General features: G+C 38.9%; 2 protein-coding genes across 4 annotated transcripts; one reads left to right on the forward strand and one right to left on the reverse strand.

Moving 5' to 3' along the window:
- Nucleotides 1-16,376: 16,376 nt before the first annotated feature.
- On the forward strand, nucleotides 16,377-38,035 carry LOC145124491 (uncharacterized). Its single transcript, XM_079059852.1, has 9 exons — nucleotides 16,377-16,492; nucleotides 16,596-16,740; nucleotides 17,057-17,235; nucleotides 17,585-17,652; nucleotides 17,761-17,833; nucleotides 17,908-17,969; nucleotides 18,080-19,016; nucleotides 19,084-19,374; nucleotides 37,744-38,035. The coding sequence occupies exons 2-9, from the start codon at nucleotides 16,720-16,722 to the stop codon at nucleotides 38,018-38,020; spliced, it is 1,908 nt and encodes a 635-aa protein (XP_078915978.1). The 5' UTR covers nucleotides 16,377-16,492; nucleotides 16,596-16,719; the 3' UTR covers nucleotides 38,021-38,035.
- Nucleotides 20,111-23,833, reverse strand: LOC145124492 (uncharacterized). 3 transcript variants are annotated; one of them, XR_013715641.1, is made up of 5 exons: nucleotides 23,315-23,833; nucleotides 22,678-23,217; nucleotides 22,522-22,579; nucleotides 22,296-22,418; nucleotides 20,111-20,954 (listed from the first exon to the last, which is right to left on the reverse strand). XR_013715641.1 is itself a non-coding variant. In XM_079059854.1 (5 exons), exons 3-5 carry the CDS (start codon nucleotides 22,567-22,569, stop codon nucleotides 20,795-20,797), a joined length of 321 nt encoding a protein of 106 aa, XP_078915980.1. In that variant the 5' UTR covers nucleotides 22,570-22,579; nucleotides 22,678-23,212; nucleotides 23,315-23,833; the 3' UTR covers nucleotides 20,111-20,794. The 3 variants fall into 3 exon arrangements, 2 of the variants coding, with proteins under 2 accessions (XP_078915980.1, XP_078915979.1); XM_079059854.1 differs by having other exon boundaries at nucleotides 22,306-22,418; nucleotides 22,678-23,212; XM_079059853.1 differs by having other exon boundaries at nucleotides 22,306-22,418.
- Nucleotides 38,036-72,089: the final 34,054 nt, after the last annotated feature.

A 72,089-nucleotide genomic window follows, 5' to 3' on the forward strand; every position in this document is an offset into this window, starting at 1 on the left:
ACTTGGGGACTATTCCCCTCCTACTACCACAATCACATATAACATATCATGCCAGCATATAAACATATCATCACATACTGTCAGACATATCTGGGGTGCCTGACCTACCCTTCGGTCCTAACAACCGAACTCTACTACTATCACATATAACATGTCATGCCAGCATACAACATATCAGGTAGTAGCAAACCTAGATGATATCACAAAGACGATCACCTAACATACAACTCCTACTGGTGGGCCGGCATTGTGGCCGTAGACCCACCGCTACTGGAAGGTAACTCACCTTGAACGAAGCTGCTGATAATCTGTGCGGGGAAAATCTCTGTCTGCTGCTGCTCCGGAAATCCTCCGGCTATAATCCCCACAAAACACTTAGTCAGAGTCTGATATCTATTCTCAGGGTAAAATGACCATTTTACCCCTGACCAAGTCCAAGACAAAGTCAAAGTCAACTTCCAGTTGACCCGACTCGCCGAGTTGGGCCGCCAACTCGTCGAGTCCCTATCCTTTCATCTGATCTTCTTCACGTCTCTACTCGTCGAGTTTGGCAACGACTCGACGAGTTCTCCTTCTAGAATAACCCTGGATAAACCTTCATCCGACTCGTCGAGTTGTATGAACAACTCGTCGAGTTCATCCTCAAGAGTTGGGAGATTGCCTTGGACTCGCCGAGTCTGTTCATGTACTCGCCGAGTCCTATGAACTCCAGGACTATGGCTTATCCCAATACATTGGGGTCACTCCTCCGGACCCTCTAAAACCTTTCCAGCACTCCACTGGGTCTCCTTGACCCATAACAGAAAAGGGGAGTCTAACCTAGGACTCGCCGAGTCCCAAGAACGACTCGCCGAGTCAATACAGTCCAAGTCTTATTTCTTCGATTTCTGGTGTACAACTCTTGTCCAAATGATAGATCTAGGTCCCTAAACTCGATCTAGCACGTAAAGTTACGAACTTTACGTGCATGCATGGGACTTTGAGTCTAAAAGGCTCTAAAAGAGACTCTTGGGTTGCATGGGGGCTTCCATGGGTGCAAAAGCAACCCCTTTCTGCCTTGTAATTCCTCCATGGACCTAGATCCGAAGCATCAACCCAACCATGCTTGCAATCATGGTTGGTTACCAAGAATGGCTTATAAAAGCCCTAAATCTCCCCAAAAAGGGATCTAGCAAAAGAACAAGCAAGGTATCGACTTTATACCTTCTGTGAACTGCAAATGGTGCACAAACTTGAACTCCCTTGGTCTCCTCTTGATTCCTCTAGGCTTTTCCTTCTCTTTTGAATTCAAAATCACCAAAAAGCACCACAAAAGCCTTAGCTCTGTATACAAACGGCTAGGATTTGCTATGGGGGTTTTCTGGAAGCAATAGGGACGAAGGGTGGCTGAATGAGATGTTTAAATAGGGTGCAAACCCTTAGATTAGGGTTTTGTCCAGTCAGAGCCTACTCGTCGAGTCTGAAGCCGACTCGACGAGTATGTCATTTAAATCCCGAATCAAATCCGTTTCTACTCGACGAGTTGGTCCTTCAACTCGCCGAGTCCCAGGCTAAAAATGCAAAATACTTAAATAAAATACATACCAGGAACCAGGTGCTACAGGATCTCTCGAATCCTGGCGTCCAACTCATCCGACCTCATCTGACCAATGACCTTAGGCACTGCTGGCTCACCTCGACTGCCATCTCCTGATCCTGATTCGGATCCAGTCACAAAGAGCCTTGTAACCACCATGCTGAAAATATACCAGGAAGATATCAGACACTCCATACAATAATCGGGGAACCTAGTCCCAACAAAGCCCTAGGGGTTGTGACTTCCTTGCTACGTGTATGGGTCATGTGCTTTCAGTAGTACGGGCCCATACTACCTTCCACACCTACCCATACTTGTCTCAAGTATCATCACAACACCCTAACAATATACGTATGCATGGCGAGCGCTCAATCCTCACTCCTAGAGGAAGGCTAAATATCTCATAACTGACCGACTGACCCCGCACAACCCACTCATGAAGCTTCCACCAACCCTGCAGCACTCGTGTATGCTAGCCATACATAACGATGAACCCTATAAACTTTTGAATACTAGATCCTACCCTAAGCCCTTCATCAAACAAGAACAGTAAATATAAGATCTTAATTATATACATCCGTAATGCATACACTAAGCAACTACAGTAATGATGTCAATTTCATATAAGGAAAAACCCTAGGCTATTAGGCATCATATAATCAGGAAATCCTATCATGCAATTACTGAAGATCCCTAGCCTAGTACTAGCATGTTGTTCTAACATATCACAAAATCAAATAATCCGTAAGGTATTTTGGGGTCTACTTACTGGCTCCGACTGATCGTACACTTGCATCCTCCTTTAGTATTTTGAAAACCATTTGAAAATTATTTTGAAAATATTGTCCTTAGTTTGAGACTGGATTCACACGAGTGTTCCTCCAATTCACTCGAACCAAATCTCTGATACCAACTTGTAACACCCATAAAAATCATGCCAATTTAAAACTTTTTAAATCATTCAAAAACCAATAATTATTACAAATTTGTTTTCAAAATAGTTCTATGTCAGAGTATCCCAGAATCAAATCATAAAAATATAAGGAGGTGCACGATCACGCTTTTGCCTTCCCGCGATCATCTGAAGTACCTGAAACAAAATCAATAACTGTAAGCCCGAAGCTTAGTGAGTTCCCCCAAAATACCAACGCCATACAAACATGACCATATCATAACAAACAACACTCATACTGAGCTATCAGCCTGACTGGACCGCCTCGCAGGGCCTACAACCTATCTGGGCCGCTCCCGAGCCTTCGGCACGTCTGGACCGCCTCATAGGGCCTACGGCCTATCCAGACCGCTTGTCGGGCCTTCGGCCTAACTGGACCGCCTTGTAGGGCCTTCAGTCTATCTGGGCCGCCCTGGGTTTGTTGGCCTTTAGCACACAGCAGGACCGCCTCAACCTAACCACACACACATATGTCGACATACTCATAACACATAACAATCAACAGACAAGCACATATCATACATATCACTAAGCATAACATCATCCTATCTACCAGGATACCGATCTAACACATCATAATAGCATAACTACATCTTATCTACCAAGATACCGATCTAACAAATCATAACTGCATACAAGCATACTATAACCAGGATAACAATCCAAAAAGGGTCGGCCTTGGTGCCTTAGACCCTGTTGATATAGTGAGAAGAACTCACCTCACAAGTAGCTCAGGATGATAATATCAAACTCCCCAAATACAGCTCCAAACACCAACACCTACATCCACCAATGATCTACTTACATAAATTCCCAAATTACTAAAATACCCCCAGACGTCAAACTGGTCAATCCCTTGGTCAAATTCAAAGTCAATGGTCAAGGTCAATAGTCCATGTTGACCCAACTCGTCGAGTGTAGCTTACTGACTCGTCGAGTTCCTCCAGAACTCAAGAAGTCGTGAAAACCCTTGTCAACTCGCCGAGTTTCCAGACAACTCGTCGAGTCAATGCAGTGTCCAGAACATCGCGAAACCCCTAACCAACTCGTCGAGTCACCTTGCTAACTCGTCGAGTTCATGCAGAATCCAAAAAGCGGGAAACCCTCATCCAACTCGTCGAGTTGACTATGAAACTCGTCGAGTCCCTTCAGTCCTTTTCTCATTCAAACGCTTTTAAGCAAAACCAAAGCTCCAAACTGTAGATCTAGCCTCATAGGGTATAGTTACCACGTAAAGTTGCAAACTTTAAGTTCATGCAAGGCCTTAAATGCCAAAACCAAGCTAAGGAAGATGTTTAAGCCAAAGAGAAGGGCCAAAACTTGATAAATTTGATAACTTTATGACTATGAGGGCTTAGAGGAGTCCAGATCTGAAGTTACAACTTCAGATCATGCTCAATACCAGAAATGACCCACAAATATGCTAGAATGGCCTAAAACCCTTGAATGAGGAGATGTAACACTAGAATGATCAAGGTAACAACTTGTTACCTTCAAATGGAAGCCAAGAAGGAGTAGGTATTGGATCTACAAGCTTCTCCTTGATACAAGCTCCCGAATCTTCAAGTTTCTTTCACTAAAACCACCTTCCAAGATTTCACACACACAAAATGAGAAGTAATACACGATTAGGGTTTTCTGAGGTCAAGGGGGTGATAAGGGAGACAGGGGGCTAATGAGCCTTTAAATAGGGTGCAAAACCATGGAATTTAGGGTTTCCATGGGGTCCTCTAACTCGTCGAGTAGATTCCATAAACCACGCGGGCTAGCCAGATTCGACACGACGAGTTGGGGCCTCCAACTCGTCGAGTTCCCACAATAATATGAATATAAAGCTTTAAAATTTATACCTGGGAGTCGGGATGTTACAATCTTGTATGCCTTAATAACCGAACAAAAGAACGATGTCGTGGGCACACGAAGGCCGACTTTAAAGTAGTAAAGATAGAAAGCAACCTTACCTAATGGAGGGCGATCGATGACCGCATTGGGAGCAGGAAGAGCGGCACCATCCTCGCCGACAAGATGGTACTTCACAGAAACCTGGTGGAGGCGCTCATGGCTGACGATCGAATGAACAACGGACATCATTGAACGAGACATTATTTTGCAAAACGTATGAGGATTCGAGAAGAAGAAACGACAAAGGGAATATGGAAGAATAAGAAGGAAGAATAAAAGGACGAAACAGACAAAGATGTGACAAACATTTATGAAATGGAAAGAGGGAAGCAAACTGCTACTAAACAGGGGTTCAAGTGCCTATAGGCCTACGAGAAGTCCTGGGTGTATGAGTAAACCAAGAGCCATTAACTGGGTTGAGTAAAAATGCAAAAAGCAAAACCCACTTAAGCCCAATTATTATATATCAGCAGCACTTTATAACAATTAGGTTGGGGGCTTAATGGGGTATAGGCATCAGCCCACATAACACCAGGCCGACCAACAAACCCGGCCTGCCAACGTAGACACAAGTACACAATTGATACCGAGCACTAGAGCAAAAATCACCCTATCACCGTACACATCCTATGAAGCATCTCCAAGAAACACAGAAAAATCAAGACTATTTTAATAAAAAGAAGGATTACCATCATAAAGGTTAACGCAAAACCCAGAAGGAGAAACTAAGAACCGGTCTGAGCCCTAACTATAAAAACAGGCCTTCGCCTAACTCGAGAGGTAAGACTTACACAACCATTGGAAATTCTAACACATTCAATGCTCCGAATATGACTCCTAACTTAGGCATCGGGGAGCAATACCATGGGTCCGCCATCGTTATGACCTTCTAACCTAAATTTGTCACATAACATGCAACATGTTACCTGGACTTCTCATTGGAAGAGGCTCTGACAAAGATGACCACAAGCATCCGGGTCGCCATGTAGCAACATTAAACAATGCAACTCATTTGATGTCGTTGCTTATTCCTCGACGAAGACGCAACTCGCTACCCTTTATCTCTTCCACGATGTAGAAGCGGCTCTTAAGAATGAATTTGTCAAATCGTCACCAAAGGTCGATCGGGTTTTAGGTGTTTGAACTTACTTTGTTGTGTTTAGACGGAAAGAATTTTTGCATGTAGATGTGTTTGCGTTTTGGTTTGTTGGTTATTTGTTTGCGTTTTTCTCCATTTTTTTGCGAAAATAACTTGGAATATTTGAAAGAAAAGAATGTTGTTTTAGAGGGTTGTATATAAGTTGCAAATGAAGTTAGTATTTAACGATATATTGGTTAGTTGATTTTTCTTAATTTTTTTAATGGTTAAAAGAGACAACAATCACTCTTTTTGGAAATTTCCACTTTGCATCCCGTTGTAGATGCCACGATTCGCCACGCCACACACTAGGGGGTGGTGTTTACGTGTGTGCCATGTGCCACAGTGCCAGATCAGCATGATATATGTCCTCTATGCCAAATAGGCTTATTTAGTATTTGTAAAACATATACAAATTAAGCCATCACAACCAATTAGACTATTCCTATTCACAACAAACCCAACCCAACTATCTATTAAAAAACCAATTTCTTTCATTTTCACCTCTACAACCCAACTAAATATAAATTTTCATTCCCATTAGCAACCCAACTAAAACTAATTTTTTTATTAATAAATACAACTTATAACTTTTTCGGGTTATCTACAAAAAAGTCTCAAACTTTTTTCAAAAATTTCAATAAAGTCCCAAAAGTTTTTTTAACAGAAAAGTCCCAATATTTTGATTTTTTGCCTAAATTAACGAAAAAGTCCTTTTTTATATTTGAACAGCAAATGATAGATTATATGATTTTTTCAAAATATTGGGACTTTACTGTTCAAAAAAAACTTTTAGGACTTTATTGAAACTTTTGAAAAAAGTTTGGGACTTTTCTGTAGATAACCCTAACTTTTTCTATTATATTATTTTCTTTAAATAAATATTTTATATTGGAAGCAAATGATATATGAAAAAAAACTAATGATCCACCGTAGATAAAAATACAAACTTCGAAAAAGAAATCAATAGTTTAAAAAATATATTAAAAGAAAGAATTCATTGCACGTGAAAGTATCTCTACTTATAAATAAAAGTAAATTATAATTTTTTTATATAATTTTAAAATTGGATAAATTATAACAAAAAATATTATTAAAAGAGAATTGATCTTCAAATGAATTCACTTGAAGTGATTGTGAAGATATATAATAAAATATTCTACAACTAAAAGTTGATGCACCCAACCCGTTGTTGGGATTAGGGTTGTTCACTATTTGGATAAAACCGAATTGTTCAATTGGACAATTTGGATCGGACTATTTGGTTCGGATATTCAGATTTTTGGATTGATTTTTAGCAAAACCGAATTATTATTTTGGATTTCGGATTGGTTTTGGTTTACATTATAAAAACCGAATAGTCCAAAAAAACCGAATTGCAATTTATTATTTTGTTCTTTCTAATATATATCTTTAATAATTTATAAATTTACTAAATTATTCTTTTAGTATATTAAAAATTTTCATCATTTATAATACTTTAATATCTACTTCTTATAAAAAAATTGTTTATAAAGTAGTAATATATAATATATTTTTCTTGATAGTTATTTATAAGTTTTAATTCACAACTAATTAAGCATATTTTTTTAGTTTATATTATAGAGTAAGTTAATACTAAAGTTATATATTTGTTGAAATGTCTTGATTCTTGAAAATCGAATAGTAAAAAACCGATCCAACCGAATTATATTTTGGTTGAATCAGATCGGATTTGAATTTAGTTTGGACTATTTGGATCTACGTTTTGAAAACCGAAATTATTTTGGATTCACTTGATCGGATCGGGTTAAACCGATCCATCCAAACGAAAACCCCTAGTTGGGATTTTGGAAATTTATCAATTTTTTTATAATATTTGGATCAACTGACTATAAAATTATTCATGGATGAGAGTAGTCTTATGGAGACAATATTTTATATACATTTAAATAAGGCATGATAAATGTAAAGATTCGATCTTTTGAAAAAGGATTTATTATTAAATCCATAACATATTTTATGTTACTTGATCATAAGATAATCATGAATCACGTTTTATCTCATTGTAATTTTTAATGATTGCTAATTATAAGATAGGAGACTAAAATTTTAATGATCGTTTTTGTTCCGAAAAAAATTGATAATAGAAAAACAAATAACGATGATACCAAATAATAATAAAATGACGTTTTTATGATAAAAGTAAAGCAAAAAAATATCATAATCAAATATTTCTTCAAATTGAAGTGAACTACGCAAATATACATCGATATTCATCAATATATGTCTTAGTATAAATATTATCTATGTTATATTATTGTTAAAAATTTGTAAAATTGTTTATAGCAACCCATTCCGACCCTTATCAACTTTAATAAAAATTTATATGATCTTATCAAGAGGGTACAAATATAAAATTAAAATTTTCTATTTATTAGCTTTTGTCTCTAACATGATTTTCATCACATATTTATAATCCCTTAATCTAATAAATAAAACCAATCTTGCCACGTGACCATTCTTCAAGCCCTCCAAATCGATTTTCCCGCTACTTTTACTAAACTGAATTGTCCAAAATGCCCTTCATTTCCTTTCTACAATAAATATGCAAAATAAATATTCAAAATCCGTTAAATCTGAAAAAATCAGCCATTTAATTAGTGATATCAATGAATTTTTAAATTTGAATTGTGCCTTCTTAGTTGAATACCCTTAAAAATCAGGAACTAGTTCAACATTTCTTTTTGTAATTTGATAACCACGATGGGAATATATTAACTCTTTTGTAGACTTTGTTTGATGTATTGTATTTAATCCTAATTTTTCCAAGTCTCTTTCTCTCCACTCGACGGTACTGGAAATATGTGGGTTTGATTTTGTGTTCAACCATGGCTGATTTGGTTATCTTCCGTCAATGTCAATACTATCTATAACCACCACCATTCACCATGTTCTCCATCTTTTGGCAGACTGTTCTCAATACTATTTATAACCACCACCACTCATGGAATCGATTAACTTGTTTTAATAGATTAGAATGTGCACGGCAACTGTTTGATAAAATGCCTACATGAATTTGGAGTGCAGTTCTACTTTGGGTTTGCTCAACATTGTTTCTACAAGTTTCATAGAGATAATCATACTTTTTCTAAAGGTACACTCTTGAAATATTTAACTAGATTCTTTTCTGAATTTGTATTGGATATATGTAGTTGTGCTTGAAATATTTAATGTATTTTTGCCCACGAGGATGAAAGGTGGATCAATCGTTCTAATAAAACTTCTCCTCACATCTGTAAATTCTTTTTTGTTTGAAAGTTATGCACATTTTAGTTATGATAATGTTTTTATGGAGTTAAACATGTTTCCTTTGTCGATAATATTGTTAAATTATGCCTTCTTTTTAATGGTTATGAAAAGCATAACTAAATGCAAGACTTCCATCTGTGACATGGCAGTAAACAAGGTAAAACATCATAATTCCATTATTTTCTATTACACCCCTGTAGTAGTAAACAATACTCTTTTCTTTTTAGCTTTTTAGTGATTTGAATAAAAAGAACATTGTTATAACTAACTGGATTTTTTGTTGTTTCGACTCATTAGCATTTGACAAAAAAAGGACATGAGCAAAATGTGGAGTTCTTTCTGTATCATAGAATTAATTTGTCATATGCTGTCATGCTGAATTACTTAAATGCCCTCATGAGAACCAACAAGGCAAATTTGTCATAGAAAAAAAAATGACAAAATCATCATAATTTCCAACAGTGGCAACGAGACAATGTAGGATGCTATAAAAAGTCTTTTCTTGCCGCTTTAAAAGTATAGAATTATAGCCATCACTTGAAAAAACGTTTCATAAGATTAATTCTATAAAGATTTTGATGTTAAAAATTGTCTAAACTCACTAAATGGTCATTTTACCTTTCTATCCTTTAGAAAATGGAACCTGTTTATTTGAGAAATGTTATAAATAATGATACAAATTCAATTATATAAAATCATTAAATGATTAATAATTTAAATTAAACAATAGTATTAGTCTAAACATTATTTATCGTGGTTCCAAGCTTCACATATAATGTAAAGGTTGGTTAAATCTAATTTTTATACTTTTGTTTGATTTATCTAATCAAATGGTAAATGAGTTATTAATTTGTAATTTTATAGAAATGTCACCCTGATAGGTTCTGAATTCGAGAACAGGAAAAACTCCAAAAAACCCTAAGGTTCAATTCTTATACATCGATCTTCAAAACTAGAGACACTAATACTTATAATGTTCTGCAAACCCAGATCCTAAATAATAGAAAAGATAATAGGAAAAATAATATCTTATCTCCCAAGTAACAAATAAATACCAAAAATACCAAACTGGAATAAAAATAATTTTATTTTCTCCTCCGATACACCTGGCCCCACCTACTTGAACTTCCAGGCGGATCATTACTCCCCGCCCAATTTTGAACCTTGTCCTCAAGGTTGAAATCAGGGAACTGTCCATTCAAAACAGCAAACTCCTCCCATGTTGCTTCATACTCCGGCAGACCTTGCCAACGAGTTAAAACTTCCTTATCCCTGGCCCCCTCGCGAACACCCTCCACCGCCTCCGGCTGCTACAAAACCTCCATTTCTTCTGTCAAAGTAGCCGGTAAGTTGGGAGTAGCCACCTGGTTACCGATAGCACGTTTAAGCTGAGACACATGAAAAACATTGTGGATTCGAGCTGTATCGGGTAGCAACAACCGGTATGCCACGAGTCCAATTTTTTCCAAGACTTTGAAAGGACCAAAGTATCGAGGTGCCAGCTTCTCATTTACCCGTCTAGCCACAGTTCGCTGTCGATAGGGTCGTAATTTTAAGTACACATGATCTCCCACAGCAAAGTTCTCGTTCCTTCGATGCCCATTTGCATGCTTTTTCATTTGTTGTTGGGCTTTGAGCAAGTGTCTTTTCAGCTCCTGCAACATCTAATCCCTTTCTTCCAAGTATTGCTCCACCGTACCCACCACCGTCTTCACCTTACCATAATAAACCAAGTGAGGCGGGTCCCGCCCATATAAGACCCGAAAAGGCGTCGTTTTCGCGTAGGTATGGAAGGAAGTGTTATACCAATATTCCACCCACGGTAGCCAAGAAACCCACCGAGACAGTGACTCAGCCGTAAAACACCGGAGGTAAGTCTCCAAACACCGGTTCACCACTTCGATTTGCCCATCGGTTTGCGGGTGGTAAGCCGTACTCCTCCGCAACTTAGTACCCATCATTCAGAAAAGCTCCTTCCAAAACTTGCTAAGAAACACATTATCCCGGTCCGATACAATGGACTCTGGCACCCCATGAAGACGAACAATCTCCTGTAGAAACACATTCGCTACCGTGCTGGCCGTGTACGAGTGTTTGAGAGGCAGAAAATGGGCATACTTACTCAAATGATCCACCACCACGAAAATGACGGTATTACCCTCCGATCTTGGTAAACCACCAATAAAGTCCATCGTGAGCTCTGACCAAACCGTCGATGGTAATTCAAGTGGCTGAAGCAACCCACTAGGTGGCATAGTCGAATACTTATGCCTTTGGCACGTGTCACACTCCGCCACCCACCTAGCCACATTGCCCTTTATTCCAACCTAATAGACATCTCTTGCAAGCCGCTGGTAAGTCTTTTGTACCCCGAAATAACCCCCGACAACACCTTCATGGAATTCCTTGCAAAGAACCGACACCCAACGCGACCCCTTCAGAACGACCAGCCGGCCGTCAAACACAACCCGATCACGGCTAATTGAATACCCCACCGGGGCCAACCCATCCCGAACACGTTTTTTAATTTCCGCCATCTCCGGATCATCGTCCAAATCTGACCACAGCTCTCCCCAATCTACACCACCTGTCGTAATCGTGGGCAATCCCACCTCCGGTTCGATACGCGACAACGCATCTGCTACCCGATTCTCGCTGCCCTACTTATAAATAATATCAAAATTAAACCCCATAATTTTCGATAACCACTTTTGGTGGTCTTCCGTAACCCCACGTTGTTCGAGTAAAAATTTCAGACTACGCTGATCGGTTCGAACAGTGAATTTACGACCCGATAAATACGGCTTCCATTTTTGAATAGCCAACATAATAGCTATGAGCTCACGCTCATAAACCGATTTCAGTCGGGCCCAAGCCCCCAGCACTTGACTGAAATAATCCACCGGCCTCCCGTCTTGCATGAGAAACGCCCCCAAACCATACCCCGATGCGTCCGTTTCCAATACAAACTCCTTCGAAAAATCCGGAAGAGCTAAAACCGGTAGCTGAGTCATCGCTAGTTGCAATTTCTTGAACGCCTCGGTAGCCTCATCGTTCCACTTAAAGTTATCATTCTTTAATTGTTTGGTTAAAGGCCACACAATCTTCCCCTAATCCTTAACAAACTTCCGGTAGTATCCCGTTAAACCCAAAAACCCAGGCAATGCCTTTAAGGTTTTGGGCAGTGACCATTGCAACATGGCAGAAACCTTGCTCGAATCAGCCGCAACCCCATCCTTTGATACAATATGACCGAGGTACTCCACCTGTTTTTGATTAAAATAACATTTTTTTTGGTTTGCATAAAGATGTTTTTTTGCAAAACTCGAAGTACCATCGAAAGATGATCCCGATGTTCGTGCTCGGTTTTGCTGTACACTAGTATATCATCAAAAAAAAACCAGCACGAATTTTCGTAGAAAAGGTCTAAATACCTTGTTCATAAGCGATTGAAAAGTAGTCGGGGCGTTAGTCAATCCAAACGACATTACCAAAAACTCGTAGTGGGCCCTCATGTGTCCGAAACGCGGTTTTCGGAATTTCCCCGTCTTCATGCGAATCTGATGGTACCCCGACTTAAGTTCCAATTTGGAGAAAACCGCGCCCCGTGAAGCTCGTCCAACAACTCATCTATGACCGGAATCGGAAATTTGTCGAGTATCGTTGCTTTGTTGAGGGCCCGGTAGTCAACACAAAACCGCCAACTACCATCTTTTTTATTGACCAGCAACATCGGGCTCGAAAACGGGCTAATACTTGGCTAAATCACTCCCGCCTCTAACATTTCCTTCACTAACCTCTCAATTTCGTTTTTTTACACATGTGGATAGCGATACGGTCTGACGCTGATCGGGCCCGTTCCCTCGCACAAATTAATGGCGTGTTCGTGGCTTCTTGGTGGTGGTAACCCCTCCGGCATGTTAAAAACCTCCCCAAAATTGTCCAATATGGCCTGAATAGTTCCCGCGTTCTGACCTAAATCGCCTTCGTCTTCGATAGTACCCACGTGGATGACGAATCCCTCACCCTCCTTTTGCAACAATTTCCCCAACGCCTTACACGACACAAGGGATTTGGAGAGGCTCGGGTCCCTGCGTATGGTGATCAATCGACCGTCAACCCAGAAACTCATCCACAACTCCCTCCAATTGGATGTGACATTACCCAACTTTTTCAGCCAAGTGATGCACAAAATCAGATCTGAAGTTCCAAAATCCAAAGTAATAAAATCTTCCACCATGCTACACCCCTGCAAATCTAGGGTTACTGCCTTGCAAGTACCCTGGGTCTTATCTTTCCTCCCGTTGCCCAACACGACCCTCACCGATCCCGTATCAATAACGTTAACCCCAAAATCTCGATTACCCGGTTGGAGACGAATGAGTGTGTGGCTCCACAATCGATTAATACTACCACCGGAACCCCCTGAATGTTTTCCCGTACCTTCATCATGCGCGGAGGGGTAAGACCGGAAATAGAATTTAAGGACACTTCAATCGCCTCCAAATACGGGTGGTCTCCATTGTCTTCCTCCTCCATGGTATCTTCTTCATCAACCAACAACACTTGCAACGCCTTGCTAGGGCAGCGGTGACCCGGAGAATATTTGCCATCACAACGAAAACAAATACCCTTAGCCTTTTTCTCTGCTAACTCGGTCGGTGTCAGTCTTTTGAAAGTACCACGCCCGCTGTTCGAGCTCATCTTCTTTTTTGGTATAGTACCAGTTGGGGTTTGGGTGGCAATTGTCTTGGCGGCACCACTGTTGTTCCACTTACTCGTACCATACCCACCCACCTTAACCTCTCCCTGCCCCTTGTTCTCGTCAATTTTCAGGGCCATGCGAATGGCTTGTGACAACGATTCTGGTTCAACAATCCGTACAGCGGAACGAACACTTGGCTTAAGGCCTTTTATAAAAGTACTTCCCTGGACCGATTCCGAGACACCACTTACTTGGCCCGCGGAGCTTTCTGTGACATCCCCATTTTTCACGGCCAGAAAAGACCGATTTTGTTTATGCTTTATAAAAATTAGAGTACTTCTTTTGATAAAAATGTTGCGGAATTTGTTCCCAGTAAAACATGATAAATACGTTATCAAAGCATTTCCGAAGAAATGTATTTTTATTCATTTTAAAACATTTGGGATGTCATCGTCAATACAGAAACATAAGCATAAACAGAACTTACTTCATTATCACTAGTGATCTACACCTCTTTAATCTCTCAGTGTAATGTAACTTCATATCGACACGTGTGATGGAAATAAGCTGGAGTGGGTCAGGTTGGGAAACCTGGTGAGTACATAGGGTTTTCAACCCACAATAATATAATTATTATGTTTAAACATCAAACAATCAACCAAATTACCCATCCCCATTATCTTCTTTACTCTTAAGGATCTACCCTAAGAATCAACTATTCCTCGTTTATTCATTCCTAAGGATCATCCTAAGGAATCGGCACGAAGTCCATCGTCACCGGGATTTAGGCACTAATTATGCATAGTCGCTAGGATTTATACAACAGGCACTAAGTCCGCATAGTCGCCAGGGTTTATACAACAGGCACTAAGTCCGCATAGTCGCTAGGGTTTTGGCACTAAGTCTGCATAGTCGCCAGGTTTTATACAACAGACACTAAGTCCGCATAGTCGCCAGGGTTTTGGCACCAAGTCTGCATGATCGCCAAGGTTTAGGCACCAAGTCTGCATGATCGCCAGGGTTTAGAGTACACCGAGTGAACACATCATTCACAACACCTACAGGTTGCGAGCCTGCTAGTGTTCCACCGGACTGTCTAGAATAGTCTGTGGTTGTCATCCATACTCTGCTAGATGACGGGGCCATCATTTGGGAAAGGCTTCTCACATCGTCCACCTCTCACACTCACCTCATGGTCTATAACACCTCTCAACTCATCATCCAACTCATATTCCATCTATTACATCTACCCATGTTTTACCTAACATATTATCGTAGATATATATATATATATATATATATATATATATATATATATATATATATATATGCAGTTTAAATCATTTAAAACATGTATAAAATCGTTCATCCAGCATAGACAACAAGTACTCAGATAATATGCACACATAGCACGTAGTTTATATAAAATACTTCATATCTATGTGTAAGATGAAAGTAACTATGCACTCACTTGAAAATGTGGTGATTCTGAACTCAGACAGCGCTTCGCTTCTTAAAAAAAATAATTTTCTTCGACGAAACCTAGTATTATTACCACTAGAGTTTAGTCTATTATTCGCCGAGACTAATTAATAGTCTAGCTATTATTACTATTATATAAGCGTTAAACAGTACTTATATAACCCATAATAATAGCCCAAGTACTTATTATAAGTTCTTAATAATGTTACTATAATTAAATAAAAGTTATATTAAAAATAGCGTAGGCGTAGCTCACTTACATCGGGTTTTATAGAAAACCGGGCTTTGCTTGGAGCAGCGTTCCCGAGCCGAAAAGCTCTTCTTCTCGGAGCCTTCGAGCACTCCGGGGCTTCCGCCTCGTGCTAGGGAGGTTTCCTAGGCTTTTCGGGGGGGGGGGGGGGTGTTGGGGCTAGAGAGAGTTTCTAGAGAGAGTAAAGAGAAGAAAGAATGGGAAAAGTGTGAAGAAAATGAGGGTGGGAGAGGTTCTATTTATAGGGTGAAAAATGGCTGAACTTGGTGCCACATGTCACCATCTAGTGGCAAGACTTGGGGAGAAAGCAATGGCCAAGATTGTGCCACATCACCCATTTTCGCACAACACACTTCCGACTTCTAAAATCCGTAACTTTCACATACGACCTCCGTTTTTGACGTTCTTTATATCCACGCGTAGGTAAAAATAAGATCTACAACTTTCATTTTAACTCTGTCGGCTAATTCTCGACTGATCTTAAATTTAACAGTAAGAGGAGATTATACTGTTAAATGTCCGCGTAAAATTCATAACTTCTACATACGGACTCTGTTTTCGTCTGTCTTTTTACCGTTGAGTTCCTATTAATGAGATATTCAATTCTCATTTAGGTCGCGTAGGCCAAAAACCACTCGATCTAAAATTCGAGTTTCGGGGTGTGCACTGCTAAGCCAAATATTAGAAAATTCATAACTTCCTCATACGAAGTCAGATTTGGGCGTTCTTTTTTTGTATGTTCTCGGTTTAACGTATACTACAACTTTTGTTTAGATTTCTAAGGCTAAAAAGTCCTCCATCGTAAATTCACTATTTACGTCTCCCGGTGTCGTGCCGGTTTTGCCATAAAACTTCGACGGACCATAACTTCTTCGTTATAGCTCGGATTTCAACGTTGTTTATATGTACGGAACCCTTGAGACGTATTCTACAACTTGGTTAAGATTATTTATTCTAAATAATCTTTTGTCAAAAAGTCGTTTTCGACCCCTATTATCTCTAAATTGACTAACCCGGATCTACGGGCGTTACACTTTCGAAACGATCCACATAATCTCTAACAGTGCCATCTTGTTGGAGAGCTAAGAATTGCTCCCGCAGACTAACCTCTCGAGATGATTGAAAACGATCTAACAACTTGGTTTTGAACTTACTCCATGAGCTGAATGGTTTCATGGAGTTCTCCTACATCACAGGTAAATTCTTCTCTCCTTGATTTATTAATTCATTAATAATGTGTTGTTCCATTTGTGCCATATGCAAGAAATAGCAATGTACTTTCATTTATTTTTATTACAGGAGTGCAGATGGGCAACCCCCTGTAACATTCGCTATTGCAGCACAAGAAACAAACCATGTGCGCGTTTCAGAGTGTCCATCCTTTGTAATATCTGGAAACTCCAAGGGTCTCACAGCAAAAGACATGTGGAATGAAATTAAAAAGGTTGGCTATATACAAGACATATCATTGTACTTTCATTTAATTGTTTTTTACAACATCCTACTTTCATTTTTTGTACCTACAGTTTATTCTTATGAAGGCATCTACCAAATTATAGCACTGTACTTTCAGTTTTTGTCTAATTAAGACACTGTACTTTGAAAAATCTGACCAATTATACCAATGAAATTGCTATAGCGGGATAGATTGTTCAAAGTGCAATGTTGTAGTAGGTGATAATGAAAGCAAGATGCTATAATAAAGATAAATGGAAGTAGATTGCCATTTCTTACATCTAGCCTTAATTTTTATGATTCAGAATGGTTCTTTTGATGACCTTGATTCTTCTCAACTACCAATGATCTCAGAAGCAAAGTCGTGTATAGGTGCGGGTATTGCAGCTTCTGTGACCATACCATCTCAGGCTGTGCGTACTGTCACCTTCTCATTGGCATGGGATTGTCCGGAAGTTGTCTTTCCAACCAGGACTTACCATAGGTGACTCACCAAACCTTTTTCTTTTCTGAAACTTTATTATATATTAAATGGGCTGAATTCAAGAAATAGCAACGTACTTTCGTATATTGGTTTATTATATTTATAGCATCCTACTTTCATTTCATCCTATTACAATGCAGTTTTCACAGCTATAATTTTGTAGATATTTCAAAATACAATGCCTTGATAAAAAGAATTGAAAACACATTGTTGTAGTAGAAAAAAAAAATAAATAAAAGTAGGATGCTGATGCTTTGATAAACAAAGAAATGAAAGTACATTGGTATTTCTTGCATTTTAGTGTTATATGAAAACTAGCATGATTCTTACAAGAGATGTTTTGTGACAGGCGTTACACCAAATTTTATGGCACTCATGGGGATGCTGCTGAAAAAATCGCACATGATGCTATTCTAGGTGATGCCTTCTTATCTATTTTAGTATTTTAAAGTACATTGCTGTTTCAAGAAAGTTGTTTTTATATATTATTCACAATTCCAATTATTCATTTTGTATGAAATTTAGAACATGGTAATTGGGAGGCCCAAATAGAAGCATGGCAACAGCCTATCCTTGAAGACAAGAGGCTTCCTGAATGGTAAAAACCAAATCCTCTAATTTTCTTTCTTTTCACTGCCCTTACTAATCTCTAATCCTATTGCCTTTCTTCAGGTACCCAATCACTCTTTTCAATGAATTATATTATCTCAACTCAGGGGGCACAATCTGGACAGGTAACCCTGATCTTTTTAACTTTTATAAACATCCATCATTTTTTTATCAAATGCAACCTGCTCAAGTCTGTGTTCATAATCTCTGTTTTTTTCTTTTTCTTTTTTTCCAGATGGAGTACCTCCTGTACACAATTTGTCAACCATTAATGGAAGACAGTTCTCAATTGGTAGATCTAACATGGACTCTCAAAGTAACGGTGATACTAATACAACTCATCATCAACACGACACTGCTGTTAACGTTCTTGAAAGAATGACGTCAGTACTCGAAGAAATCCACAACCCCACATCAAAAAACTCAGCATTCGGTACAAATCTTCTACAAGAAGGAGAAGAAAACATCGGGCAATTTCTGTATTACGAAGGAATAGAATACCACATGTGTAACACATACGACGTCCATTTCTACGCATCATTCGCCCTAATCATGCTTTTCCCCAAACTCGAACTCAGCCTCCAACGCGACTTTGCATCTGCCGTCATGATGCATGATCCCCGTAAAATGGATATTTTATCCGATGGGGCATCGGTCCCGAAAAAAGCCCTAGGTGCTGTCCCACATGATATCGGAATGATCGATCCTTGGTTTGATGTTAACTTCTATAACCTCTACAATACAGACCAATGGAAAGATCTAAACCCTAAATTTGTCCTCCAAGCCTACAGAGACGTGGTGGCTACTGGTGATAAGAATTTTGCGAAAGCTGTTTGGCCTTCGGTTTATATTGCAATGGCGTACATGGAGCAGTTTGATAAGGATGGAGATGGGATGGTTGAGAATGAAGGGTTTCCTGATCAGACGTATGACACGTGGTCGGTTTTGGGTGTTAGTGCGTATTCCGGTGGGCTGTGGGTGGCGGCGTTGCAGGCAGCGTCTGCTATGGCGGGTGTAGTTGGTGATAAGGGGTGTGAAGGGTATTTTTGGGCCAAGTTTTTGAAAGCGAGGAGTGTGTATGATAAGTTGTGGAATGGTTCTTATTTTAACTACGATGATAGTAAAGGGAGGGCAAGTTCGTCCATTCAAGCTGATCAGTTGGCGGGACAATGGTATGTTTAAATTTGAACCGCCTTCATTATAAAGGGCATTTAAGACATTTAACATTGCTTGTGGTAGGTATGCTCGAGCATGCGGGCTTTCTCCGATTGTTGATGAAGAAAAGGCGAAAAGTGCATTGGAGAAGGTTTATAATTTCAATGTTTTGAAAGTGAAGAATGGGAAACGTGGAGCTATTAATGGGATGCTACCCACGGGTGAACCCGATATGTCATGTATGCAATCGAGGGAAATTTGGACTGGAGTTACTTATGGAGTTGCTGCGGGTATGATTCATGAAGGCATGATCGACACTGCTTTCCACACTGCAAGTGGAGTGTATGAGACCGCTTGGTCCGAAGAGGGATGCGGGTAAGCGTACTTAATAGCAACCTACTTTCATTCATTTGTTTTTTATAGTATCGTACTTTTGTTTCTTTGTAGTAAATCAATGCCATTTAAATACAAAGCACACTTTAATATCCTTTTCGTAAATCAATGCCATTAAAATACAAAGCACAATTTATTATCCTAAGAGACAACCGACTTTGAAAGATGTTCCAAATTGGTCTTTTTCCTTTTTAAAAATTTGGCTTTAGTTTTAATTTTTGTTACGAATATGGTCCCAACATCTTTTTACAAATTTGCCTTAAGTTTTTTTTTTTACAACTTTGTGTTTACATGTTTTCTAAAAATTAGTTTTCTTTTACAAATCCGTTTTATAAGTTTTATACACATTCGTTTTTATGCATTTCTTAAGATTTTTTACATACTTTTTATAAATTAATGAAAAAAATGTAAATACAAATTTGTAAAAATACCAAATTTTGTAAAAGTGAATTTGTATAAATAAAGATCGGATTTTCATCACAGATTGGATTTACATTTTGTAAAACCAAATATTCGTTTTTACTAATTCACTTTTTTTTTGAAAGTTGTACTTTAAAAAAAAACATCCTAAAATAATAAAAAGGTTGTACTTTGTAAAAACAAAAAAAAATCCTAAAATAAATAATATGTAAAATATTGGTACCAAATTCATAACAAAAATTAATATTATCCTAAATTAAAAGATTATCCTAATTTTAAATAAATATAGCCTACCAAATTTGAATAAAAAAATTAAAATTACTAATTAGTTGATAATCTTAACCAAATCGGAGAGTTATATCATTACTCCCTCTCAAACAAGCACCTTGTCCTCAAGGTGGAAATCTGGGTTCTACAGCTAAATATTGCTGAAATCCTAGATCGTCTCTAAGGCTGGACGGAGTGGTGCCACAAAAACCGCCCTCCCTCCTATGCTACGTAAACGCCAACTCATAATTGTTTTACATTTTAATACTATGAAACCACATTGTGGGAGTGAGAATACGGTAAAGAGAGAAAAGAAAAAAAAAAGAAAGAAAGAAGGTGATTGGTTGAAAGAGGAGAGAGAGAGCAAATAAATGAGGAGAGAGAGAGAGAGTGGAGAGTGCAGCACCCAAACCGCACTCAGGGACGGTGTTCTCCCTTTGAATAAAAGCATCTTCAATTACTGGAACTCGATGTTTTTGCATCTGTTGTTTCCCAATCTCTTACTTCCTTCTTGTTCAATATGCTTCTTACTTTTTCTCACCAGTCTCGTTTCTTCTTCACCAGAATGTTTGTTGGTTGGTGACTCTTTGGGTTCAGGCTTCTTATTTTCTTCCTTGCTCACCAAGTTACTCACTGTGGCGTTGATGGCTTTCAATATTTCTAGAAAGTGTATAGGGGGTTTTACTTTGGAGTGGTTTTTGCTTCCTTGCGTATTTTAGCCACATCTGCCTCCAGATTGGCGATTGTGGTTCTGTGGTTTTCCGTGGACATCTTGATAACAGAATCGAGGGTTGTGAACAGTATCACGAGAACAGTGATTCCGATGAACATTACCTCCGTGAACAGTAATCCCAAAGAGTTCAAGGCTCATACTTCTATACATCATAGTAAAAAGATCATATTGTAAGTGTTATGAGATAATCCTACCTAAATTAAAGGAGACTAATAGATACCCGAATTTTAAATAATTATAACTACTAGCTAAAAGAAAATAACTAATTTGAATTTGAATAAATAATTAAATAATTACCAAGTAGTCGATAAATAATTATAACTACTGGCTAAAAGAAAATAACTAATTTGAATTTGAATAAATAATTAAATAATTACCAAATAGTCGATAATCTTGACTAATAGATACCCGAATTTTAAATAATTATAACTACTGGGTAAAAGAAAATAACTAATTTGAATTTGAATAAATAATTAAATAATTACCAGGTAGTCGATAATCTTGACAAAATCGGCAAATCGTTTCAGTTAGTCATATAATTTGCAAGTTAGACGCATTGCGGGGTTGGAAGGCATTCAATTATAGATGCTTATTAGCAGTAATAGCCAAAGGGACGCCAAAAAACATAACCAATATTATTGTCCACATATAAAAAACACACATATTAAAAAAAACATTAATTATCACTAACTTTATTTAATAAAATGACAGTTTTGTCCTTACTTTGCATTTAATGTTCCATTAAATGCTTAGTTGGTTAGGAAATAATGAGGGGTATTTTGGTAGAAGTGGACTATTATTTTGGGACAAACAAAAAATGAAAGATGGACTATAATTTTAGGAGGGAGTATTAACTTACAAATGTTTAGTACTCTTAATGTACCAAATAAACCAATTTAATCAACAGTTAGTATAAAAAGTTACACAAATTACTAAACTTAAGTTCATAAACTTAAAAAAAAACTTAAGTTCATGATCCATTTCCCAGTCAAAATGGCCAGGAGGACTTTCAATGTTGTTGTACATTGTAGATTTATTAGTGAAATGCAAATGAGTCCAGCAGGAAAAATATTACCGGTAACGATTTGTATTGGTTAGCATGCTAACGGAGGTGACAGGTTTGAACAAATAAAAATAAATAACTGAATTGGGGCCAAATAAAATTACGGATTAGTTATGTTTGATTTTGTTTTTGGTTCAAAAATATTTTAAAATTTTGGGTTTCCATTCAAAATTACCAATTTCTTTTCAATCCAATGTTATTATTAGGTTTGTATGTTTCTCTGTTTTGAAGCCGATATCTACCAGCCATACTATATAAACCTGAATGAATGACTATTTTACCCTTCGGCCTATTTAATACATACAAATAACACAAAATAAACATATACTCGATAATCATTATCAATTTAAACCCAAAATATCAAAGATCTTTAAACCCAAAATTTGAATCAAAATGTAAAAAAGACAAGACATGAATAACCTTGAACCACCTTATCGCCGCCACAATGTCGGGCCCGGTTGTCAAAGTTTCCGGATGCCCAACTGACAGCCGGCAACGTTCAGCCTCCGGGTAACCAACTTTGCCCGTTTTGCCTAATACAAACTGAAATTTGAATCTATAAGAATCAAGAAATGGCATTTTTTTCTTGTTTCGGGAAAGCTTCAAAAGCAAAATTACCCTTTTACCCCTTGTCATGCATACTTACCATTTCAAATATATGCTTCACTTCTTCATTAACAACTCCGTTCACCATCCGGGACCTCCTAAACAAACAAAGGAAATCACAAACATTAATATAATAAAGTATAAACTCTAATTTTAGTATTAAAAATACGTTCTTTAAAGAATCAAGAATATTCACCTTTAATCCTAGGCAAGGTGTGTGAAACGAAGATGGACATTTATCACATAAAACGAACTCCCCACCATAAGAGTGTTATGTAGCGAAAGTGGTGAATGAAAACATCAACAAATTTAAGGTCAGATTCCAGCCCATATAGGAGTGTTTCTTCATGATTTATTGTTGCTAACAACTCAAATCTTAATTCTGTTTCTTTTGCTCATGAAGACCTTATGTTCTAATCTTATATTAACAACCATGAACAATAAAATATGAGGGCAGATACATGTGCAAAACTAACTTACCCCATAAGAAGTTGTCAAGTCTTTTTTATGGCATGTATATAGTTAGTCTGTAATCTTGAGAATACAAGGAAAATGAGCACTATTCTATACAAAATCGTTTTTTTCTATATGTTACAGACAATTAATTAATCAATTTGGAAAACAAAAATTAGCAAGGGTTAAGAGATCATACCAAACAAAGCTTTCATCCAAAATCTAGGGTCAAATCAGGAAGAACATCCACATGAGTTCTTATCATTCATACGTTGGGTCTAATCTGGCATAAATCAAGAAGCAAAGAAGCCAAACACTTATGATTTAAAATCAACCACACAACTACAAAACTGAGCAGAAAAATATTTTTTTCTTAATACCTCTGGCATTTCATCGAACATGTAGTGAGCGAAAGCAGGAGATTCCCACATCTGGTGAATAAAAACGAAGTATGGAGAACGAAGGAGGTGGTGACGACTTTTTTTTGACTGGGAGACAGACAGGGAGAGAGCTCCGTCCAAAAGGCGCACAATAAATCACATATGACACACTATAATACTCAGTTCGTGGCTGATTTTGGACAACGATGGAACAATGGTATGCACATATGCAGGTGCGAGAATTTGGTTGCCTTGTCTGCCCGCCATCTCCGACTGAAAGCACATATGAAAGCCTAGAAGTTGAAATCAGAAGACTCTGACGGTGACTCTTGCTCCTCCTGCAAGTCGGTCACGGTGATCAAAAAAGCAATCGAAATTGACGCTGCACTCTCCGGCGTGGAGATATCTGGAAAAAAAGCGGCGTCTGATCGGAATCGGAAGAGGAAGAAGGGAGAGCCAGAATGAAGCGGTGGAGACGTACGGTCAGGTGTTATAAAAGGATAGAAAGTTATTGGATGAGATTGGGCGGTGGGGAAAGATCTAGTATATGATTTGGTGTAGGGATGAGAATTTGGTCCGAAAACCCGAACCAAACCGAAAACCGAACCGAATTAGACCCGAATAAGCAATTCGATTCGGTTTTCGGGTATCTATATAAGGCTTATTCGGTCCGGGTTACCCGAATAAGGGCTTATTCGGTCCAAAAGGACCGAACCGAATATGAAAAGTTACATTTTTTTCCTAACACGATTGCTTATTCGGTCTTCTTTTCTATCGATCGTTACCCAACAACATGTAAGTCCCTAATCTGCTTGTGTATCAATCAGATCCGTTTGATGGTGCGGAATCTCAATCAAACGGATGATGTCAGATCAAATAGAAGAGAAGGAGAAGAAGAATAATATGAATCTTGTATAGTATTGATTAGAATGAAGATCCGGATACAAGATTCACACACACTAACACACACTCTCTTTTCTCTCTCTTTCTCTCTCTAGAACACCTTCAAATGCACACACTTAAGCTCCTCTAGTGTTCATCACTCAATTCCTCACACCCCTCACCCCTATATATACTGGACTGGGCCGCAAATTGGGTTTACGGCCGTAAACGTGTTTACGGCCGTAAACTCTGTTTACGGTCGTAAACTCACAACACATATACGATATTACATAACAATACAATTTCCTAGAAAAGCAAAGTATAAACCATATTTTTGACCCAACAATCTCCCCCTTGGTTTATAGCTTTCTTTTCTTTTCTCAAATGACCCAACAAGCTCCCCCTAAAAAGTAGCTGGCTTTCTTGATAATCTTCATTGGGAGCTTTGGCTTCAGCTTTAATCTTCGAATTCTTCACAGCTTCAAGATGAACATATGAATCTTCAATGAATGACTTCATCTTGAGCAGTTGGGCTTTTCTTCAAGACATAGTAACTGGCGGTCAGAAGGCCAAAATGAGTCTGGAGATCTGTAATTTGTTTGGTCTTCGCAACATTTTCTTCATTAAGTTCTGCCATTTGAATACTGAGTTGTGTGTTTTCAGCTTGAAGGCCTGCGACCTTAATGTCAAGCTCAATATTCCTCTGATCCAACTCGACATTTTTCTGACTCAGAGCATCGACCTGCTTCTGAAGACCAAAAAGTGTAAGACCTTCTTCTCCTGTGTTATCACCCCCTATATAAATTCCTTTGCCACGCAAAGGTGATGTTGAAAATGGTTCTCTGGCCAAGAGCGTTGCTAACTTGACAGAGGTAGCGTCGTGCTCTGGCCTCGGAGGAGAGAAGTCCGTTGGGAAGGACGAGCCACCGGTTTCGTAGAAGGTACTGGGACCTTCACTGATTGGCTCAGTTGAGACTATGACTGGGGTTGTTGTTGGTGGAGCTGAAGCACTTTGAGTCACCAGTCTTGGGTCAAGTCTTCGTCTTTTGCTAGGAGAAGGTGTAGTTTGAGTGACTGGAGGATCACTTTCCATCGGCGCAGATGTAGGTAAGACAACATCAAGGGGAGGAATTCCTGACGTCACCACCATAGGAATTGCTATTTCCGCCGATGTTTTGGTTGGTGGAGGTGTAGCTTCAAGAACATCTTCTTCTTCCCTTGTCTCAGTTGCCGGTTTAGCAACTTCATTGACATTGTCGAGCAACTCATTGAGGTTTACCCCTGTCAGGAAATCCTCGTTACTCCCAAAATTAACAGGAATTTCATCATTGTCAAAACCTGTGAGATCCAGGTCTTCATACAAGTCAGTTTCTGACCCCGACCCCCTGTGAGAATCTTCTTGAACCCAAGCGGATGTCAATTCATGTTCCGAAGCTACATCAGCATTAACAGCTGGATCTTCTTCTTCTTCATGATATGAGACAGTGATGACATTTTCAGAAATGACCCTCTCGGAGGAAGTTGCCTCAGATGACATTTTCTCTGACGTTCCATGCGACTCAGAAGACTCATCAATTTCAGCAAATTTTCCAAATTTGACCAGAGGATGCAATCCTTGAAAAACGACTTTGCCCTTTCTATTTTGCTTGATAAGACCAACTGTGTGAGGGCCCAAGGATTTGATATCCAACTTGTCACCATCCTTGACCATTTCTGGAAACTGATCGTCGACAAACACTTGGATAAGCCTTGGATAAAGTAGAAATGCATCTCTGGTCCCCCGAGTAATGGCATTAATGTTCACCGAGAACTCATCAAGAATGAACTTTGAGAAATTAAACTTTATGCCAGCAGCCAGGGAGACAATTGCCCCGGTGTTTCTGAGAGAGATCTCATCGGCTCCTGATCTCCTGCCAGAAATGCAGCTCACGAACACGTGTGCCAGGAATCGCCAGTAAGGAGGCAGGAGCTTCTTCACTGTGGGAGGTTAGATACCCTCGTATCCCATCATCTCAAGAACCCTTTGTACATCTTCAATTCCAATTTCAGTAGGGAAATTAGATTCATCAACGACAAACAAAGTATTTCTGATGTACTCCTCCGTAATAGTGATCTTGCAACCTTTGACTATGGCTTCAATTGTTATCTCTCCGTTGACCTTTTCCATTTTTACAGTTTGCCAAAATTCCCGGATGATGTTTTGATAAATGACGGGATTTACTGTGATGACATAGGATAAGCAGCACTCCCTTAGCCTGTAGATCATGGATTTGAACTCCGCATGAGCGACTGGAGGATCATCCAACACGATCGCCAAATTGTGCATATCCGCGAACTTAAGATTGGCCATTTTTTTTTGCACTAAACAAGCCAAGTAAGAAAACACAGGATTTTAACAAGTTAAATCATTTAGTTTTCTCAATTAGACAATTTATTTTGGCTTTTAAAAATTAGTTTGACTACAAAATATTGGAGTTTATGGTCAAAATAGTCAAACATTGGAGTTTACGGTCAAAGGAAGTCAAGCATGGGTTTACGGTCAAAGATGGTCAACAGACCGTAAACTGAGTTTACGGTCGTAAGACCAAAACTCGGGTTTACGGTCGTAAGACCACTTTGGGTTTACGGTTCTTGAATGATCCGAAACCGTAAACTCCTCGTGAACGGTAAACGCCGACAGAACTTTAAACTTCGATTACTCCTTCGTTTTTGGTCGGAATGGCGAATAGAGAGCATATCCTTGGTCGGATTCATCATACCTTCGAGATGTACTAGGCCGATTTCTCAAAAACTTCAACAAAAATTTCGATGAGAGAGAGTAGAGAGAGAGAATGTGATTGCGGCTGTAAAGGGAGAGGAGGAGGTGGAAAAGGGTTTACGGAAGTAAACTCTTTGTTTTATACTTCCTCGAAATAACCAGTCTCCCACACAGTGTAAAACCCAGTCTTTTATCCCGATAAAATTTTTAAGAATAAATCTCTTGAGGATTTATTTAAAATAAAAATAAAATAAAAATAAGAATAAAAATAAAAATAAAATAAAAATAAAAATAAAAATAAAAATAAAATAAAATTAAAATTAAACTAAAAATAAACTAATTTCTAAAATTTAAGAATTAAAGGATTTAAAAAATAAATTTTGACAATTATAAAAAATAAAATAAAATTAGAATAAAAATTAAAAATAAAATAAAACAAAGGAAAATTTAAATTTTGAACAAACAAAATTTATTTCAACACTACTAACAAGATCTTGTGACACTGGGATCAAAGTTGTTAGACAGCCTTAATCCGCTTGTCGGTACCTTTAATCTTCACATCTTTATCTGGTCGATCGCCAGTATTGTGGTCTACTTAAACACGAAAAACCGTGACAGATTTTGGACATTACTATTTGTTACAAGACAGGTGAGCTTAAGTTCCTAGATACTATATCTTAAGGACCATTCAGCTGACGACGACCAGGGATATTGTTGTCCACCTAAATTGAGCAGCGAGATCTATAGACAATCTTTGAGAGTTCAATTGTTAATTGTACTGGAACATGTTTCCCGCTTCCTGATATGCCCCCGTAATCAAGAACTTCTAGAGTACTCCTTACATCGGGTGAGAAGACAATCATTAAGAGAGAGGATGAATTCAGACTATTATTAATTATAGTTTTTAGAGGGATTAAGATGTAGAAGGGTGCATATACTGTGTACCAGGTCGGATTATGAGTCACGCAAAGGAGACAGTATATGGCTAACAGATGAGAAGAATTTCATAGATTTAATATGCAGAGAGATAGATTTGCATATGTTGCTGTCCAGGTCGGATCTCTTCCAATCACGCAGAGGAGGCAACATATGACTCACAGATAGGAAGAGAAAGAAAATAAAATTAGTTTATTTTTAGTTTAATTTTATTTTTATTTTATTTTTATTTTTATTCTTATTTTTATTTTATTTTTATTTTAAATAAATCCTCAAGAGATTTATTCTTAAAAATTTTATCGGGATAAAAGATTGGGTTTTACACTGTGTGGGAGACTGGTTATTTCGAGGAAGTATAAAACAAAGAGTTTACTTCCGTAAACCCTTTTCCACCTCCTCCTCTCCCTTTACAGCCGTAATCACATTCTCTCTCTCTACTCTCTCTCATCGAAATTTTTGTTGAAGTTTTTGAGAAATCGGCCTAGTACATCTCGAAGGTATGATGAATCCGACTAAGGATATGCTCTCTATTCGCCATTCCGACAAAAAACGAAGGAGTAATCGAAGTTTAAAGTTCTGTCGGCGTTTACTATTCACGAGGAGTTTACGGTTTCAGATCATTCAAGAACCGTAAACCCAAAGTGGTCTTACGACCGTAAACCCGAGTTTTGGTCTTACGACCGTAAACTCAGTTTACGGTCTGTTGACCATCTTTGACCGTAAACCCATGCTTGACTTCCTTTGACCGTAAACTCCAATGTTTGACTATTTTGACCATAAACTCCAATATTTTGTAGTCAAACTAATTTTTAAAAGCCAAAATAAATTGTCTAATTGAGAAAACTAAATGATTTAACTTGTTAAAATCCTGTGTTTTCTTACTTGGCTTGTTTAGTGCAAAAAAAATGGCCAATCTTAAGTTCGCGGATATGCACAATTTGGCGATCGTGTTGGATGATCCTCCAGTCGCTCATGCGGAGTTCAAATCCATGATCTACAGGCTAAGGGAGTGCTGCTTATCCTATGCCATCACAGTAAATCCCGTCATTTATCAAAACATCATCCGGGAATTTTGGCAAACTGTAAAAATGGAAAAGGTCAACGGAGAGATAACAATTGAAGCCATAGTCAAAGGTTGCAAGATCACTATTACGGAGGAGTACATCAGAAATACTTTGCTTGTCGTTGATGAATCTAATTTCCCTACTGAAATTGGAATTGAAGATGTACAAAGGGTTCTTGAGAGGATGGGATACGAGGGTATCTACCCTCCCACAGTGAAGAAGCTCCTGCCTCCTTACTGGCGATTCCTGGCACACGTGTTCGTGAGCTGCATTTCTGGCAGGAGATCAGGAGCCGATGAGATCTCTCTCAGAAACACCGGGGCAATTGTCTCTTTGGCTGCTGGCATAAAGTTTAATTTCTCAAAGTTCATTCTTGATGAGTTCTCGGTGAACATTAATGCCATTACCCGGGGGACCAGAGATGCATTTCTACTTTATCCAAGGCTTATCCAAGTGTTTGTCGACGATCAGTTTCCAGAAATGGTCAATGATGGTGACAAGTTGGATATCAAATCCTTGGGCCCTCACACAGTTGGTCTTATCAAGCAAAATAGAAAGGGCAAAGTCGTTTTTCAAGGATTGCATCCTCTGGTCAAACTTGGAAAATTTGCTGAAATTGACGAGTCTTCTGAGTCGCATGGAACGTCAGAGAAAATGTCATCTGAGGCAACTTCCTCCGAGAGGGTCATTTCTGAAAATGTCATCACTGTCTCATATCATGAAGAAGAAGAAGATCCAGCTGTTAATGCTGATGTAGCTTCGGAACATGAATTGACATCCGCTTGGGTTCAAGAAGATTCTCACAGGGGGTCGGGGTCAGAAAGTGACTTGTATGAAGACCTGGATCTCACAGGTTTTGACAATGATGAAATTCCTGTTAATTTTTGGAGTAACGAGGATTTCCTGACAGGGGTAAACCTCAATGAGTTGCTCGACAATGTCAATGAAGTTGCTAAACCGGCAACTGAGACAAGGGAATAAGAAGATGTTCTTGAAGCTACACCTCCACCAACCAAAACATCGGCGGAAATAGCAATTCCTATGGTGGTGACGTCAGGGATTCCTCCCCTTGATGTTGTCTTACCTACATCTGCGCCGATGGAAAGTGATCCTCCAGTCACTCAAACTACACCTTCTCCTAGCAAAAGACGAAGACTTGACCCAAGACTGGTGACTCAAAGTGCTTCAGCTCCACCAACAACAACCCCAGTCATAGTCTCAACTGAGCCAATCAGTGAAGGTCCCAGTACCTTCTACGAAACCGGTGGCTCGTCCTTCCCAACGGACTTCTCTCCTCCGAGGCCAGAGCACGACGCTACCTCTGTCAAGTTAGCAACGCTCTTGGCCAGAGAACCATTTTCAACATCACCCTTGCGTGGCAAAGGAATTTATATAGGGGGTGATAACACAGGAGAAGAAGGTCTTACACTTTTTGGTCTTCAGAAGCAGGTCGATGCTCTGAGTCAGAAAAATGTCGAGTTGGATCAGAGGAATATTGAGCTTGACATTAAGGTCGCAGGCCTTCAAGCTGAAAACACACAGCTCAGTATTCAAATGGCAGAACTTAATGAAGAAAATGCTGCGAAGACCAAACAAATTACATATCTCCAGACTCATTTTGGCCTTCTGACCGCCAGTTACTATGACTTGAAGAAAAAGCTGGAAGATAAGTTTGGGGGCGAATTCAAGTCATCTGTTGAAGAGCCACATATTTATCTTCCTAATCAAGATGCTCCCATTGCTCCTACAACTATCAGAACCACCACCGTCGTAGACCGCTTTGAAAAGGAACCAGAGCAAGCTCCACGTGGAAAGGCCTTAAAACGCAAGAAGTCGACCCAGGAATCTGAAAAGGGTCAACTTCTATTCAAACGAAGCGCAGATCATAAGGCGCCCTGGGATAAACAACAGGTTACTGTTACGGATCTGGGCGAAAATCGCCTCAGAGACATTTATGGTGACAGGTCTGGAATCATCTCATGGGGATTCCATGACACGATGAACATGTTCATGGTAAGGAGAAAGAGCGACAAAAATGAACTATACAAAGACGCTCACGACTTTGACTCTTTTACCAAGATTGATCTTATTGAGCTGTCTAAGGCTCCTTTCTCCAATCCTTCAAATAATCCCAGGGCGAGCCAGTTTAAATCGTTTTTGGAAGATCAAGTTGCCAAAGAATTTCCTTCGATGAAGATTGCTCAGTCAATCGTCAAGGTTCACCCCAATGTGCTTGATCCCAAGACTGATCAGCTACTTAAACAAGTGATGTGGCCAGCTACCGCACAAGTGAAACAAGTCCCTGTTCTTCAAAACTACCCTGATGGTTCTCTTGCATCCATGCTGTATTGGGTATATGATGAATTAACAGATGCCGCTGTCATCAAGCTTAAAGATGATTGCATCCGTCTCTATGAGAAAAGGGACTTGCTTCAATTTCACAAATGGGACATTCATCATCTTGCTACTCAGCAGATTAAGGTGGCTGAAACAATATTCGAGCTCGCGGCGAAAGAATACACGGCGATGGTGGCTGAGATCATTGAAAAGAAGATGTGGAATGGAGCGATGGGAACGTCGGATGTTCTGGTGGTCGACAAGGATTGAGTCTAAGCTAGAACCAAACCAAGGGGGAGATTGAAGGACCCTGGAAATGGTTTGGTCTAGGCTTTCATTGTTTTGTGTTCAGAATGAGTCTGTTATAGTGTTTATGGGTTGTTTGTTGATCGTTGAACTTTTTGTGTGTTTACGACCGCAAACTGTGTTTACGGCCGTAAACACGTTTACGACCGTAAACTCTGTTTACGGTCGCAAACCCAGTTTATGATCGTGTCTTGTATATATAGAGGAGGTGTTAGTCTTTTAGTGGTTGTTGATGCCATAGAGTCCTATCGAGTTGTACCAGACGATTTTCTCAATATAATCGTGTGCAAGCTTGATTTCTTTTCATCTTACTCTTATTCTGTGATTGATTGTTGCTTAACTACTGGTAAAGATCCATATTTGGACCTTACAATTGGTATCAGAGCGATAGATTTGCATATGTTGCTGTCCAGGTCGGATCTCTTCCAATCACGCAGAGGAGGCAACATATGACTGACAGATAGGAAGAGAAAGAAAACAATTTTCTACAGATTTTTTTTTTTTTTTTTTTTTTTTTGCAGAGATCATTGAAAAGAAGATGTGGAATGGAGCGATGGGAACGTCGGATGTTCTGGTGGTCGACAAGGATTGAGTCTAAGCTAGAACCAAACCAATGGGGAGATTGAAGGACCCTGGAAATGGTTTGGTCTAGGCTTTCATTGTTTTGTGTTCAGAATGAGTCTGTTATAGTGTTTATGGGTTGTTTGTTGATTGTTGAACTTTTTGTGTGTTTACGACCGTAAACTCTGTTTACGGTCGCAAACCCAGTTTATGGTCGTGTCTTGTATATATAGAGGAGGTGTTAGTCTTTTAGTGGTTGTTGATGCCATAGAGTCCTATCGAGTTGTACCAGACGATTGTCGGTACAATTAACAATTCAACACTACTAACAAGATCTTGTGACACTGGGATCAAAGTTGTTAGACAGCCTTAATCCGCTTGTCGGTACCTTTCATCTTCACATCTTTATCTGGTCGATCGCCAGTATTGTGGTCTACTTAAACACGAAAAATCGTGACAGATTTTGGACATTACTATTTGTTACAAGACAGGTGAGCTTAAGTTCCTAGATACTATATCTTAAGGACCATTCAGCTGACGACGACCAGGGATATTGTTGTCCACCTAAATTGAGCAGCGAGATCTATAGACAATCTTTGAGAGTTCAATTGTTAATTGTACTGGAACATGTTTCCCGCTTCCTGATATGCCCCCGTAATCAAGAACTTCCAGAGTACTCCTTACATCGGGTGAGAAGACAATCATTAAGAGAGAGGATGAATTCAGACTATTATTAATTATAGTTTTTAGAGGGATTAAGATGTAGAAGGGCGCATATACTGTGTACCAGGTCGGATTATGAGTCACGCAAAGGAGACAGTATATGGCTAACAGATGGGAAGAATTTCATAGATTTAATATGCAGAGAGATAGATTTGCATATGTTGCTGTCCAGGTCGGATCTCTTCCAATCACGCAGAGGAGGCAACATATGACTGACAGATAGGAAGAGAAAGAAAACAATTTTCTATAGACCTAACTTATCGGAATTTACCAGTCGCCCCATCAATACCGGATTTAAGGACAGAATCCGCACATCGAGGATAAGTTAATCCACGGTTCCAAGTACGGGTTCATTTAATGTGACGATTCGATTCCCATATATATCTCCCTGCTCAAACTATCCAAGCATCGTATTGTCAGGCTAAACGGATCTAACTAGGTCAAGATTTGTTAAGTCTAAGAATTTCTTAAGTTCAACTCTGCCTAGTCAAGTCCATTTGTAATCTTTCGTGCCTACCGACGCATCAGCCCAGAGTAAAGACCCTTCAATTTTGGGTACGTTACGCAGACTCAGATTGCCTGTTATCACTTGATAATATCACTTCCCAAAACATCTCACTCAAACTCATTTCATTAACCAACATATTTTTGGATTTTCTGATTTTCTAATGTTTTTGGATTTTGTTTAAAACTTTCTAATTTTTTGTTTTGTTTTTATTTCTCCCCCTAAATTTGTGCATAGGAGAGAAACGAAAGTAAATGCGCAAATTTAAACTATCCTAAAACAAAAATTAGTCTTTGAAGCGAATCAGAGTAAGATAAACTCAGGAGTATAGAGAAGAAAACTCAAACCGTAAGTCACCGATTGAATTTGCATCCAGAAGGTCTGAGAACAGCACGCATAATCTCAGAACAGATCCGAAAATTCTTCATGTCATTAAGCACTAACCCTATGTGTGATCCCTTCTTTTCTTCCTTTCCCGCAAAGGACACATACTCCCAGACAATGTTCTGAGTGTTGTACAGTTGAGAGATGTCTCCTATCATGTGCCTGGAACAACCACTACCAACAAACCGAAGTCTGATGATATGCCTCCATAGCTGCTCCGACACAGAGCGGGATCAGTTGGTCTTTGGAACCCAGTCCATTTTGAAACTGGGTCGACCTTTGTCATCCTTGCACGGTACTCTCTCCCATGACATATCCTGTTTATCACAAACAGAAGATGAAGAAATATTAGAGTCATTAGTTGATTTGGGAGAGTGAGCCTTTGGAACCCATTTGTAGTTGGGTTTAACCCATTTCTTTTTCGATCTGATGGGTGGCTCAGCACTTGATTTGGAACTTGAAGCCGATCTTCGAGATGACTTTGATTTTGGCTTCACGGGAGCATCTCTTTGATTTGGCTTCTTGGCCGACATTTCCTTCTTGCCCTTGGGATTCAGATTCTTGGCCTTGGAAGTTGAATTCTTGGCCTTCTTGGCATTCCAGTCGCCAATGTCTGATCGTGACCTTGAGGGGTTTCTTTTGGAGTATCTCCCTCTTGGTGTGTTCTGCCACCCTTGTGTATAGTAGGGAACGTATGCGCGATTAGGACAATTTCTGGCAATGTGTCCAGGTGTTCCACGGTGAAAACATGTCTTTTTCTTCACTGTGAAGTTGTTTCTTCCTGCCCCTGGTGGCGTATCCATGCCTTGTCTCTTGCTTTTCCCACACGCACAGTTACAGCAGGCACTCTGTTTCACTGGAATTGGTGGCCTGTATTTCTGAACAGCAGGTTGATTAGAAGCAACTGAGTTCGAAGCAACAGATTCAGGGCTCAAGGAGATGTTGGTTTGTTCAATGGTGTTCTCCTTGTTCTCATCCTCTGCTACTTCTTTACCTGCACATGAAGTAGATGTGCTAGAAACAGGAACATCAGTATTTTCAAACAAATAATCAAATATGTCAAAAAAATTTAATTCAACATGATCCGATGCAAAAGCATCAAAGGCATCACAAGATGTATCATCAACTTTAACATCAGAAACAGAAGGTTGTTCATTGGAAACAGAAACATCAGGTTCTTTAACTTTGTGCTTTGACTGATCTAAGGATTGATCTGCAGGGAAAGTAGAAGCGTCAGTACTTTCAACATTTATAAACCCTCCTGTGACGAAACCAGATGGTTTTCCATAAACCATAAATGGTTCACTGGCAATCTCATCGTTAGACAAGGGTTTATACTGATATGTGTGATTATAAGGAGGAGGCACACTATCGTATCCCAAACCCTTTTGTTGGTTTCGTTTAAAATCCATGCAATGATCGATCATGTTGGCAACTACCTCGCTTGATCCATCAAAATTTTCTAAATTTAAAATCTGCATTTTCAAATTGACCTTTTAATGAATCAAGCCCGGTAATTAGCGCATCATTTTGCCTTTTAATGTAATTATACAGTTCACATTTTTCACTGTATTCTGAATGAATTCTTCTAAAATCCTTTATTTTGGTTTCTAATTCAGCCATCAGGGGTTTCTGTCCTTTCCTGAGTTGATATCCTTCATATCTCAGGTCCTCAACTTCTCTTTTTAATAAATCAATTTGGTCCCGAAGAAATTTAATCGTAGTTTCACAAGATGGAGTACATGAAATTTTAGTGACTGGAACGTTTGAAGAACTCATTTTTTTTTTAAAAAAAAAATATGCCCTTTAACTAAAAACTCAAAAGTCAACCTCAAAAGTCAAATTTAAAAAGTCAAACTTGAAAAGTCAAACTTAAAAGTCAAACCGAAAAGCTAAATTTGAAAATTTAAAAGTCAAACGAGAAAGTCAAAGTTTAAAGTCAAAGGTCAAACTTTAAAGTCAAAGACAAAATTTTAAGTAAAAAGTCAAAAATAAAAGTCAAAAATTAAAAATTAAAATTTTTGGTTGAAATTGGAATTTAAAATGAAAAGAAATTGAATTTTGGGCTGAATTTGTCAAATTGCGAAACTTGGATGCGGGAATGAGATGTTAAGTTTAAAAATTCGAAGGTAAGACACAAGGTATTGGTTGGTTGAGATGGTTAAGCGCGCTGTGGCAATGACCTAGAGGTCCCGGGTTCGATCCCCGGCACCCCCCAACTTCGCGTCCCTTTTTATTGAAGCGCGCCTGAAGTCCACTGATGCTGCCGAGTCGAGCCGATCCGTCCTCCAAGCCGCGATCCACCAAGCCGTATTCCGAGCCGAGCCGCAAACGATCCGAGCCGTAAACCGCCGAGTTGAGTACTCCGAGCCGCAAGCCGCCGACCGTAAACTCCGGCGACCGTAAACACGTTTACGGCCGTAAACTCCGGACCGTAAACCCTTCAAAGACCGTAAACTCTGAATCTTCGAGGACCGTAAACTCTTGAAGAACCGTAAACTCTGAATCTTCAAGGACCGTAAACACTTCGGAAATCGCTGTTCTTGACGAAAAACAACGTTTTTGCCCTTTTTTGCTCCAAAACTCAATCAAAAACTCGTTTTTAGGAAAAACGCGAAGAAGAAACCCCCCTTATTTTGCCAAGATCTATCCAAAAACGCAAAAAACGTCTTCAAAATAAGATCAAATAAGCTCCAGATCTGAAAAAATTGACTGATACAATCCAAGCTCTGATACCAATTGTAAGTCCCTAATCTGCTTGTGTATCAATCAGATCCGTTTGATGGTGCGGAATCCCAATCAAACGGATGATGTCACATCAAATAGAAGAGAAGGAGAAGAAGAATAATATGAATCTTGTATAGTATTGATTAGAATGAAGATCCGGATACAAGATTCACACACACTAACACACACTCTCTTCTCTCTCTCTCTTTCTCTCTCTAGAACACCTTCAAATGCACACACTTAAGCTCCTCTAGTGTTCATCACTCAATTCCTCACACCCCTCACCCCTATATATACTGGACTGGGCTGCAAATTGGGTTTACGGCCGTAAACTCAGTTTACGGTCGTAAACTCACAACACATATACGATATTACATAACAATACAATTTCCTAGAAAAGCAAAGTATAAACCATATTTTTGACCCAACACAACACCCACGTAATAGACCAAAAAAAATCAACGAAATCGAATTCGATCATTCGTATTACACCAAATCGACAGTAGCGTATTACACCAAAGCTTTAGAAGAGCCGATAAAGAACGGAGATGGAAAGGGAAAACAGCCAATTAATATTCCTGAATAGTTAATTCGTGTTTGAAAAATGTTATTTTGGATATGGATAAAAACTTAAGATTCATATTTTAATTTGGGTGTGGAATGTTTAATGTTTAACTTATATACTTATAGATAGATTTTTGGGTGTTTTGGATGTTTAATTTTTAGTGTTTAATTTGTTTCTTTAAAAGATTTGTTATGAAATCATAAGCTACTTAATCATCTTGTACATGTTATTTGGGTTATTCGGCTCCTTAATCATCTTGTACATGTTATTTGGGTTATTCGGGCTGAACCGAACCGAACCGAATAATATCCGGACCGAACCGAACCCGTATTGCTTATTTGGTTCGGTTTTCGGTTCATACAATTACCCTTATTCGGTTTTCGGTTTATTTGGGTTCGGGTCGGTTCGGTTCGGTTCCGACCCGAATAACATCCCTAATTTGGTGGACGTATCTAATTGGAAGCAATGGGAGGCGGACCACACAATAAGACACGTAGTTCTACAACTGGCACCAAACATTGATTAAAAAAAATTAATAAAAAATAAAAGTGGTCCAACAAGAGCAAGAACGGTTTATCATGTAGTTCTAAATTAGTATATATATAAATGACAGATTTTTTCTTGAATTTATTTGTTGAATCGTTCTTTTGAATCTCTCTTGTACTCGTTTCTTTTTTGCAGCTACTCTTTCCAAACCCCAGAAGCTTGGAATACTGATGGGCACTACAGATCTATGACATACATGCGGCCTTTAGCAATATGGGCTATGCAATGGGCCCTTACACAACCCAACAGGCTCAATAAGGAAATAAAGCCCAAGTTAAAGCCCGAATCTTTCATGAGGCAACATATCGGGTATACAAAAGTGGCCCGTTTACTAAAGTTACCAAAGGAGCAAGATACAAGAAGCATCTTGCAGATTATTTTCGATTACACTTGCAAAAAGATGAGCACGTGACATTTTTGGTTGTTTGTAATATTGCTATGTAAGTGCTTCATATTGATTACTGTGTCTTCAGAAAACCTCAATTTATTACAAACATGAAACTATATGCATAAATCCACCATATGATTATATAAAAATTTTGTTACCAATTATTGATGTGTATGGTTTGTTTGATGGATGTCATGGAATAACTTGTAAAAGTACTAGTAATTGAGCTTTAGATCAAGTAACAAGGTCATGAAGAAACTCAAGAACGATAATGTTGCATTTTGCTAGAAGGGGAGTATTTTTTGTATTTTGAAAGTTAATAACTCAAAAAACAATTACATTTTTGTTAAAGTAATCAAGTAATCATTAATATATATATATATATATATATATATATATATATATATATATATATATATATATATATATATAGAGAGAGAGAGAGAGAGAGAGAGAGAGAGAAGAATGATCATTTGACAACTCAAAGTTTCCCAAGAACTAAAACTGGAGCGTTAGATCAAAAAAAAGGATGACGAAGATGCATTGTGACATTTTTGTAAATACATAGACAAAATAAGTAACGAGGGTATGATTTTAAAAATGAATCAGGGGGCATTTTAGGAATAAAATAATTCTTTTAATTCCCCCAATTAAATATCGCTCTCTCTCTCTCTCATGTCGTCTCTTCACTGAATCACCCCTCTTCCCTGGATCGACCCCAATCACTATCGGTTTCAATCATCGAGTCCGCCGATCTCCCATTAAATCACCATCGTCTCTACCACATTGATATTAGTTCTGTCCATACAGAAAATCGTACACCTGCACAACCATCGGAATTTCCTCCATCGTCAACATCCATAGCCGATTATAAAGTTTTTGCTCTTATTTCCCGAAGAGTCGACGATTTCATCTCTCTTTGAATCAATCATCTTGATCATGGCCGAAAACGTTGTTCCTGTTATTGCTCAACCAGAGGTTCGTCTTTTCTAATTTTTAATTATTCTTTATTACCGATTTTAGTCTGCATGTTTGATTCATTGTTTCGATTGATCTGCTGTAGAAGAAATTAGAACATATCAATTGATAATCGTAACCTAGGGCCAAAGTGAAGCCGATTCACTGAAATATATTATTAATAAATCAAAATCGAATCATATCTATATTATCTTTTTTTTTTTTATCGCAGGAATACGTATATAACAGGCTTAAATTCAACTATCGATGGTACTTTACATTCGTACAAGGCTTTGTATACTTAACACTCATAAGTTTACAAAGGATTCACCACAAAGCAAATGGTGAATCCATGGAAAATGTACGTTAAGCTTTCTGCTGTTCTTATGGGTTCTCATGGATTAACAAAAGGATCCTTGGCTTATCTCAATTATCCTGTTCAACTAATGTTCAAATCAACCAAGGTATCTCAAAGTTTCATATTCTTCTGGATCCAAATTTATTGTTTTAATCTTTTTTAAATGAAACTGTGTATAGGTTTTACCTATTATGATCATGGGAGCTTTCATTCCTGGTTTGAGAAGAAAGTATCTCCCACGTGAATATTTTTCTGTTGTTCTTCTTGTTGTTGGATTGATCCTCTTCACATTAGCTGATGCCAATAATTCTCCAAATTTTAGTATTATTGGTGTTGTGATGGTTTCTGGAGCCTTAGTCATTTTTACATTTTATTTTCAGTTCCATTGTTTCTCTGTTTTTTTTATTTATGTTACTTTTAAAATTTATGTCTTCAGGATGAAGCAGTTGGCTTTACTTATGTGAGTCAACGTGAAGCTCGCACCTCTTTGTAAGAAGACATAAAAAATATATATTAAATTCAATGAATGAAGAAAAAAAATCAGAATCCAGTAAATTCAATTCCAATGCAACAATAAAATTCTTTAGTAAACTACATTTTTATTTACAGGAAGAGGCTTATTTTACATTACAAGACTTGAAAGGAAGCAAGCTCTCTGGAAGCACTTTCAATATCCTCTTTAACCTTAATAAGTTCATGGCCTTTGAATCCCGTGACCCCTTTCTCATTCGCCAGGTAAGCCATTCCATCTTTAGTAATATCATCAGGGGTAGAAATGGAAATAACATTTTTTTGTTTAACAGGAACGTGAGAATCCAAGATTGACTGAATGGGATTGGTTTGCACATCGGGAATATATAAGGCTTTCAATGGAGGAAGATGCAAATGATACATCTAATGGTAGTGGGGATGTATGGGATGAGTCTCTTGAGGCTCCATTTTGATTTCAATTCCAAACACTACTACTCATTCAGGTAAGGTTATTCAAAAAACTATAGAATGGAACTGACATTCCATTACCCACTTTCCACATAACTTCCTTGTTTTTATATTTTACTCTATTATTTGAGGTGATTTGGCATGATAGGTCTTATCTTTTATAATCTCTGCGAAGGATTAGTAGTGCTAGTTTGATATGTAATTTCATTTTGTAGCTTAAGTGGGATTAAAACAAAAGCCTGGAATGAGTCTACCTCATGGTGCAGACCAGATGATCCAAACCAACAGATTGTTGTGGAGGATATATTTGATGAATATGGTGGAAGACTTATGCTTGTTGACATGGTTAGATCAGAAAATATAGAACAAGCTGGTCAAACTAGATTCAAAGCCAAAATGCAGGTAATTTTCAAGTTGACTAAAACTTTTCATTTGTTCAAAAAGAATTATAAAAAGTTACTAAAAAATTGTTCCTTTTGGATTGATTAATTATTGTTCTTGAATCACATGTAATTCCTCTATAGTAACCTAGAGCGTTAGTGACATTAAGATGTCCGGTCGATAAAAATCACATGTAATTCACATATGAATTACATGTTATTCACAATTGAATTACATGTGATTCACATGTAAATCACATGTAATTCACATGTAAATCACAAGTGAATCACATATGAATTAATGTGATTCATATGTAAATCACATGTCATTCACATATGAATCACATGTAAATCACATATGGATTACATGTGATTCACATGTAAATCACATGTAATTCACATATTGTAACGTCCGTAGATTCGGGCTAGTCAATTTAGAGACAATAAACGTCAAAAATATTATTTTTTGATATAAGATTATTTATAATAAATAATCTTTACCAAGTTATAGTATATGTCACAAGGGCTCCGTACATATAAAGAACGCTGAAATCTGAGTTATAACAAAGAAGTTATGACCCGTCGAAGTTTTACAGCAAAACCGGCACGACACCGGGAATCGTAAAAAGTAAATTTACGATAGAATACTTTCTAGCCTTAGCGATCTAAACGAAATTCGTAGTATATGTTAAACCGAGAGTGTACATAAAAAGAACGTCAAAATCTGACTTCGTATGAGGAAGTTATGATTTTTCTAAGATTTGGCACATCTGTGCACAACCCAAAATTCGAATTTTAGATCGGTCGATTTTTAACCAAAACAGTCTAAACGAGAATTTAATATCTCGTTAATAGGAGCTCAACGATAAAAAGACAGTCGAAAACGGAGCTCGTATGCGAAAGATATGGACGAAACTTAGTCCCTACTCTTCAAGCGCGACAAATTCGATACAAATTTGTAAATTCGAGATAGAATGAGAATTAGCCGATGGAGTCTAAATGAAAGTTGTAGTACTCATAAATACCAACGCGTGGATATAAAGACGTCGAGAATAGAGCTCGTATGTTAAAGATATGGACGAAACTTGGTCCCTACTCTTTGAGCGCGATAAATTCGATACAGTTTTGTAAATTTGAGATAGAATGAGAATTAGTTGACGGCGTCTAAATGAAAGTTGTAGTACTCGTAAATAGCAACGCGTGGATATAAAGAACGTCAAAAATGGAGTTCGTATGAACAAGTTATAATTTTTAATAGCACATTTACGTATTAAAATAAAGCGTAAATCATATATACGTCTACATATATATATATACATATGTATATATCATTAGAAAGGTATCGACGATGCGGTCGTTATAAGACTAATATTGAGTACTTTCGACATTAGTTTAGTACAAATATCATTAAATCTATTTAAAATAGTATTATAAATGGGTGTTTAGTCATTTAAGTAAATATAGAGGGTGATTTTTGAAAATTCAATTACTATAAATAAGAGCCTCTAGGCTCTCATATTTCTTAAACATTCTCTTGATTCAAGAGTCTTTCTCTTCTTATCCCCTGAGCATTTCGGTCCTTCGTTATTCGACTTCTCTTTCTGTAGTTTTTAATATAGTAAGGTGAGCGCTGAAGCGCTGCAATAATCTTTCTTAGAAAGATTCAGCGACGAAGTTCTGCCCCTGCAGAGCCCGGCTCCTAGCTAAGTAAGTTATGCTACCCTACTTTAAATATAGCTTATAATATCATTATTATGAACCTATAAATAAAATTTATCAGTGATTCAAAGTCGTTATACTGATTGATCTACTTACGGGGATGATGTCTAGGCTGTGATTTAGTGAGGTGTTTAAAGTGGGATTTCCAAACAGTATACTTCGTATACCAAACAGACCCTACCTCTGATATGATCCTACCTGTTTGTTCCTTACTTGATAGATCTTGAAGTAGACTTCGAGTTAATGATGAATCTAGACTAATAATTAGTCGCAATAAAGATTAGACTAAAACTTAGCGATAATAATGCTAGGTTTCGTCGAAGGAAAATAGAATCGTTAAAATCGAAGCGCTGCCTGAGTTTGGAATCATCACTTTAACAAGTGAGTGCATAGTTACTTTCATCTTACACATAGATATGAAATATTTTATATAAATTACGTGCTATGTGTGAATATTATTTGAATACTTTATTTCTATGCTGGATGAACGATTTTATACATGTTTTAAATGATTTAAACTGTATATGTATTTTATATCTACGAATATGTTGGATAAAATATGGGTAGATGAACGATGAGAGATGAAAGATGGTATGAGCAAAAATTGGCATCTATAGACTTAGTGCCTAATAAATAGCATCGACAACTATGGACTTAGTGCCTATTAGATAAACACTGGTAGCTATGGACTTAGTACATGTTAGAGAAACGCTGGTAGCTATGGACTTAGTACCTGTTAGATAAACGATGGTAGCTATGGACTTAGTGCCTGATAAATGAAGATTAGCAGCTATGGATTTAGTGCTTTACGAACGAGCATTGACAGCTACAGACTTAGTGCCTGTCATATGAACCCTGGAAGCGATGGACTTCGGAATGAACGAATTTAGGATAGATGATTCTTAGGGTAGACCCTTAAGAATAACGAAGATAATGGGGATGGGTAATTGGGTTAATTGTTTGATGATTAAACATAATAATTATATTATTGTGGGTTGAAAACCCTGTGTACTCACCAGGTTTCCCAACCTAACCCACTCAGTTTATTTGTATCACAGGTGTCGATATGAAGTTACATTACACTAAGAGATTAAGGAGACATAAATCACTAGTAATAATGATTGTAAGTTCTGTTTATGCTTATGTTTCTGTATTGACGATGACATCCCAATGTTTTAAAATGAATAAAATACATTTCTTCGGAGATGCTTTGATAACGTATTTATCATGTTTTTTCTGGGAACAAATTCCGCAACTCTTTTCTTTAAAAGGTTACTCTGATTTTCAAAATAAAGCTTAAACAAATCGGTCTTTTCTGGCCGTGAAAATGGGGATGTCACAGTTGGTATCAGAGCATTAGTTTAAGCGAACTAGGAATAAGGATTTATTTCTAGACTTAAACTTAGAATGCTAAGCGATGATCGTGAGAAGTGTATCTAATATATTTCAGGAAGTATGCCTGATAGACACAAGCACTGGCTTATTTAGGGAAGATGCCTAACATGCTTTTATGTGCTAAATGATTTATGATGCTATCATCTGATCGGATCTATGTTCTGTTGCTGACCGGATCTGGAAATTTTACATGTTCAGATTTCTAAACGTTTAATCACGGTATTAGAACCAACATATAACTTTTCGGAGTAATAGAGAGATTTACACGTCAATCGTAAATAAAATATTTCCTATCTTAATTCTCGTCATTACACACCGAACATCTGCTTTGGTGTATAGATCGAAATGGCAAGAACCCGAAGTGTAGTCGGAAACGCGAATGGAAATAGGAATCAACAACCTCAACCCCAAGTACTTGAGCAAGTAGTAGTAGCTGCACCCGAGCCAATCACTATGACTGGGGTACAAGAAATGATCCAGATGATGTTAGATCGTCAAATGGAAGAAACAAGGCGTTTGCTTCAACAGAATCGAGATGAACCTACGTGTAACATCCCAAAAATCATGACCAAAAATTTCGTTTAAAACATTAATAAGAACCATAATTCTCAATCATAAACATAAGTTGTTATATCAAATCGGAGTATCATCTCAAAACAAGTTCTTTTTATCAGAGTAAACATCCCATGCTAAAACTTCTTGGTGTGTGCCATGCAGTCATCCCGAGCTCTTCCCTCCGCTACCGGAAGTACCTAAAACCAAAACTAAAAACTGTAAGAACGAAGCTTAGTTAGTTCCCCAATCTACCAAATACCATACACATAATCACATACTGCAAACATTGGGCCTAGCCCTCTACATCGGGCCCCGCCCGACATCAGGCCCCGCCTGGCATAGAGCCCCGCTCGGTATATAGATCTGTTTCTACCAGGCCCCGCCTATCTTCGGGCCCCGCCCGCTACACATATACAACAATAACATATAAGCATACTAATACAATTGTTATACTATAACTGCTAGTCTCAAGGCCCCGCCTATCTTGGGCCTCTGCTACTAATGAGTTATGGAACCCCATCCACACTCAGCTAGTGATGAGATACGGGCCCCCGCCCACACTCATATCCCTAAGAAGCACATACAAGTATCACAAAGACAACAAGTATAACTAAACATACACCACTGCCTCGAGTATCACCCGACATCGAACCGTAGCTCAGAAAATATACATATAATCCTTCCTCGGGCCTCGCCCACTATCAGACTAAAATCCAGAACATATAAACTGCATCGAGCTAACCCCAACATCGGATCTAAATCCGGTATACACTAACATACATAAACGGGCCGACATTGGTGCCTTAGACCCGTTCCTACTGGAGAAAACTCACCTCACAAGCTGACTGTAGAATCCTGTGAATAACCCCTCGCTGCTAGCTGGCAGATCCTCGAACTGCTGATCACTCGACTCCCCGAGCTATCAATTACCAAAATGACACTTAGACCAAAATACCCTCCAAAAGTCAAACCAGGTCAAACTTGGTCAAGGTCAACGGTCAAAGTCAACGCTCCGAGATGACCAAACTCGCCGAGTACAATAAGTCAAAATCCTGAAATCGCAATCCAACTCGTTGAGTCAACCCCTGACTCGCCGAGTTCACTGGCTACTTAAAGTTGCGATTTATTGAGCCAACTCGTCGAGTCAGCCCTCAGACGCGCCGAGTTCCAGCATAACCAAAAACGAAACAATTCACTTAGACTCGTCGAGTCCCTCCCTGGACTCGCTGAGTCCCTCAGACTGATTGACCATCTTAACAGATTAATCTCTTACGCTTTAGATCCAAACCCCAAACTTCGTCTTCATGCTGAAGATGACCTAATGAGGGTAAAGTTTCCAACTTTACCCACTCCTAATCCTTCTTAATGGGTTAAGCTAAAACCCTAGCTCCTTAAGACATAACTCTATGTCCAAAAACTCTTATTACCCTAATTGAAAGCATAACAACATAGATCTAGGCCTTATACACCAGAAGGACACATAAAGTCTCTGCCTTTTCTTCCAAGCATGGCCTTTGGAGGCTTGAAAGGCCATAACAACTCCTTAAAGCTTGCATGAGGGTTCCAATGGCATAAAGCTTGCACCTTTATGCCTTAACCACTCTTAGGGACTCCAGATCTAAAAGGATCTTTGCTTGGGACATCCTTGTCCCATAGATCAAGCTCCATGGACCAAAACTCTCATAAAGTGGACATAAAGAGATCTAAGAAGCTATAAGTCAAGATGAAGACTTGATTACCAGAAATTGATAGAAATGAGATAGTGTTGACGGATCTACAAGTTTCTCCTTGAACCTTCACCCTCCTTCTTCTTCTAGCCTCCAAGAACACCAAAACACTCAAGAATGGCTCACACACTCACAAAATGATCTAGGGTTTTGTGGGTTAACTTCTGGACACCGGGGGCTGGGAATGGAACCAAGAGGAGGAGAATAAGATGCTTAAATAGGGTGCCAAGTACCGAATTTAGGGTTTCCCAAACCCTGACCAACTCGCCGAGTCGGTCCTTGTAACACCTTAATTTTTCAACAGATTTTTCATTTTAAAATCGTATACTTTTCATAACGTATTGTATAGAAATCTCGTTTATTCAAATTACAAAACACAACTCCACTAATAATCCAGGATCCTCAAAACATAACTCTTTCTCTGGTGTGTACAATCAAGCCGGTGCCGTCTCGCGATCCCGAGAAACCTGAAACACATAGCACATAACACGGTAAGCACAAAGCTTAGTGAGTTCCCCAAAATACCACATATAACACATATTAGCCACTCGAGGCTATAACTCTGTGGGCCCACTGGCCCTAACTCTGTGGACCCTCTGGTCCTAACTCTGTGGACCTTCCGGTCCTAACTCTGTAAACTCTGGAATACACACAGCATAAATCACATAGAAATAATGCAGTGCAACACATCACCTACATAGCATACAAGATACTCTGTCACATAACTCTACTTACCACTCAAGGTAAAGTATAGTGAGAAGACTCACCTGACAAGTAGCAAGCAAAGACCTGCTCCCGAATCTCGAACTAGCATCCGCCTAACACAAGGAATGAATATCTCTAAGTGATACTCTAATCACAACTCTAATGACCGAAAACTATTCTTCCTCTCTTTAACTCTTTGAAGTGGATAAAAGACCATTTTACCCCTCCATGGTCTCTACCACTCATGTTGACCAAAGCCCCAAAGTCAACAGAAGTCAAACTCGAGTCAACAGTCCATGTTTGACCCGACTCGCCGAGTGCACCCTTGCGACTCGCCGAGTCCACTTATTTTCCTCAGAAGTCTCGTGACAGTCCAGCTCAGCTCGTCGAGTTGGCCCCCAACTCGTCGAGCTATCGCATGATTCAGTTCTTAGGGACAAACCCTAACCAACTCGTCGAGTCGGCTCATTGACTCGGCGAGTTCATTCAGGCCAAATGTTCATTCAGACGATTTCAATCAGATCTATCACCCCAAACACTAGATCTATCATCCCAAGGCTTAATAATCACGTAAAGCTTCGATCTTTACGTTCATACATGAGATTATTGCTCCAAAATGCTAATACATGCCTTTCATGAAGGATTTAGCTCATCAACCCTCATTTGAACGACTAAAGCTGGGACATCTAGACTCTAAGGACCTTAAGAGGTCCAGACCTGAGGTTTCCAACCATAACCATGTCTCATTCAACTCATAGATTAAAAAGGATGGAAGCAAAGCCCTAAAACTCCCAAAATGAGATCTAGTACAAGGAATGAACAAGATGAGGACTTTCTACCTTCTCTTAGCAGCTGAAACACCCAATACCACAAATCCACTGCCTTCCTTTGTTCCCCATCATGAAGCTCTTCATCCTTCTTCATAGAAATGCACCAAGAACCACAATATGAGATTCTCTCTCACTCTCTAGCTCCAATAGCAATTAGGGTTTTCTCTCAGGGAAAGGTAGCCGCAAATGAGGCTATAAATGCCTTTAAATAGGTCTCAAACCCAGGAAATTAGGGTTTCTCTGCCCAGCACCTACTCGGCGAGTCCCTCCTCTGACTCGTCGAGTCCATTCATTAAATCCACCCGGCAATCTCGACTCGACTCGGCGAGTTGGACCCTTAACTCGTCGAGTCTCTTCTTCAACCTCAAGGTTAACATATACAATAATATCCCTGAAAATCTGGATGTTACAATTCTCCCCCACTTGAATTAGATTTCGCCCTCGAAATCGCTTCTCAATGCCACATAGGTTGAACCCAACAACCCGGAAAGTACCACCGAAGTATCTCATGCCACACAACTAAATTCCTCCATAGACACCTGAAACCAACAGGAACTCCCAAACCCGGAGGAGGACATACCCATCTGAACAATGAACCCTCAATACTCTGACCTTAGGCACGGAAAATGATCATGCTTGTTCAGGGGCGTCCTCTGACGTCTAACAAACATAATCCTCAGCTCCCTTCTCAATTTCCCTTTCAAGACTGAGCACCAGGTCATCTCCCGACCCAGCAATTGAACCTCCATAGGTTACCCATCCCATGTCCCAAAACGTCTCACTGACTTCCTTCTCACAACAACTATCTCGGCCCAGTGTGACACACAAGTCACGAATTTGGTTTTACCTCAAGCGAATACATAAGTTGTCTCACCCTCGACATCTGTCGTCTACTACTCCTTAATTCCATGCGTCTTGCGGTTTTTCCCATACAACCGAACTGACCCACTCAGGTCTAAGACATCATAAGACACCCAATGCCCCGAAAAATAAAACCCTTTTCTGAATCTGGGATCTCATTCGCCTACTCAGTACACCACCAAAGCCAAACTCATACTCGAGAGTCTGGTTCGATACAGAATTGGAACCACTCGTCCCAATGGAGCACCCAACTCGTGACCCATGACCCGAAACTCACGCGTGCATCATTTCTCCAAGTCCTTTCGATTGCGATAACCACAACTTAACTCAGAATATAACGATTCCCGACACATATGGAGACCCAGTCTCGCCCCTGGTCCGACCACCAGGTTCCCGAACTCAAGGATTAAGGCTACCCAAGCCTAAAAACTCTTCTGTGTCATGCTCTGACTAGCGAATACTACGGCTCCCCGTAGCACCACGACACTCTCTCGCTGGCTAGTGAATACTACGGCTCCCTGCAGTATTTCAACACTCCCCAATGACTGGTGAGTACTACGGCTCCCCGCAGTATCACAACACCCTCTCTCTGACTATTGAGTACTACGGCTCCCCGCAGTATCACAACACTCCCCCAATGACTGGTGAGTACTACGGCTCTCCGCAGTATCACAACACTCCCCCAATGGCTGGTGAGTACTACGGCTCCCCGCAGTATCACAACACTCCCCCAATGGCTGGTGAGTACTACGGCTCCCTGCAGTATCACAACACCCTCTCTCTGACTAGTGAATACTACGGCTCCCCGCAGTATCACAACACTCCCCCAATGACTGGTGAGTACTACGGCTCTCTGCAGTATCACAACACTCCCCCAATGGCTGGTGAGTACTACGGCTCCCCGCAGTATCACAACACCCTCTCTCCGACTATTGAGTACTACGGCTCCCCGCAGTATCACAACACTCCCCCAATGACTGGTGAGTACTACGGCTCTCCGCAGTATCACAACACTCCCCCAATGGCTGGTGAGTACTACGGCTCCCCGCAGTATCACAACACCCTCTCTCTGACTATTGAGTACTACGACTCCCCACAGTATCACAACACTCCCCCAATGACTGATGAGTACTACGGCTCTCCGCAGTATCACAACACTCCCCCAATGGCTGGTGAGTACTACGGCTCCCCGCAGTGTCACAACACCCTCTCTCTGACTAGTGAATACTACGGCTCCCCACAGTATCACAACACCCTCTCTCTGACTAGTGAATACTACGGCTCCCCGCAGCATCACAACACCCTCTCTCTTCTCCCCACAATATCATCCTCAGGTCATTACCTCACTGCGTTCACTAAATCACGCTTCGCGGCCCAACATAGATAGGTGCACACACCCACCCCGGCTAAACATCACTACTTCAGACGACCGCCGTCGACAAAAACACTTTTTCTCGCTTCAATTCACATCCTCAGATAATCCCGCTTGATGTCAATTAGCTGAAAGGGCTCCCACCGGAACCATAGACACCTGATACACCACTTGCCATCTCATAACTCAAGTCTCCAAAATGATCCACAATTTAGGATACCATACTCGGATATCTAGGCACATCATCATAGAACCGAACGACGTCTTCCCTCATCTACTGATCTTCCACTAGCACAACTCGCAACCTCGAAATATTCCAACTCACAACTTGAAACACGGAGGAATCGTCAATGTCAAGTACACGTTGACGACCATCCGAAACCCCATCCTCTATGGCTCAAACCCATGCAAATACTCATACTGACTCTGAAGTTGACTCCCAACAACTGTTGCCCCTCCCAAAGTGAACATAACAACCCATACATCGAACTGGAAATTCTCCACCATCGAAACTATCCTTACGAGCCAACCACCTCGAATTTACCATTACAACCTTGAAGAATCCCTAACCACCACAAGGTCTCTGACCAACGGCGGCCTGCAGTGGAGACACTCATCATCTCCTAGACATGTACCACATGCACTATCTCGCTCTGCACTTCGCCTTGACCATCAATAACCCTGGTTTCAGGAATCCGCACCGCAGGTCTCTATATCCATTTCTATAACCGCTATTAAACAGGTCTCTGATCTCCTGAAAAGCACCCGGTCCTCCCCCACTCAGGGTTCTAACCATCACCAATTGGTTCACCAACAATCTATCCCACAAACTGTTTTTACCAGTAACCTCACACCTACTCTTGGAAGGTGATACGCAATGCTCAATGATCTCCCCGATGGAGATCGAGCAACTCCAATTACCCAAATCTCAGATGAAATCCTCAGAAACTTCTCCTCATGACTACCTCTAGTCATTCAGAATCTCGTATCATCCCACTACCGGACATCTCAACTGTCCAGTAGTAACTCTGACTCTTAATCTGAAATAATGAACTATCATACTCCTCATCCTCAACTCTTCAACCAACGTTCCATCACGTGGGTTGTAATAAGAGCGGAGTCCTCATTACCATACTCGATACTCCTTATAGACAATAAGAGCCCCCACCCCAATACCCTCTTTTTGATCGTCTGCCGCTGCAGCCAATACATTCCCTACTATGCTCAAATAGGGTATATCCTTGTCCTTAACCATCACAGTTCCCACTGACAACCTGCTCATGCTCTAACATTACCTCTCGGCAGACATACTGCCCAAATACTCTGATGGAAGGTCGCCATCAATGCTAACCCGCATGGTTTTACCCCCAAGCTCAGAAACCGAAATCTCAACACCTCTTATGTTCCCCACAGGAAACAGAAATAGCATCGCTCAGGCCACAGAAATGATATCTCCACTATCGGCCGGTCGCTCAGCCCATACCGTATTCTCCCATAACGCACCATCCCTACTCATCCCTGAGTCTTGCGACTCCAACTGGCATCTCACCAATAGTCCCTCGGAGTTAACTCGGTTTCCCTTTCAAGGGATGCTCCACTAAAACCCGTTCATCATGGCCCTCTGGCCCCATACTCTTTCACATCTAATCTCAGTCTAGACGATCACCACAGAATAACCGGTAAAACCAGAAGCACTAACCGCCACGTGTCTTGGTACTCAAACCATGTGACCACCTCTCGATCTGCTATGAATCATGGTACCCGAACCATGTTACCTACTCTTAATCTGCTACGAATCATGGTACTTGAACCATGTTCTCTCTTCTCAATCCTCCTCAATTCATGGTACTCGAACCATGACATCACCTTTCGATCTGCTACAAATCATGGTACTCGAACCATGACATCACCTCTCGACCTGCTACTTATCATGGTACTCGAACCATGATATCACCTCTCGATCTGCTACTTATCATGGTACTCGAACCATGACATCACCTCTCGATCTGCTACTTATCATGGTACTCGAACCATGATATCAGCTCTCGATATGCTACTTAGATCCTCCGGAATACTCCCTGCATCGAGTATGTGTCCTCTGCTTTCAGTAGTACGGGCCCATACTACCTGCCATATCTACCCATACTCTCTACACGGACCATCCCAGAGTCCCTAAGTAGCTGTTCAACCTTCGCAATCACCAATCCCGACATGCGTGCTCGCTTCTCAGCGAAATGCTCTACTCTGTCAGCGTACTCATCTGACTAAGGTCACTTCTTAGGCTCTTCCTAGGTTCTCACACTTCTCCGCCATCAGCTGCTGAGAAACTCCTTATGGTGCCAGTCATCTACCTCCTGAATATCGTCACATTCACTTGGTAGCTGACTCCCATCATCGGGAGTTCCACAAAGCACGAAGCAAGCAGCATTCGGGCGTCGAATAAACACGCAAAACCCACTCTAGGTGATAACTCCACTTGCTCTACTCATACTCAAAAGATATCACGGAACTCAGCAACTCTACCCCTCGCGGGTAGCTAACTACTCTCTCAGGAGGTTCCACAAATGCTCATCTAGGTATCTCTCCTAGATTACTCCTCTACTCAAATCCCTCTCTAAAAGGATTCCTGCTGGATACTCTTACTCAACACATACTCGAAAGCTCATCACAGATAACAACAACTCCTAGGCTAAGGCATCACAAATCAGGCCATTCTAGTCCTAAAATATGAAATACCTAGCCTATCTCTAGCATGCATAATACCGCATAACATATCTCATAATACAAAAGTAAGGGTATTTCGGGAAATCACCGTTCGGGCTCTGGCTGATTGTACACACTGCTCCTTCTCGTTTTCTCTCAGAAACTCTTGCTCGTTTTTTAGAAAAATCATTTCTTTGAAATTTTTTCTCAAATCCTCAGTTTGAGTCCAGATTTACCCGAAGGCGCATCCGAATCCCTCAAACCAAGGCTCTGATACCAACTTGTAACATCGTAATTTTTCAACAGATTTTTCATTTTAAAATCGTATACTTTTCATAACGTATTGTATAGAAATCTCGTTTATTCAAATTACAAAACACAACTTCACTAATAATCTAGGATCCTCAAAACATAACTCTTTCTCTGGTGTGTACAATCAAGCCGGTGCCATCCCGCGATCCTGAGAAACCTGAAACACGTAACACATAACACGGTAAGCACAAAGCTTAGTGAGTTCCCCAAAATACCACATATAACACATATTAGCCACTCGAGGCTATAACTCTGTGGGCCCACTGGCCCTAACTCTGTGGACCCTCTGGTCCTAACTCTGTGGACCTTCCGGTCCTAACTCTGTAAACTCTGGAATACACACAGCATAAATCACATAGAAATAATGCAGTGCAACACATCACCTACATAGCATACAAGATACTCTGTCACATAACTCTACTTACCACTCAAGGTAAAGTATAGTGAGAAGACTCACCTGACAAGCAGCAAGCAAAGACCTGCTCCCGAATCTCGAACTAGCATCCACCTAACACAAGGAATGAATATCTCTAAGTGATACTCTAATCACAACTCTAATGACCGAAAGCTATTCTTCCTCTCTTTAACTCTTTGAAGTGGATAAAAGGCCATTTTACCCCTCCATGGTCTCTACCACTCATGTTGACCAAAGCCCTAAAGTCAACAGAAGTCAAACTCGAGTCAACAGTCCATGTTTGACCCGACTCGCCGAGTGCACCCTTGCGACTCGCCGAGTCCACTTATTTTCCTCAGAAGTCTCGTGACAGTCCAGCTCAGCTCGTCGAGTTGGCCCCCAACTCGTCGAGCTATCACATGATTCAGTTCTTCGGGAAAAACCCTAACCAACTCGTCGAGTCGGCTCATTGACTCAGCGAGTTCATTCAGGCCAAATGTTCATTCAGATGATTTCAATCAGATCTATCACCCCAAACACTAGATCTATCATCCCAAGGCTCAATAATCACATAAAGCTTCGATCTTTACGTTCATACATGAGATTATTGCTCCAAAATGCTAATACATGCCTTTCATGAAGGATTTAGCTCATCAACCCTCATTTGAACGACTAAAGTTGGGGCATCTAGACTCTAAGGACCTTAGGAGGTCCAGAGCTGAGGTTTCCAACCACAACCATGTCTCATTCAACTCATAGATTAAAAAGGATGGAAGCAAAGCCCTAAAACTCCCAAAATAAGATCTAGTACAAGGAATGAACAAGATGAGGACTTTGTACCTTCTCTTAGCAGCTGAAACACCCAATACCACAGATCCACTGCCTTCCTTTGTTCCCCATCATGAAGCTCTTCATCCTTCTTCATAGAAATGCACCAAGAACCACAATATGAGCTTCTTTCTCACTCTCTAGCTCCAATAGCAATTAGGGTTTGCTCTCAGGGAATGGTAGCCACAAATGAGGCTATAAATGCCTTTAAATAGGTCCCAAACCCGGGAAATTAGGGTTTCTCTGCCCAGCACCTACTCGGTGAGTCCCTCTTCTGACTCATCGAGTCCATTCATTAAATCCACACGACAATCTCGACTCGACTCGGCGAGTTGGACCCTTAACTCGTCGAGTCTCTTCTTCAACCTCAAGGTTAACATATACAATAATATCCCTGAAAATCCGGATGTTACAGTCCTCCGACTCGTCGAGTAGGTCACATAACCCACAGCCTGAAATACGCTCCTACTCGTCGAGTCACCCCACCTACTCGACGAGTCACCTTCTGATTTTGAGGTTTTCCTTTCCTTTCTAGGTCTTCTTAATTCGGGTGTTACAACTCTCCCCCATTTAAACTAGACTTCGTCCTCGAAGTCCGCTTCGGCTTACAACCCCACAACCTTTCACGACATTCCTAATCGCCGCATACCTTGCCTGTTCGGTCCAATCCTTGAGCATATCACTCTGAGAACAATCCACTCAGTACAACCTTCGGGTGCAACACTCTTACTCAACCGGTAATTGTGACATCCCCTAATTTCTCGGCCAGAAAAGACCGATTTAATTTATGCTTTTTAAAATAAAATCAGAGAAATCTTTTCAAAAGATGTTGCGGAATAGGTCCCCAAAACAAAACATGATAAAAGTTTATCAAAACCTTTCTTTAAGAAATGTATAGTTTCATTTCGTATCAAAACCTCGGGATATCATGTTCCGATACATATCAAAAGCATAAACAAGACATTATAAGCCTTACAACAGTTATTTACAACTACTGGCCTATAATAAAAAATCTCTCATCGTCCTCCGACTATGCTCGGGGTCCACTACCTGTAACATAAAAAGCTGAGTGGGTCAGGCTTGGGAGCCTGGTGAGCATATAGGGTTTTCAACCCACAATAATAATAAACTTATGAAGTTCACCAATCAACAATAACCCTGATTACCCATTCCCGTTGTCCTCACTTTACGTTCCTAAACACCTATCACAAGGGACCTAGCCTAAGGAATATCATCGGGATGGACACTACTGCTAAGGGGTTTCCTCAGCCATACATGTCCTAAAGGCAACCATGAGGGGGATTGGAGTACGCCAATGAACATATAGTTCATCAACACCTACAAGTTGCGAACTTGCTAGTGTACCACTGGACTGTCTAGAAAGGTCCGTGATCGTCATCTATACTCCGCTAGACGACTACAACAACAACAACAACAACAACAACAACAACAACACCGAGGCCTCTCATCATTTTAACACCCATCGACTATTTCGTCTACCCATGTTCTACCCAACATATTTGTAGATAAAATACATATACAGTTTAAAACTTGTATAAAACATCAATTCAACAGTCACCTCAAATAAACAATTAATATATTTACACATAACACGTATTTTAAGGTAAATACTTCATATCTATGTGTAAAGTGAAAGTAACTACACACTCACATGATTTGATGAAAATCGGGCAGCAATTCGTTTCCTAAAACCTTCGTTTCTAATAAAACCGGGAGTTTTATTCAGAAACCGGGCTCTGCAAAGGTCGGGCTTCGAAACCGAAAAGTTAAATTTTCCGGGCTTCTCGGGCACTTCGTGGCGTATTTCCGGGGGTTATAATTGATACCGGGGCTTTGGGGGATGTTATAATGAAAGAAATATGGGTTTAGGGGCTAAAAGTGACAAGTTTTCAAAATACCCCCGGGAGGTCTCACACCCTCCTATTTATAGGGACCGAGGCTGCTGATCCAAGGGCTGAGAAGCCTTCACGCGTCAGCAGATCCGAAGGCTCGTAGGTGGCTCGCACGTGGGCTGCGCATGCGAGGGGCTCGCTGTCATTTTCTAAGTGGACCGAGGTCTAGTCCGAGGAGGGGGGTCCGTGGCGCCATGCGAAGGCTCGGACACGAGGAAAGGGGCACGCGTCGCATTCTCACTGGACCACTTCGGATGACTCAGCAACTTGGACGACTCAGCAAAATTTCGGACACGTGGAATGTTCTAAGCGAGGGTGAGGTGGTCGAAGTCCACCTATGCGAAATTCCTCGGTTTTGACAATTTTTTTCGATTTTCGCGCCAAAACTTCTAAAATCCATAACTTTCGCATACGAGTTCCGTTTTTGACTTTCTTTATATGCACGTGTAGGTAAAATTACGCTCTACAACTTTCGTTTAGACTTCGTCGGCTAATTTTGACTTTAATTTTTATATTATTATTTTTAACAGATCGGGACAGAAAATCCGTTAAAAATTCATAACTTCTTCATCCGACGTCCGTTTTCGTCTGTCTTTTTACCGTTGTGCTACTATTGACGAGACCTTCGATTCTCGTTTAGTTCGTGTCGGCTAAAAATCACTCGATCTAAAATTCGAGTTTTTAGCTGTCTACTGCTAAGCTGAAACTTCGAAAAATCATAACTTCCTCATATGAAGTCAGATTTGGGCGTTCTTTTTATACCTACTCTTAGTTTAACGAACACTACGAGTTTCATTTAGATCACTAAGGCTAAAAAGTAGTTTATCAAAAACTCACTTTTTACGACATTCGGCACCGTGCCGGTTTTGTCGTGAAACTTCGACATATCATACTTCTTCGTTATAACTCGGATTTTGGTATTCTTTATATATCCGTAATCCTTGTCACGACCACTACAACTTTCTTAATAGATATCGGCTTTATCCAATATTTATTTTCGACGCTCATTTTTATTCTTAATTAATTAACTCCTAGTAATTAAGCAATAAACACATAAAACACATAATATTCACATAATTTCTTTTTCATTTCTTCAAAATGAGTTACAAAGGTTAACCTAGACTATCACATCAATATTAATGCCCAACCTAGAAACACGGGCATTACAATTCTCTCCCCCTTAGGATGATTCCGTCACCGGAATCACATATCACCAAACAACTGCGGGTAGAGACTCATCATGTCACTCTCCGTTTCCCAGGTGAGATTTGGCCCATTCGTATGTTTCCAACGCACAAGCACTAAATCGACCATCTTGCGTCGCAACTTCTTAGTCTTACGGTCAACGATTGCCTCAGGTTCTTCAATCAACCTCTTGTTTTCATCCAACCTTAATTCAGAAATGGGAATTATGTCGGGCACATCTCCTGTGAACTTTCTCAAATAACACACATGAAAGGTGTTATGAATACCCTCCAGTTCTTCCGGTAAATCTAGCTTGTAAGCTTGATTCCCGATCCTCTGAAGAACTTTAAATGGTCCAATAAACCTTGGACTCAACTTTCCCCTTTTACCAAATCTTATAAGTCCCTTCCACGGCGAGACTTTAAGTAAAACCGAATCTCCAACTTCGAAGGATATCGGTTGTCTTTTCTTGTCAGCATAACTCTTTTGTCGATCTTGAGCTGCTAACATCCTTTCCCTTATCACTTTCAACTTTTCAGCAGTTTGATGGACTATTTCAGGTCCCATAAACTACTTTTCCCCAGCTTCCAGCCAACACGACGGCGTTCGACACTTTTTCCATACAAAGCGTGATAAGGTGCCATCTTGATGCTTGAGTGGAAACTATTATTATAGGAAAATTCTACTAGAGGTAAGTGTTCATCCCAGTTACCTTGGAATTCTAGGGTACATGCTCTCAGCATATCCTCCAATGTTTGAATCGTTCGTTCGCTTTGACCATCGGTCTGCGGATGGTAAGCTGTACTCAAACACAACTTGGTACCCAATTCCTCTTGTAGACTCCTCCAAAACCTTGAGGTAAAACGGCTGTCACGATCGGATACAATCGTTAACGGAACACAGTGAAGCCTCACAATTTCCTTCACGTAAGAATTCGCAAGTTTATCCATAGACCATTTCTCGTTAGCGGCTATGAAATGCGCACTCTTAGTGAAGCGATCAACGACCACCCAAATCATGTCGTGACCGTTCCTTGTTCTAGGCAGTTTAGTCACAAAATCCATGGTAATGTCCTCCCATTTACCCATGGGTACAGGTAAAGGTTCTAAACTCCCATACAGTTTCTAATGTTGTGCCTTAACCCTGGCACAAGTTACACAATCGGCCACATACTTAGAAACATCAAGCTTCATCGTCGGCCACCAGTAATAGGGTTTTAGATCCCTATACATTTTCGTACTGCCGGGATGAATCGAGTACATGGTCTTGTGAGCTTCTTCCATCAGAAGATCTCTTACTCCTCTCGTCTTAGGTACCCAAATCCTATCCTTGAATACCTTCAGTCCTTGACCGTTTGTATCAAACACCAACGTTTTACCCAAACGTTCCTCCTTTCGGTCATTTTTCTCTAAAGCTTCCTCCTGAGCTTTCTTTATACTTTCCACAATTGTAGAGACAACTTCAATCCTCAACGCTCTTGGCCTTTTCTTTTCAAGATTCACCTTCCGACTGAGAGCATCAACAACAACATTTGCTTTACCAGGGTGGTAAAGTATCTCATAGTCGTAGTCCTTGAGTAACTGCAGCCAGCGTCGTTGCCTCATGTTCAATTCTTTCTGATTAAGGAGATATTGAAGACTCTTATGATGAGTGAAAAGTTTGCATTTAGTACCATAAAGATAATGCCTCCATATCTTTAAGGCGAATACTACTGCTGGCAACTCCAGATCATGAGTGGGGTAGTTCTTTTCATGCTCTTTCAATTGCCTCGATGCATACGCGATCACTTTATCCCTTTGGGTCAGAACACATCCTAACCCAACTCCAGAGGCATCACTATAGACTGCGAAGTCATCAACTCCTTCAGGAAACAAAAGAATCGGTGCTTCACATAATCTCTTCTTTAACTTTTCAAAGGCTTCCTTATGCTTCTCATTCCAAGCATAAGTAGCTCCTTTGTGGGTCAAAGCTGTTAATGGAGTAGCAATCGAAGAAAAGCCTTGGATAGATCGACGATAATATCCTGCTAATCCTAAAAAGCTTCGAATCTCCGTAGGACTTTTTGGTTGTTCCCACTTCATCACAGCTTCAATCTTTGCTGGGTCAACCATTATTCCTTCTTGGTTAACCACATGACCTAAAAATTGAACTTCGTGAATCCAAAATTCACATTTGGAGAACTTTGCATACAGCTTCTCCTTTTTTAGAACTTCTAGCACTTCGCACAGATGCTTTTCATGCTCCTGATTGCTTTTCGAATAGATCAAGATATCGTCTATGAATACTATCATGGATTTATCAAGGTATGGTTTACAAACCCTGTTCATTAAATCCATGAAAGCTACTGGGGCATTGGTTACTCCGAACGACATAACCAAAAATTCATAGTGTCCATATCTTGTTCTAAACGCGGTCTTCTCGATATCCTGCTCTCTCACCTTTAATTCATGGTATCCGGACTTAAGATCGATCTTCGAGAAATAGCTCGAACCTTGCAACTGATCGAACAGGTCATCGATCCTCGGTAACGGGTACTTGTTCTGTATCGTCGCTTTATTCAGCTCTCTGTAATCGATGCACATTCTCATGCTCCCGTCTTTCTTCTTTAAAAACAACACAGGGGCTCCCCAGGGCGATGAACTAGGTCGAATGAAACCTTTGTCCAATAACTCCTGAAGTTGTGTCATAAGTTCTTTCATCTCTGTTGGTGCTAATCGATACGGTGCTTTTGCTATCGGCGTCGTTCCTGGTAACAAGTCGATACGAAATTCTACTTGTCGATCAGGGGGCAATCCGGGAAGATCTATCACACACCACCAGAATATTCTGCACCTCCTTCTTTTCCTTCTTAGCATCGATCATGAATGCTAGATATGATGTACATCCCTTGGCCAAACACTTTCTGGCTTTCATTAGGGTAATGATTCCAGAGTTTACTCTGCGTTTGTCTCCGTACACTATAAACGACTCTTTCCCTGGCGGGTTTACTTTTACTATCTTCTTTCTACACAATATTTCGGCATCATTGGCGCTAAGCCAATCCATTCCTAAAACTATGTCGAAACCATTTAATTCGATAGGCAATAATTCCTCGTGGAACTTATTCCCATCCAAGTCAATGAGGATGTTTTTCATACGATGGCTAACAGGTACAAACTTGCCATTAGCAATCTCGACTATTATAGCATTAACTAGTCTATCTACAGGCAAAGCTAGTTTTCTACCAAATTCATGCGAACTAAAGGAGTAATTGGCTCCAGAATCAAAAAAAATTTGGGCAGACAATTCGTTTACGAGAAAGGTACCTGAAGCGACATCGGCTTCTTCTTTCGTAGCTTCGAGTGTCATCTGAAAGGCTCTCGCCTTCGGCTTTGGTGGAAGATTGGGCTTTGCTGCGTCCTTCTTCTTCGGGCAATCCCTCAAAATATGCCCTTCTTCATGGCACCCATGACAGACGTTATTAGTGAAGGTGAAATTATTGGCATAATGCCCTGGCTTTCCACATTTGTAACAAGTGAGTTCCATGCTGCACTTCCCAGCATGTTTCTTCTTACACTTGTCACACCACTTGGCTTCGGCTCCTCCTACGAATTTTCTCGAACCAGTCTTCGAGAACTTGTTCTTTTTATTGGAACCTGAAGTTCCTTCAAACTTTCTCTTTTCGCCAACTTCAACCTTGCTGGAGGCTCTCCCCTTGATCATATCTTCAACAGACTTGGTAGCCCAGATAGCTGCCTCCAAAGTAAGTGCCTGACGTACTGGCACCGCATACTCCCATGGAAGTCCCTTTGCGTACCTGTCAATTTTCGCCAGCTCATCTGGGACAATACGCAAAGCAAATTCCATTTTGTCTGTGAAGTTATTCGTATATTCGTCAACAGTCATACTCCCCTTCTTCAACGTTAGAAATTGGTTTTCTAACTCAAGTACGTTTTGGGCCGAGCAGTACTTGCGCTTGAAGTGCACCACGAACTCTACCCAAGTCAGTTGCAGTGGCTCATTAGGGCTTAGGGTTTTCCCCAAAGTGTTCCACCAACGAGCAGCACTACCCCTGAACTGAAGCACTGCAAAGGTGGTTTGTAACTTGCCTTGGCAATCACAAGTCATGAAAGCCAATTCCATTTCCGAGATCCAGTCCATTACTCCGACAAGATCTTATTTTCCAGTGAAGGTCGATGGCTTGCAAGTCATAAAGTCCTTATACTTGCACCCATTTCTCTCCACTCTAACCTCGTGGTTATTTCTCCCAACCACAAGCGGTTCACTATGACCAACCGATCTACCGTTGTTTCCTTCTTCAGATCGATCGTCATTCAATTCACGTCGTTCAACAGGAACTGAAGGTTCATCCCTGTTGTTCAGCAACATTTGCCTCAATTCCTCCCTCTGTTCAGCCATCATGGTCTGAATCATAGTTCGTACTCCAGCCATGGTGATGGGTTCGGGTGCAGCTCCTACTATAGGCACCTGTTCCACCACTTGAGGTTGAGGTTGTTGGTTTCTGTTTGCATTTCCTGCTCCACTTCGAGTTCTTGCAATTACAATCTATATACCGAATAAGGCGAATTTAGGTCTTTATCCTTGTTAGACATTTCAATTCCCTTATCACTTCAAAACGTTTACATGTTAGTTCTAATCTCGTAATCATACGCTTAGAATCCTACACACATAAGGTTTCCAGATCCGGTCGGCAACAGACCATAGATCCGAACAAATAATGGCATATATGGCAAACATATAACATTTAGCACATAAAAGCATTTTAGGCACCTTTCCTAAAATAAACTAGTGCTCGTGTCTAAAATATGGTAGACACTCATCTCACAATCATCACTTAACATTCTAAGTTTAAGTCTAAAAATTGTAGGATATTTATTAGTTCGCTTAAACTAATGCTCTGATACCAATTGTGACATCCCCTAATTTCTCGGCCTGAAAAGACCGATTTAATTTATGCTTTTTAAAATAAAATCTGAGAAATCTTTTCAAAAGATGTTGCGGAATAGGTCCCCAAAACAAAACATGATAAAAGTTTATCAAAACCTTTCTTTAAGAAATGTATAGTTTCATTTCGTATCAAAACCTCGGGATATCATGTTCCGATACAGATCAAAAGCATAAACAAGACATTATAAGCCTTACAACAGTTATTTACAACTACTGGCCTATAATAAAAAATCTCTCATCGTCCTCCGACTATGCTCGGGGTCCACTACCTGTAACATAAAAAGCTGAGTGGGTCAGGCTTGGGAGCCTGGTGAGCATATAGGGTTTTCAACCCACAATAATAATAAACTTATTAAGTTCACCAATCAACAATAACCCTGATTACCCATTCCCGTTGTCCTCACTTTACGTTCCTAAACACCTATCACAAGGGACCTAGCCTAAGGAATATCATCGGGATGGACACTACTGCTAAGGGGTTTCCTCAGCCATACATGTCCTAAAGGCAACCATGAGGGGGATTGGAGTACGCCAATGAACATATAGTTCATCAACACCTACAAGTTGCGAACTTGCTAGTGTACCATTGGACTGTCTAGAAAGGTCCGTGATCGTCATCTATACTCCGCTAGACGACTACAACAACAACAACAACAACAACAACAACACCGAGGCCTCTCATCATTTTAACACCCATCGACTATTTCGTCTACCCATGTTCTACCCAACATATTTGTAGATAAAATACATATACAGTTTAAAACTTGTATAAAACATCTATTCAACAGTCACCTCAAACAAACAATTAATATATTTACACATAGCACATATTTTAAGGTAAATACTTCATATCTATGTGTAAAGTGAAAGTAACTACACACTCACATGATTTGATGAAAATCGGGCAGCAATTCGTTTCCTAAAACCTTCGTTTCTAATAAAACCGGGAGTTTTATTCAGAAACCGGGCTCTACAAAGGTCGGGCTTCGAAACCGAAAAGATAAATTTTCGGACTTCTCGGGCACTTCGTGGCGTATTCCGGGGGTTATAATTGATACCGGGGCTTTGGGGGATGTTAGAATGAAAGAAATATGGGTTTAGGGGCTAAAAGTGACAAGTTTTCAAAATACCCCCGGGAGGTCTTCTAAGTGGACCGAGGTTTAGTCCGAGGAGGGGGGGGGGGTCCGTGGCGCCATGCGAAGGCTCGGACACGAGGAAAGGGGCACGCGTCGCATTCTCACTGGACCACTTCGGATGACTCAGCAGCGCGGATGACTCAACAAAATTTCGGACACGTGGCATGTTCTAAGCGAGGGTGAGGTGGCCGAAGTCCACCTATGTGAAATTCCTCGGTTTTGGCAATTTTTCTCGATTTTCGCGCCAAAACTTCTAAAGTCCATAACTTTCGCATACGAGCTCCGTTTTTGACGTTCTTTATATGAACGCGTAGGTAAAATTACGCTCTACAACTTTCGTTTAGACTTCGTCGGATAATTTTGACTTTATTTTTTATATTATTATTTTTAACAGACCGGGACAGGAAATCCGTTAAAAATTCATAACTTCTTCATCCGACGTCCGTTTTCGTCTGTCTTTTTACTGTTGTGCTACTATTGACGAGACCTTCGATTCTCGTTTAGGTCGTGTCGGCTAAAAATCACTCGATCTAAAATTCGAGTTTTTAGCTGTCTACTGCTAAGCTGAAACTTCGAAAAATCATAACTTCCTCATACGAAGTCAGATTTGGGCGTTCTTTTTAAACCTACTCTCGGTTTAACGAACACTACGAGTTTCATTTAGATCACTAAGGCTAAAAAGTAGTTTATCAAAAACTCACATTTTACGACATTCGGCACCGTGCCGGTTTTGTCGTGAAACTTCGACAGGTCATAACTTCTTCGTTATAACTCGGATTTTGGTATTCTTTATATATCCGTAATCCTTGTCACGACCACTACAACTTTATTAATAGATATCGGCTTTATCTAATATTTATTTTCGACGCTCATTTTTATTCTTAATTAATTAACTCCTAGTAATTAAGCAATAAACATATAAAACACATAATATTCACATAATTCCTTTTTCATTTCTTCAAAATGAGTTACAAAGGTTAACCTAGACTATCACATCAATATTAATGCCAAACCTAGAAACACGGGCATTACAGTAATCCTTCCGGTACCTCCCGAGTACTCATGCTGAACATCCTAGGGGTTCACCCCTTCTTTTCCTGCGCGTTAACTGGCCTTCCCAAGGCAACTTTCCATAACAACAACCTTCTCGATCTCTGAGTAGAACAAACCCTTTGCTATACCAAATCTCCAGTCACTCCCAATGCTGGTTCCTTCGCTGTTACCCACTGAATGCTTCCTCTTATCACGCCTTAGTGCCGAACGCCCAACCCAGCAAATGGATCAGATAGTCCTTCGAGTAAAAGATTCATCCTTGCAACGGTTAGACTCAGACGAGAGCTGCACAACAGAATCAAATCCTTCCCTCTAAGATTATTTAACCCCACTGTGAGAGGCGTCACACTATTCGGTCAACTGGCTGCTCCATACAAGAATTCCCTTGTGCTACCCCTGTCCGAAGATCCTGCTATCTCTTATCCGCTTTCTGGATGAACCAAGACCACCCTGGTCCCAACTAATCTGCCATCATCTTGGTTACCAGACTCCCACCGGCTACTAAACCCAAGCTCAAACTCTCAGTCGCTCCCAGCGGCTTCCGAAGAAACGTCGGCTATCTGAAACTGCTCTATCTACCTTGCCACTCTGGCTCCATAAGTCCTGGGATCCTCGATCCCCTATCTTGACCCTAAGGTCTCTACCAGGTCCCACCTGCGCTGCTATAATTTCACGGGCCTCGCCCACGGGTCCCACCCAGACTATATCTCGGAGTGGCCTCCCCCACAGGTCTCACCTATCTAGGGCTGTGCAGGACCAACTCCCTCCTGAAACTCAACGAACTATTCTTCCTTGATCTCTATCCAGCTAACTAGGAGATACGGGCCTCGCCCACACTCCGCTAACTAAACTGCTAATGAATGCTGCGACTATCCCGCCGTCTTACAACACTTTCCCATACTGTCTAACTACTGGCTACCAGCCTGAAAACATCCAACAACGAGTGCTCCACAGTCTAACATCCTTATTAACTCACGTGCTACCGGGAAAAACACCAACCTGGTTTCCCAAACCAATCCTCAACTACTGTGAATGCATGAACTCAATGTCGGGATGTTTCTCAAACCCCCGACTTCCCCGCTGCTCTATTCAAACGGCTACTTAGGCTGCTTTCCATCTTAGCAAGGATGCGAACACATCCAGGTTGCGGTCCTACTTCAGCTCCCGGCTACTGGGATAGTACTCCCACACTTCGGTTCAACTAGATCCCTACAGCTCCCAGCTTGGAAAGGATTACCAATCGTTCTCTCCATCTAATGGTCGATCTGCTGACAACCAACGCTTACCACTACTAGTGTTCCAAAACTAACCAATACCACATCGGAACCACTCTAGGAGACTAATAGAACACTTCCCGAGTTCCACTCACACTTGCTACATCGAACGCATCCTATATATATATATATATATATATATATATATATATATATATATATATATATATATATATATATATATATATATATATATATATATATATATATATATTGTAGTGATGTTTTAATAGAAAACCATTATTAACGAAGAACCAATCATCAACGTCGGAAATCATAATGATCAACGGCCAATAGAATGGATGTACATTTATACATTGGACACACGTACACCGGATTATACCATAAAAGCCACATTTTTTTCGTTTAAACTTTTTAAGCCACACTTTTATCTAAAAAAATCGAATATATCGTTGTTTACGATTTTTCGTCCTCTTTTTATAGAGATTCATGTTGATATATATAAAAAACAAAGTTTTTTTTTTGAAAAAAACTCACTTCGTTTTATTGTTTTTTTTCATATTTATGTTTATTTTTATCCAAAATAACTAATTATGCCAAAAATATCATTTTTAGTCCTCTATTAGCAAACATCGACACCGAAAAAAAAAACTCAATCAGTTGAGATTCACACTGTGAATCTAAATGTAAATATTTCAATTTTAACATTCATAATGTGAATTTGACTTACTATTTCAACTTTTTGATCATTCTATTAATAAACATCGACACCGAAAAAAAAGTCAATCAGTTGAGATTCACACTGTGAATCTAAATGTAAATATTTCAATTTTAACATTCATAATGTGAATTTGACTTACTATTTCAACTTTTTGATAATTCACAAATTAAGTGAAATTTACATATGAATCAAAATATATTTCCATGTAATTTTATAATATTTTAACGTTTTGATTACTTGCAAATTAGTTTTGTAAAATCAACAAATAGATTTATTCACATTGTGAATATGAACTGTATATAATTTAGTTTTCAGAATTCACAATGTGGATCTGACTTAGTATTATTCGCACTGTCAATCTGAGTAGAGCAGATTCACAATGTGAACATAAACTGAAATTTCGATTTTTTTTAAACATCAATATGAATCTATGTTTAAAAGGTACCAAAAAAATATGAATTGTGATATATTTATTAATTTTTTTTGGATAAAAATAGACCTTTACTTTTCAAAAAACAAAGAAAATAAAATGGGTTTTTTTGAAAAAAAAAAGTTTGTGTTTTATATATTAATATGCATCTCTATGGAAAGATGACGAAAAATTATGAGCAAGGGTATATTCGGTTTTTCTTTTCGATAAAAAACATGGCCAAAAATAAACAAAGAAAAGGAAGTAAGTTTTTGTTATAATCCGGTATACGTGCGTCCATTGTAAAATTCTACAACCATTCTGTTTGCCGTTGATCGCTTTAAATTCAGACGCTTTGGAGTTGTTACTTGGTTCCTTGATTAATAATGATTTTCTATTGAATTTTTCCACACATACACACACACACACATATATATATATATATATATATATATATATATATATATATATATATATATATATATATATATATATATATATAGGGAAGGGTTCTTTGGAAAACAAAAAAACCCTAAAAAAACCCTAAAAATGCATAAAAAAAATACCTAGACATTACAAAACTTTTTTTTGAATTTTTTTATCAAAAAATCGCAGCCTTTTTGATGAATGACACAAATAATTGGTGCATTTGTAAAAGTCAATACCTATAGCTAGTTACGTTGAAATGTGAAGAGTAAGATTTGCACTATAATATCTATCTATTGTAAAGAATGGGACACACCAATTTGAATACACTTTACAAGTGATCAAATTCTCTCCAAATCTTTCTTTCTTTTTTCTTAAAATTTTGGTTTGTTAATCTTGTTTAAATTATGTTAAATTTATAACACGTTATTAGCACGAAAGCTCTAATCAAGATTATTAAACAAGTAGAAATCACATCTATCTTAATCAAGGTATGTATTACTTAGTAAAAACACTATTAATTATAAAAACCTCCATCATATTAAAATAATAATAATACTAATAAATTAATAAAACTTATACATTATGGACTACTAACAATTTTTATTTTTTATATTAACATTTCTTTATGTATTCTAACTTTTATGCATACTAACATTACATTATGCAACTAACTTTTATTTATGCATACTAACATGTACATCATGCAACTAACTTTTATTTATATATATACTAATATTTATTTATTGTCAATGTTTATTTATATTTTTGCTACTCTTCATAACTTTATTTAAAGATTTTATTTATGTTTCTAATTAGTAATATTATACCAAGTAAAGTTATGTATTAGTTATAAGTCTTATTAAATGATTTATAAAATACATATACATATACATAATATATATACACAACGCATATATATATATATATATATATATATATATATATATATATATATATATATATATATATATATATATATATATATCATGGTTGCAGAAATCGGGATTAATCGGCGATTAATCAGTTGTTGTTCTCCAACCGTCGAGGATTAGGGTATTAATCGGAAATTTAAGATTAATTGGGTTTGGCGGGATTAATCGGTCTTGGCGGGATTAATCGGTCAACAAAAGTCAACAAATTCAAAAAAAGTCAAAAAATGTCAAAAACATTTTAAAAAAAAGTAACAAAAAGTTCAAAAAATCAACTATTGTTTTTTTTTCTTAAGATATATTAATATTTGATTAATTTTAATATTTTATTAATAATCTATGTTCCCCGATTAATCCCCGCCAAGACCGATTAATCTCTTAACACCAGTCGACCGTCGAGCTACCGTCGAACGATTTTTACAACCTTGATATATATATATATATATATATATATATATATATATATATATATATATATATATATATATATATGTAACAATTATAAATAGCAAAAACAACGGTTATATTTTTTACTATAAATAAACATCTTTACCCTGTTTATTTTACTCACAACAAATATTTCTCTCTTCTATCAAACAAATCAATTTCAAGATGATTCAGCCTTTTGTGATAATCATGACTATAATAGTCATGTTACTTTTCATCTCAATCCTTAACATCGAAGATAATATGAAATTCATCTACTTTTAGGCTTGTATGCAATATTAGCTTTACCGCTTTTTTTTTGTGTAATATTTATTGAAAGAAATGGGTTTTAATTTTCATTTTTTTTGTTTAAATTTATAGTTACAATATGTCCAACATTGCAAAACTCGAGTTTGCAGCACTTGAAGTTAGTGGGAAAAACTATGTGCCATGGATGATAGATGTAAAAATGCATCTTGAATCCATGGGAATCTCAAATGCTAAATATGAATTTAATAATTGCGTGGCACAAGACAAGGTGAAAGCACACGTATTCCTTCGTAAACATATTGATGAAATGTTGAGATTTGAATATCTTGATGTTACTGATCCAAGTATTCTCTGGAATCTTTTGAAAGAAAGATTTGATCATCAAAAGGAATTTATACTTCCAAATGTTAGAGATGAATGGAGAACACTGAGGTTTCAAGAATTCAAGAAGGTAAATGAATATAACTCAGGTTTGTTCAGAATATGTTCACAACTCAAGTATTGTGGGCAAGAAGTTACTGATGAAGATATGTTGGAGAAAACTTACTCCACGTTTAATGCAACAAACATTACCTTGATGCGACAATATCGATTGCAAAAGTTTACAAGATATTTTAAACTGAATGCATGCCTACTTGTTGCAGAGCAAAACAATGAGCTCTTGACGAAAAACCATGAATCTCATCCAACGGGATCAGTAGCATTTCCTGAAGAAAATGCTACAAATACTGATACTCATCGAAACAATACACGTGGACGAGGGTGTGGTCGTGGTCGAGGACGAGACCGTGGCTATTTTAATCGAAACCAAAGCCAAAATCAAAACCATAACTCTGGTCATGGACAAGGTAATAATCGTGGTCGTGGCCAAAAAATAAATACTTATCAATCTTCACAAAGAAACATGTCATACCCCGCTAAAGCAGAAATACGGGGCGTGACAGTACAAAAGGGTCTCCTAGCAAAAGTTAAAAGACAACACCAACCATAGTATTAAAAAACATTACAATTTACAATGAGTTTGAACAACTTTTTAAAATAAATTACAACGTATTTGAAAGACAACACATGCAAATGCTCCTACAAGTGTTGTGTCTCTACGTGCCTCTTACTAGGTGATTCCTAAAAAAGCATGTAAAATGAGCGTCAACTATAAAAATAGTTGGTGAGTACACATAGGTTTATAACATAATATAGTTTGAAGTCATGATAATCAGAATATTGATAACAGTTTCCATAAACAAATGTTCATTCCTAAAATAAGTAATTAAGTTTTCATGAATAGAAGTTCGTTGCTGAAACGAGTAATAAAGTTTCCATAAATATAAGTTTGTTGCTAATATGAGAAACAAAGTTCGTTTCTTAAATGAGTAAACAGGTTCACTGCTACAAAGAGCAAACAAGTTCGTTGCTACAAAGATCAAACAAGTTCATTGCTAAGACAAGTAAATAAGTTTCCAGTAATAAAAGTTCATTGCGTAGTGATTAAATCATGAGTTCACAACCCAAGCCTAAGACTGAATGCCCTCTTGAATGTTATGTCTATCGCTAACATAGAGAGAAATAATGGTAAAATGCACTCAAGCGAATCATATGAGTGATGAGTTGTCTACCTCTTAATAGCTTTATCCATAATGACCGTGAGCTCAAATGAGTTAATGAGTTGTGTGAACTGATTCCAGGGACTTCAACGCGACAAGGCCTCACGAATTAACAATAGAATACACATACACAACAAAATATAGCAACCAAGTTTGACACAAGTCAAATTAAATACAACGAACAATAAACAGTTTTTGGACATGCTTTTCCACCCCAAAACATTTAAAAACCGAAAATAGGGGAGTCGTGAATACTCACAATGATACGTAAAGGTATTTGTGATGCCTTGAGCTAACTTCCCTCAGGTCCTACTATCGATTCCCTACGATAAGCTTACACACTAGTAAGTCTCTAGTCGAAAATCTAACACTAGTATACTTAATTTCTACAATAAAAATTTGCCAATATTATATCAAAATTAGGTTTTGTATAAGTTGCAAATACTTTTCTGAAAATTTAGATTTCCATATGCCAATTGACTTATTAACATTTGCATGTGACAAATCCCATTTTGTGTTATTGTTTGAAATGCATTTTAGCACTTTTGGAAGGGCTTTACAAACTAAAAATCCAAAAATAAATCAAATCCATTCTAAAAATTTCCAAACTTGGCATTTCAGTTCAAACTATAATTTAGAATCCTCTTGTAATTTTTCATAATTTTTAAGTATGTTTAACCATTTTTCCACCCTTTAATTCCTTGAAAACATCATAAAATCATGAAAAAATAATAAAAAATTAATAAAAATTCCCAACCTTTTTGTAATACTGTTATACAATGTATATAAACTCGGAAAAAAAAATACTCAAATTGATTTTCAAATAGTTTAACCTGATTTTATGAATTTTTTGTATTTATTATTACAAAAATCAAAATAAATAAGAATCAATTTATAAAATTCTACAAACATTTTTTGCCACTGTTATTTAACATATATAAGCTGGAAAAAATATCAAAGCTGGTTTTCAAACAGTTTAACTATTTTTCTTTGTTTTATTCATTTAAATAAGAATTAATTCATGAAAAATTATTAAACAGTAGGTAAAATTCACTAAGCTTTTTATTTACTATTTATATGTAATATAAGATATTCTGATGAAGTTTCATAATTTTTGGATAAGTTTAGCTATTTTTCATCAATTTAATCCTTAAACATTCATTAAATCAGAAAAAATGAGAAATTGTCTTGAAAAAATCTAGAAAATTTTTCATGAAGTCTTTATGATGTCTAGAAGATGCAAAAATTATGAAATATGGCTTTGGACATTTATAACTATATTTTTCTATTTATTTCTCTTCAAAAAAGATAAATTAGAAATCAATAGAAAACAGACTTAGAAATGCATACAAATTCATGAAAAGTCTTTACTCAGTGCATAGGTGATACCAACATTTTACCAGAATTTATTAACCATTAAAAGTATTTTATTGCCCTATTTTCTTGCAAAAACTACAATAAATCGAGAAAAAAGAGTTATTTTTTGAAAATTTCCAGATCATCTTATTTTGTTGTTTGGATTCTGGGAAAAATCGGATTTGAACAAAAAAGAAGTTTTAGATATTTATTTATGAATAAATCCTTTATGAGCCTTCTTAACAATGTACTTTGATAATCAAGCTTTTAAGCTTGATGTTCATCACATGCATTATGATTTGAAGACCATGCATGAACTTATTTTGTTCAAAATGATGTTTCTAAATGAAAAACTTGAATGCATGTTCTAACAGCCCAAAAATCCAAGGTAAAAAAATTCTTTTTTTTTATTATAATCAAAACGCTATTGTAACTTTGTTTAAACATT

Source organism: Lactuca virosa, chromosome 7, assembly GCF_052849685.1.
Source record: "Lactuca virosa cultivar CGN04683 chromosome 7, Lactuca_virosa_CGN04683_v6, whole genome shotgun sequence".
Taxonomy (NCBI): domain Eukaryota; kingdom Viridiplantae; phylum Streptophyta; class Magnoliopsida; order Asterales; family Asteraceae; genus Lactuca; species Lactuca virosa.

What these genes read in the sequence shown, in the direction of transcription:
- LOC145124491 (XM_079059852.1), top strand. Translation starts at nt 16,720, where the DNA reads ATGTGGAATGAAATTAAAAAG. An exon ending in GACAAGAGGCTTCCTGAATG is followed by an intron (nt 17,834 to 17,907) that starts GTAAAAACCAAA and finishes GCCTTTCTTCAG; the next exon opens with GTACCCAATCACTCTTTTCA. An exon ending in AGGGGGCACAATCTGGACAG is followed by an intron (nt 17,970 to 18,079) that starts GTAACCCTGATC and finishes CTTTTTTTCCAG; the next exon opens with ATGGAGTACCTCCTGTACAC.
- LOC145124492 (XM_079059854.1), bottom strand. Translation starts at nt 22,569, where the DNA reads ATGGTGAACGGAGTTGTTAATGAAGAAGTGAAGCATATATTTGAAATG. An exon ending in TGAAGCATATATTTGAAATG is followed by an intron (nt 22,419 to 22,521) that starts GTAAGTATGCAT and finishes TTCAAATTTCAG; the next exon opens with TTTGTATTAGGCAAAACGGG. An exon ending in GACATTGTGGCGGCGATAAG is followed by an intron (nt 20,955 to 22,305) that starts GTGGTTCAAGGT and finishes TATGATGTATAG; the next exon opens with AAGTATGAGCCTTGAACTCT.